Source organism: Balaenoptera ricei, chromosome 3, assembly GCF_028023285.1.
Source record: "Balaenoptera ricei isolate mBalRic1 chromosome 3, mBalRic1.hap2, whole genome shotgun sequence".
In the NCBI taxonomy this organism is placed as follows: domain Eukaryota; kingdom Metazoa; phylum Chordata; class Mammalia; order Artiodactyla; family Balaenopteridae; genus Balaenoptera; species Balaenoptera ricei.
Genome location: NC_082641.1, coordinates 21,230,948 through 21,303,036, shown reverse-complemented (window position 1 = coordinate 21,303,036; position 72,089 = coordinate 21,230,948).

Genomic DNA, 72,089 nt, shown 5'->3' with positions numbered 1-72,089 from the left:
TAAATAAAGTTTTGTTACATGTAAATGCATTTAGATTTACTCCTTAGATATGTAAGCAACTTTAAAATATAACTTTTTAGAATCAAATGTTAATAGGAAGAAATCACATTATATATTACCAGAGAGTGTTATTCTATATTGATGAAATAAATGGCTAATTCTGCAGTAGTTAAGGATTTAAAACTTTTTTTCATCTGGAAATAGTTGCCCAAACTGTTGTGATATGGTAGGTGGGTACAGAATTCTTAGATGTAAAATTACAAACAGCAACGTTTTCTTTACTTTCTTTTTGAAAATGTGCAAATAGAACTCTTCAGTTTTAGTTAAGTGAGAAGTAAGGCATCTACCACAACTTTCATGTGTTATTTTCTCAGAAACCGCATACCATGCATCCACATACTCGCTATTCTGATACAAAAAATGTCCTGTCTTGTTTTCTTTTTACATTTGCTTTGTAGAGATGAGCAAAATGTTAACCGTATCTGCTACTCTGCTTATTCACAGCTGAATTTTAAAATTTATAAAATTCTTTTTCTCAATTGTTGATTCATGTTAATTTATTGTTTCTCTTTTGGTTTTGTTTTTCAGTAGTATAGTGAAAATGTTGCTTATACATTTTTGTTACATTCAAATTATATCTTTATCATTATGAATAGATAAGGACAAAAGTATACAAATTTAGAGTTAAATTTGTCATTAATAGTGCTTTTAAATGAAGAAAAATTAAGTGATACAATTATTTTATTATGTGTTTTAATTCCTACTCACAAGTCCGAGAAGTGAATTAATTTTGGCATCAGAAATAATGTCAACCTCCTTATAAATTTGAGAACTGTTCCAAAGTGGTTGGTCACTACTTAAATTCAAATGTACACTTCTTATATTCTTGTTCCTTATTTGTTTATTTTTTGTTTTCATTGAAGGGATGCAAAGCACGAAATTATTTTGAGATTGAATTTACTTATTTTTTTCTAATCTTAATCCTATAGAATCAATATTTTCTTTGCAGCCTTGAGTGCTCTGGCAATTTTTTGCTTATGTACATTTTTTTCTTGCTTTGGATCAGGATACTGTAGACTGACCCGTATAATTTTTTAAAGCATCTATATATGTGTGTGTGTATATACACACACAAATATATATTTGTTTATTTTTACAGAGAATTGGTGGTGGTTAATTTTTTTCTGTGATGTACAATATTATATAAGTTACAGGCGTACAACATAGTGATTCACAATTTTTAAAAGTTATACTCTACTTATAGTTATTATAAAATATTGGCTATATTCTCTGTGGTGTACAATATATCCTTGTAGCTTATTTTTATACACAATAGTTTGTACCTCTTAATCCCATACCTCTCTATTGCCCCTCCCCTCTTCCCTATATTCTGCCTAAAGAGTTCATTAACATTGACTAGTTTACATTTATTTAATAGTTTTAATTTGTTTATTCATTTGACCCTAAAGCAGTTTGTTTTCTTACTCATTTGTTTAATTCTCTACGCATTTATTTCTTCATTGTGCCTCTTCATTCATTCCTCACTGGACTGTTCTTGATTTAGCAACTCACAACATTCATAAAAAAAGCATAGTTGTCCACAGAACATCTAATGTTGGAGAGATTCGCTGACATATTATAGTCTTTCCAATTATACTTTCTTCACTGGTTGTCCTCAAGTATCCTATTTATCTTTGTAAGTACTTTTCTTAACTTTACAGAGCTTTTCATCAGGAACCCATTTTTAGGCTTTATTAAAATCAGGCATGTACAATACTTCCCATTTTCAGATTGTGTAGTAATAATTCTTTTCTCTTTTATTGCTTATACCATTTAACAAAACTGAGAAAGGGAAATAGCTTTGTTTAATATCTCATTGCAAATAAGCTTTAGTACTTTAGTTTAAAAATATCTATCTTAGGTTAAGTATTTCTTTATTGAGTTAAAATTTTAAAATATCATGTATATATTCTCTACCTTCATTGCTTTCTTCCTCCCTCCTGTGATTATTTCTATAAGGATGGAAGTAACATTTATGTTACATGTTAGAGCAGGCTGATGCTTGTTAGGATTACCAGAGGGGTTTGATAAAGAATACTTTCTTCCCTTTTGAGTAAAGAGAACAAAGGAGTCGCAAATTAAGTGCACAATTTCATGTTAATAACTAGTAATTGCTGAGTTGGTTTTCAAGAATTCTATAATTGGGCAAGTTCACTTCGTAACACACACCTTCAGAATTGAACACCCTTATGCACACGGTGAAAACTTTTGGTGAAAGAGCAATGGGAAAATGCTTTCACTGAAATCAAAATCATCTTGAATGCTTTCTCCCCATAACAAAAGGAATGGGGAAGTGACATGTATATATGCTTGGGTGTACTCGGATATGTCAATCATAAGTCACTCCACTTCCCTATGTTAGGGGTAAATAAATTGTCTGTGAGAGGACAAGCATGTGTTTAGAAAACATTCCTCCTTATGGAAACCAGTAGTGGAGAAAAGGTGCTCCTCAATTATTGTTCCCCAACTTTCCATTCTTTTAAACCACTGAGCTTCAGAAGTAAGCCTACGGTTGAATAGACACGTGGTTAACCTGCTTAAGGGTAGAGCTGGCTAGTAGGAGGGCCGACCTGGATCAATATTTATGAGAACATTTCTGCTACACTTCTGTGCACCTTCCTGGGACAATGTGAGACAGCCTGGATATTTGCCCGTAAAAGTTTCTGAAATAGAAGAACAGTATAGTGACCATATATACTCCAAAGCCACTGTCTAAAAGGCTGAAAATTTACTTGCTGTTCCACTTCTCTTCCCAAATTATGTCCAGCTACATTTTCCGTGAAAGCTCAACAAAGATTCTGCAATAATGGAAATATTATGGTGGTCTAAAAACCAGATGGATAACGGTAATCAAATGATTAAAAAAAACTCCAGTAAATAGATATACTTCATTTGAATGTATAAGCTCTAATATCACATGCTATGGTGAAATTAAATTTTAAATGTTAAATCCTCTTTCAAGTTAAATCAGAAAACAAAGGAAGAAAGTACAAAATCAGTTTCTCTTGCATCTATGGGTTACCATTCCAAAGAAATGGAAACCCACAATCTATCTTCCCCATCTTTGCTCCATCTCAGGTCTTGGAGTCCTCAGTGTACATGTAGAATTTGGCCTTTTCAGTATACTTACACCAGGCTAACTCTCACAGAAATATGAGTATTTCCTTAAGGGCCTCAGAAAGTGTTTAATTTCCATGTCAGTCTCTGATATACTTCACTTTCAAAGTATCCAAGCAATTAGTAGGTCACACAAAAGCATTACTACCCTGGCCTTATATTTTCCACATCTAGCAAGCCACAGAGTACACAGTACCTAATCCAATTATCACAGATACAATTATGTTGCCAGGAGCTAGCACTTAATATTGCCTAAGGCTTTAGAATAAAATCACCTGAACATGAGGGGATGAGAAAAGAATAAGAAAATCATGAGAAAAGAATAAGAAAATTTGGTTTCTGGTTCACCAAATCAGATAGTGGATACACACTGTCCTGAATCCACCTTCTGTGGATTTTAAATTCAGTAGGGAGAAATTCATAGCGCAAATGCAATATTCATACCTACCTCTGGGGATATTTCCACCTATGCTTGATCCTATAATTCTCATTTCCCTTTGAGCCCTATTTCTAACATGACAGTACTAGATTAACAGTACTAAATTCTATGAAGTGACATAGCATTACTCCTATTTTTTGACCAGTCTATTTAGCCCTGTGTGGCAGAGGATTTCCTTAGGACTAAGAAACCTGCCTTAAGGAAAGGTTTCTCTGTCATTTGTACTCAAGCATTCAAGATAAACTTCAGACCATGCACCGAGAGATGGCACTTCAGGGTAGGCAGAAGCAAGCATAAAACTCAAGTTAGTGCCCTCATTTTCCTACATGGAGGTTCCTTGAATAGAGGACACAACCCATAGCTGGTGATCTCAAACTTTTTAGCTAGCCTAGCTAAACTATTATAACTAATAGTTTACATCTGAAACCTCAGCAGGACACATGATCACATCAGAACTTAGCTGTCTTGCAATTGGAAAGCAGTTAACATTGTTCAGCCCCCAGACCCACTCCCAATGCACAAAAAGCCCTCTGCCCTTTAGAATCCAGTGTCGGCCTCTCACATACATGCTTGAAAGAAGTCCTTTCTTGCTCAGCTCCAGGAACTCATATTCTGAGGCTGACCGCACCTACTAAAAAACTCTCCAGACTCATGACTTTGCTTGCCCATGTCTACTATGTACCAGAAATGGGTAAAGCCAGCAATATGGACCTTGGGATCAAATTTCTGCCTTAAATTAGCCTGGCAGTCTCAGTGGCCTACTATCCTCTGTTGAGGTCACATATTTCTTGTGACTCTACTCATGTGCTCCATTATGGTTCTTGCTGAAGTGCAGGCTGCAGATGTTTCAGCTTAGGTGTCTAACCTACAGAAAGAACCCTTTGTCTGTAGATTGAGTCTCCACCTGCCATAGTTTTTCTTTAAAGTCAGAATTGCTTGTGGCTGGCTTAAAGTTTCATGCACAGTCCACAGACTCTGAAAGCTAAGCCAGAATTCATCAAATTGTACACTTAAATAGGTAAATTTTGTATGTAAATATAACCTTAATTTAAAAAAATGATGTAGCGAAACAGACAAGAAACAATCCATAGGGACAGAAAAAATCAGTAGTTTCCAGGGACTGGAGACAGGGGAAGGACTGACTAAAAAGGGACCTGAAGGAGCTACTTAGGGTGATGGACATGCTATACATCTTGACTATAGTGGCATCTACAAGATTGTATTTGCATTTTAAAGAATTCATAGAACTCTAAATGTAAAAAAAAATGACATTTACTGCACTTAAGTTATACAGCAATAAACCCAATTTTTTTTAAACCTTGGAGTTGGTAGATCTTCGTAATTATTCAGTTTGTTTTTAACTATATCAGGCTCAGTAGGTGTCTTTATTCCTATTCACTTTGAGACTTCCTGTCCATTGGCTGTGCCTTTCAGCATCCCAGTGCTCTACCCTGTGAACTGCTCTCACCGTACATGTGTCTGGAAGTTATACCCTGCTTGTAGGAATGTGATGAGTCACCTCTAAATCAGCTGTCTCAAACACGAAATCAAGCATTCAGTATCTACCTCTCCCCGCACAGTGTTTCTGGTCTAGAGAAGCATAGCTGGTAGGAGTCTCAACTCAAGTGCTTCTTAAAAATCCATACAGCTTTTTTTAAAATTAATTAATTAATTTTATTTTTGGCTGTGTTGGGTCTTCATTGCTGTGCGCGGGCTTTCTCTAGTTGTGTCGAGTGGGGGCTACTCTTCATTGTGGTGCGTGAACTTCTTATTGCAGTGGCTTCTTTTGTTGCTGAGCACGGGCTCAAGGCGCGCGGGCTTTAGTAGTGGCACGTGGGCTTTACTAGTTGTGGCACGTGGGCTTTAGTAGTTGTGGCACGGGCTCAGTAGTTGTGGCTCGTGGGCTCTAGAGCGCAGGCTCAGTAGTTGTGGCACACAGGCTTAGTTGCTCTGCGGCATGTGGGAACTTCCTGGATCAGGGCTCGAACCTGTGTCCCTGCATTGGCAGGTGGATTCTTAACCACTGCACCACCAGGGAAGTCCCATTCGTACAGCTTTTCCTTTGCTTATCTACCTATGTCACTTCACACAATTTATACTTCTGTACATTTTATTCACGCAGTTTTTTCCTTGTACCTGAATACTCTATCAGTTAAGGTTCAATCAGTGAAGTACAACTACTAGGAGATAGACACACACATATTTGGATTGGTTACTGAACTTGACCTTCAAAAACATAGGAGCTATTTAAGCAGGTTAAGCAGTCTCTTTCAGGCTGTTTGTTGTCTTTGCCTCTGAGGCTATACCATGAAATTACCTAGATGGTCTTAAAGTTCCCCGTAGACTGACTTACCATTAGCTAATTTCTTCCAGACTCTAGGCCCCTGACCTCTCTTTACTTTCTTTCCTTTTTTCTTCCTTTTTTTCTTTCTCTCTCTTTCTTTCTTTTCTTTTCTTTTTTTCTCTTTCCTTCCTTCCTTCTTTCCTTTTTCCCTTCCTTTTTTTAATAACATTTACTTTAGAAAATTTGTAATCCTGAATTCTTTATCTGTCCTTTGACATATAAATCTTCTTAAAACCTTTTAAAACATGAAAACATTTTAAAAACCTTGCCAGATTTATAACCCAGTGATCTCTTTCTCAAGCGTCTGGGGACCATGCCTTTGAAGTGTAATAGTCAGGGAAAATAAGGCCTTATTTCCTAGTTTCTGAGGAATGATAGGCCCTCGCTTCAGCCAGCCACCTTGTTCCAAGTTATAAAACTAACTCCTGTCATGAAGATAGGAGAAAGTTTACTTTTCCACTGGGTAAAGCCAATTAGCAAACACAGATGGCCTACCATCATCTCCTCTCCCCAGCTATTGCCTTGAATAAAGTTTTACTTGCCTGTTAATTTTGTTCAGTATAACTCTTGCCTTGGCAAAGTCCACAGGACAGGCTGTCAGGAGAGGAAGATGGGTGTAAAGTGGGGGACAGCAAGATGAAGCTGGATGCCGCAAGCATGAGCTTGAACCTCACAAAGATAGACTCTTGCCTCTACCTTGGTGATGTGGGTGTCCCCTGGAAACAGGATCCTTTATCTTGAAGTGAAAAATCCACTCCCGGCTGAGAGGTGGAGAAGCTGAAGGGAGATTTAAGGGAAGTTGGAGAAGTTGCAGGACAGCTGGTATATCACATCAGTCACATGAGTGAGCACATCAGCAACAACTCATGTTAGCTACAAAAAAGCTGCTGCTTCACTTCCACCCTCCAAATCTCACTTAAGAAACTCTATCGTGGTCTTGGCTAATCTGAAACATGCAGGGGAAGGAATTCTGGGAAATATAGATTCCCAGTTGACACATTGCAAAACTACCACATTCTCTCTTTTGCTCTCTATCAGGAATAAAAATAGTCACCATGCAAGACTCTTTCTTAATGTAACACCCTCTAAGATACCTGTCCTTCTCTGGTCCCTCTTTTTCATTATTTTACAAGATCACTTACTAGAATAGAATTGATTATTCTCTTCTTGTCCTCCTTTAATACTTTTTTCATATATTTAACTGATTATTTATCAAAATACATTAAAGGTAATTTTATATGCAAATCTCTATGTATAGGAAATCTGCCTACTGAAGGCATAAAATTGTGCTTAGAAGTGTCGAGAAACTTAGCCAAACTTTTTGAATAATGTTAATGGGAAAATATAAATATATAAATGAATTAACAGCAAAATTATTACTAATCATTCCTTTAACTTATTTCTACTTAGACCATTCTTTAATAATTGTCTCATATTTTCTTTTTAGAGCAGGAATTCTTCAAACCCAAAACTGACATGCTCCCTGTATTCTCTGTCAGTATACCTCCTGCCTCCTACAAGTCTGCATAATATCAATTATAAATTTTTAAACTGTATTTCTTTTTTCTACATCAACTCCCCACTCTGAACTTTTTTAAAAGTTCCTTTCATCTTAAAAGAAAATGAAATCTTCAGCATCACCCTCTGACCAGTAATTATTTTGTTTCTCTCCTTAATTTTACCACAATATTTGTTGCAAATGTGGATAATAAAGTTTTTCACACCTTTCCCTGTGATTTTTCACTTCAGGTACAATTAGGCTTTCCTCAACCATTTGACTGTAGTGACTCTAATTATTTTTTCTCACTTTTAGAAATATTTTGCATATAAGCAAAAGAAAACCTGGTTAAGGGTAATAAAAACAAATATAGTTTATTTTTACCACGAAATGTGTAGTCCATAGGTAGTCAGGGCAGCCCCCCAAAGGCATCAAGGAGAGCCAGGGTCCTTCTACACTGATGCACCTCCATCTTTAAGGTGTTTTGTCCTCAAATTTGAAGTATGCTGGTGCACCATCAAAATGCTCTTTACCTTTAGGAAATGTGAGACACACCAAGAGTCAAAAGAAACTACAGCCCAGTCTATCTAAATAACTTTCCTGAAAGTTTAATTCTGTCACTTCTTTTCTTCTTATATATGCTTTCACAATGTAATGTTAGGTGACTGCCCTCTTGTTGGATTGTTTCTTTTATAATCTTACTATTCAGAAGCCATCTTTAAAACAACAAATTTTATTATCACTGAACTTCTATTTTCTTTTATATGAATAACAATACATAATTTTCTTAGACCTAACATTTGACTAAGATATTTTTCATCCATTTACTCTCAACTATTACTTAATTTGAGCTTTTTTTTTAATAAGCAATATATAGTTGGATTTGTAAAATTAAAATGGATATTTCAGTGTCTTTAATGAATTCATTTTATCCATTTAATTTATCTTGATTACCTATGTAATTGTACTGCAAATGAAATTCTTGTATTTAATTTTACTTTACTTCTTATTTTCTATGCCTGCTTTCTATTGGATTGATATATTTGGTTTGCTACTTTGAAATTGAAAGGTATAAGTTGCAGTAACTATTTTTAACTTTAAATTAATTAAATTACATTTAAAAATCTAAGGTTAATCTGTATATCTAGTTTTCTCCTGAACCAGTTAACAATGGTTAACTGGAAAACTCATTATTTCATTATTATTTGTTATAATTCTGACTGTGCTTCTTGTATTTATACTCAATAGTTCATTAAAAGGAAGACATTCTTTCCTACATTTTATGCTTGCCATTATTTTTTCCACATATACTTTTCTTCTGTATTCACTTCTCTCTTAGCTGAAATACATGTTTGACTCATTATTTCAGAGAGGGTATATGGGTCATAAATTCTCTTATCATTTGAGTGTCCTGAAACATGTTTTTTTCATGATTTTCTCTTGATAGCTTGGTTGACTTCTGATATTTCAGGTAAATAATTTTTCACCTCCATGAAGATATTATTCCATAACCTATTGACATTATATGTCTATGACGATACCTCTGCTGTCATTATACTATTCATACATTTTTAAATTGTCTATCATGTAACTGGCAGATCTTAAGATTTCTTACGTCTCTGATATCCTGTAGTTTGACTTTAAATTTTTTAAGGGTGCAGTGTGGTGAGGTGGCACTGTCAACCTAGCCAAGCTGAAACTACGTTTGCCAGAGCATACTTCCCTGTTTTGTGCTAGGTTGGGATTAGTTACAAGATAAATTTCAGTGCAATTTGAAAGGCAGTAAAGAGACAGCCATTTTTGTTGTGTGAAAGTCAGGGTAGGGGACCAAGCCCTGTAAAGTTGTGGATCTGGCAGTTCACCTTACCGGCTTGGGCAGTACCCAGGCCCTCAGGGCTCTGCCTTCTATAGGGTCTCTCTGTTGTCTTGGGTCAAATGCATATGAATGTGCAGTTCCATGGAAAAGGATGCTAGGTTGCCCTGCATGTCACCCAAATAATTATGGTTGGAGGTGGTATAAGTCAGATATGGAGTCCAGTTTAACCTCACAGGTTATAGTTTATCTTTTTTTTCTTGCTCTTTCACAATTGAGGTCCAAATCCTTTTCTTGACCCTTGCCCTGTGTGGCCCATAGCATTAAACCCATACATAAAAGCAGAGATGGCACAGATTTCTTAACCAGCTCCCACAAGATGTACATTCTAGCACCTATAATAAATCTCTTAATCTATATCACTAACCATAGTTCTCCTTGTTTGAATGAACCATGATAGAATTCTTATTTCTAATTTATTCATTCATTCATCTATTCATGCTACTTGGCACTTGATGTCCTTTTCAATTGTGATGTGTCGAGTGTTCAGTTTTGGAATATTTTTCAGTCATTATTTTATAAAATATTGTTTCTCAAATATTCATCTATTTATAGATTCTTCTCAAAGGTCTGTGGTGTAAACTTGCCATTTTTTTCCTCCATGCCTGTTAATAGTTTTTCATATTTTTTTCTATTGCTTTGGACAGCATTATGATATAATTTCTTTAAAAAATCATCTTTCAATAAGTTATCTCTCTACTATTCTCAAGTTAGATTTTATCCCATATATTGAGTTTATTTTTCTCTACCCTTATTTATTATTTCAGATTACTTAATTGGGTTCCTCTTTTCTTTCTATTTAAAATAAATCTGTTCTCATCTCATTTCTTCTTTTTGGTTCATAATCCTTAATTTTTTCAATATTTACAGTTTATCTTTTATGAGTTTGAAGATTTCCAACAGACTTATTTGAAAATCATTTAAATTGCTATATATTTTTTTCATTTCATTAATAATTAATCTTTTATTTTGTCAGTGCTCCCTTTTAGCATGCATTGTTTTGAATTGTGTTGAACAGTTTTTCATTCTCTTTCACCTTTACTGGAAGTTTAATTTCTTTATATTTTTTTCTCTGTCTTTATATTCAGTCTGACTGTCCAGTGGTTTCTTCTATCCAGAATTACCAAGTCAGAAGATAGTCTTATACTGGTGGGGCTGTCTTCTTATCCTCCAAAATTGTCAAGATATTTCATAGTTAATCCTTAGACACTGAATAAGATGGCAGCTTGGCCCAGTTCTTTGCAATGAATTGCTATTTCCTCTCCTCTACCTAGTTACGAACCTTTATCAAATCCATAGTGTAGGCAATAGTCAGAGGATATTTCTTGAGCTGCATTCTATGATCTGGGCTGCATTATGCTATTCCTTGATTTCAAACCATGAGCCTGGTTGCAGTCTATTGACTCACATACAGTAGTCTATTAGCCAGCAGGAGCTAAATATTTGACTGCCTTTGTGTAGACAGCCTTTCTTAACCTTATGTTTTGTTATCGTTCCATAGATATATTGGACTTTAGAGAATTCTATTTAAATCCTCTGTTAATATTTCATTTATTGGATGTGCATTTTTGGTTCAGAGTTGAAGGAAGTTAAATCATGAAGGTACAATGCCATCATGACTTGGTTAAAAGCCCCACATATACTATCTACCAGAGTTGGAAAACTTTTCTGTAAAAGGCCAGATATTAATTAGTTTAGGCTTTGCAGGTCACATAGAACCTCTGTCATATATTCTTTTTCCATAAAAAAGTTTTAAAATGTAAAAAACATTCTTACCTTACAGATATATTATAGAATATATACAAGGTAAGAAGATAATTTTATGCTATCACATGCATAAATTTAGGCTGTTAGGAGTGACATGGTGTGCTGACACACTAAACAAGTATATATAGTATAAATTTTAACTAGAAAGACCAGAGTTACATTATGCTTAATCCTAGTTTTCCTCACTGATATACCTTCATTTACTTTTTTGCTTAATAATAATTTTTACATAAGTCAATAATTTTATTTTTTTTCAGGAAATATTAGAGAAAATTAGGAATCAGCCAAAGTAATGGGCAACCCTTAGTGTATATAGAGATATGAGAGTTGAGTAAGGCAACTATTATAAATCAAATAAATGACCAAGGATTGAGCAAATTCATGCTGAAAAGAAGCGAGTTTGAAGGGAATCTTCTAAAAATGGTAAGTATTCATCAGTTATGTCAAAGTATTTCTAAAAGAAAAGGAGCTTTGGTTAGGGTCTCTGCAAGAGTAAGAAAACTTAGTATAAGTATTTAAGATTAAGAATTCTTTTCTGTTTCTCTCAAGAAGTAGCAGCAAAATCAACATCATCAGCAACTCTCTGAGTAGAAAAGTATTGCTGGCAAAAGACATTGAGCTATATGATATGTAATTTGCAAAATACAAAGACGCAGATAAAAGCCTGCTTTTGCTGACTTGTTATGTTATCTCTCAGAGTGTGCAATTTTCAAGAGACTGGAATGGGGAGGTGACAGGAATTTATTTTAGTCAAAATATTGAACTTCCATTAAAGCAAAAAAAAAAAAAAATTTAATTTTTGCAATGAACATATGTTCTGTACCTCCTGGAGAATTGTTAAATAAGAAATTAAGAAACTCTATTAGAAAAGTTGGAAAATATTATAAACACTTAATTTATAAAAGTAGACACATGTTCTATAAACATTAAAAATATTTAGCTGTATCATTTTTAATTTTTAAATTTTCAAATATGTCATAAATTTTCATTAAATTTACAATAATTATCAGTAAACACTAATTATTAAAATTGACTATAGCCAGTGAGCTGAACACTTTGAAAGCTTTTGTCAGAAGTTTAAATCAATGCATCTTTTCCAGAGAGAAATTTTGGAAAATGCATCAAGAATCTTTAAAAAATATAATTCTATGTCTAGGAATCTGTTATTCGGATGTAATCAGCAAATACATTTTGTATTTGCCTAATACAAAATGTAGGCAATAATTTGAATAAAAAATAGCCATTACAAAGTTATATATAATAGCCAACAGTAAATAAAAGCAAATAAAATCTCACTAATCTAAATGTTTTAATAATCCTATATGTTAAACAAACCTTACTTTGCAGAAGTAAAATGTTTAGTCATCTTTTGAAGCTATAAGAGTAGTTATCTCCACTACATGCATATTTCACTTGTGATCTGGCATCTGAAGAAATATCTTTGGGTAGAGAAAGTTATGGGTTGTGTCAGTGTTTGTCTATAAAATATTGTGTTTTTAGATGTGTGTCACAAAACTTTATAGAATTGGTTTTTCGAATGAGCTGTTGTATTTAACTCCTTTCTTTTATATTAGTTAATGCATGCTACTGAAATTTAGCTATATAGAGAGATATATTTATTTAAAAATGAAAAATAGAAGTATCGTGCAAATTATAACCCCAAAATACAGTTTAGAAAACACAGATAATTTATTTTAATAATACGTTACTTCCAAATCTGCCCTTATGATGTGTCTATTTAGCATTTTTATTAATAGTGATTTTTAAAAATTATGTAAAGAAGGTATATTTTACTGGCCAGGATTATTTCCTTTACAATAATTTGTGGTTCCCATTTTTTATTTCACAAATACATTTTCAGCATGTGTAGGTATTCATGCTATTGCATGCGTTAAAAAATAATTAAGTTCTAGATAATAGTCTTAACGCTTCACACAGCTTTGGATAGATGACTATAATGAATATCCTTAAATATAGATTTCTTTTTAACTTAGGACATTATAAATGCTACTTTGACCTCTTGCTATTTATAGAACATTTATTGTAGTCTACTTTGTGAACACATACAAATGAAATAAAGCATTATTCATTCTTGATGAGGATATAATAAAAAGTGGACAGAAAACAACTATAAATAGATATATACTTATGTAGCAAACTAACATTAAATAAGTGACAGATGGTGGACAGTTCATAAAAGATTAGTAAGGAGATAAATTATTGGTTTATTCAAATATTCTTTCTCTCATGTATGCACTCAGTAATATTGTTTTACTCATTATATTCAAGGAACATTTGAAGATAGAAAAGTAGAGGTGGCAGATTTTTCTCCTAAAAATGTAAGGTCTAATAAGGAAAATAAAGCAGGTAAACATAAAAGTGTAATGATTTTCAAAAGGCAAATTATATATGTATTAGATCTGGAAATATAGTTTAATAAAAATTGAGATGCAAGATAATTTGTTGTTTGTGTGTATGTGATCGAGGTAGGCTGGTTGGAGAAGTTGCCATTTGAATTGGTTCTTGAATGACATACAGAATTTAAGCTTGTAAGATTAAGATAAAGAACATTTCAGATAATGGTGTAAATGTTTTTGTAGGACAGAAAAAACTGCAATATGAATAGAAAATGCTTGAAGAATAGTATGTAAGAGAACTGGTGTGTGATCATAAAGGGCAAAGAATGCAAGGCTGACTTGAATGAATTTATTCACCAGGCAGTAGAAAACCAAGAAGGTTACAGTGCAAAGAAATGCCAGTGTCAATGCTGAACACTGGGGCTCTGAATCTGCCAAACAAACTTGAGTTTGGCAACCAGTTACAAATCCAGTTATAGTTAAGAAAAACAAATAAAAACATAATGAGAACTTCCTTTTCTACCTATGCAGGCTATAGAAGATATAAGAGGTTGTTGCTCTAATTCTAATCACCAATACAAATGCAATGAGGTGGAAAATAATATGTTTTTCACATGTCAAAGAACTGAAGATGCAAAGAAACATAAATAAATTAAATTCTAGCAAGTGACAAACTCTTCATAAGAGAGAGGAGATCACAGAGAGAGTAAGAAGATTCTTTCTTGGTAGAGCTACAGGAGGAGGAGGACTCTACCATATCTGGTAGTACAGAGAAACTAGTCATGCCTGCCATAAAATGTAATGGTGACATGTGATGTGACTGTATAAAGACTGATGGAGTAGATTATATTTCTGAGAGGCCACAGCAACAGAGTGAATGTCCCCTTATCCACCTACTCTTTCCTCTGGTCCTTCATTGAGAACGTGGATAGTAGGCCAAAGACTAGGGGCACATCAGGAGACTTGAGAAACCTCTATCTGGGGCAGTTTGGGTTTTCAGCTACAAAAGTCCCTGAGCAAAATGGAGAGCTGAGCATTCCAGACATTTAGTTTGCTTAGGCTGGAAGGAGATAGGGCAAGGAAGCATAAAGAAATTCCTCTGAGGAATTCTGGGTACTCACAGAGTGATGAAACACCCTGCAAAATAAACTAGGGTCAGGTTTATAGGGTGTAGAGACATTTCTTGAGGCTCAGAAAGCTGGTGACTGGACTATAAAAGAAAGTGAACTCCCTATGTCCCTAAGATTTATCAGCGTCTGGGAACGGGAAGGTCACAGTATCACGCAGTATTACACATTCTTAGTATAAACGAATAACTTGGATCTTCCATCTCCCCTTGTTTAGTTACTTTCTTCTTTCTTACTTCCCTTTCCTTCTGAAAAATTCAGTTCTTAAGCCTCTACATAGGATTAAGTCAGGTGTAGAGAAAGGCCACAGCAGCCTGGAGCTAGGCGTTTGAGGCCCAAGGTTGATTAGAAGAATGCCCACAGGTAAGCAAGCACCTGGAATAGGATCTAGAAGTTCAAACAGAATTGGGGAGGCAGCTCAGTGAGGTGAATCAGGAACTGATTTAAGAGAGGGAGACACCAGTGTAGGAATCTGTAAGATAGTTGGGAAAGAGGAGCCCAGTTGCCCAATCCAGGCCAAGACTATATGTTACATAGGCCCTGAGTATAAAACTTAAGAAGGTCAAATAGCTTTTTCCTTAAGGCAATGTATACCCTTTTCTAACATGCTTGTTTCACTGATGTAAGAATTATTAGCAATTGCATAGATATCATCATGCCTAGCCAACAAATATCTAGAGGAATGCATTGTCTGTCACTACTTGTGCCCATGATACTGATTTGTATTCCATCCAAGAAAGAGGTGGTGTCAGTAATAACTTCTGCCGGAGTTAGTGACAAGTGTCTTATAATCTATCCTTGGATACACTTCTCTTATTATTTGTATAAATAATGAGTCAATAATTCCTCCAAGTTTTGTACCTGAATAATCAAGAGTGGACTCATTTTGGAGCTATCTTGTGAGTCAGAATTTCCAGTATAGGTGATTTATAAAATTTGTGTCTCTATACACAGAAGGGTCTCAAAATACTATTCCTAAAGTGTATTAGGTGTTATGCTGAGGCAAACAAGACTATGCAGCCTGACTGCAAAGGAAGTAGTATCTGGCAGGGACACATGGGAATCCAGGAAAAAGGAGTTAAGACACAAGGTTTGATCCAGGACTTTAGATTAGCAGGGTTACATATTTGGATCTCGAATAGTTTCTTCCAGATAGAAGGTAATTTATCCATCATCCTATGAAAGTTGTTGAATTAAAATTTAGAATTACTTGCATTCTGATCAATAGATTGTAATGATTTGTTCTTTTTTCTGGAAGAGGGAGATACTAGAGATGTCAAGGGATAATTTGTTTGAGATCATTTGTCCATGGAGATGCAAGTGGGACCACCGTTGGCTGTAGTTTCCTATAGTCTTGTTTGATAGGACTGGAAGTGCAGAGGTTTTTGTCATGGAGATATAACTATGGATAGCATATAAAGCAGTGAGTAAGATGAAGACTGACTACTCTTTGGGAAGTCTAACGATGCTACTAGAAGGGGCATTTTCTGACCTAATTATTAAAGAGGGAAGAAAGGAGGAAAAGGGTGTTAGGAGTGGACAAATATCAAGGGCTATAGAAAATATAGAGAAGAGTGATCATAAGAAAGCAGATGAAAAACAAAAACAGGAATTAGATAGAATTTTTGGTCTTGTGTCTTTGATAGAGTCTGTCTACTATCCAAGGTCAACAGCTTGTTCCAAGTCTTGGGTCAGTTATCTACTTCTAAAGATTGGCTGTTTTTAGAGGATCCCTGAGAATCTTCAGTTTGAGGTCACCTATTAGATTGGCCTTTCTATTGCATGGAATTCTGAATTGCTTCATTAATTGTGAAATATGAACCCAAGGATTGGCTCCTTGGAAATTCATTGCTCTATCTGTTAAAGTACCTTCTAATGAGGTTCCATCAGATTTTCTTGGATGTTTCTTCAAATAGACAAAATCTCCTCTTTGAAGATCATGATGAAGTACTTAAGAGTATGTGGGAAGGCAACCTTTTGGTGATATAACTGGGAATAGTATATAAGTCACTTGCAATTTTTTGCCATGTCTGCATTCAGCAGGGCAGAGTCTAGTATTGGAAGTGAAATCCCTAAACACATGGGTCTTCCAGTTATTAATTCATTGGAGGATATATGATGTGTCCCTGAGAGAGTGAACTGGGCCATGTTTGGGCTCCCATATGAGAGAGTAAGCCATGTTTGGGCTCCCAGGAAATTCTTACTAAGGACTTAGTCATTTCATAAAGAAGTGCCCCAATCTCAGAAAAATTTGATACCCATTGTCTGAAATACTCAGTTAAACTTAGAAATCCTGTCAACTGTCATTTTGTGAGGGGTATCTAATAAGTTTGGATAGTATTTAAATTAACAGGAAAGATTAGTCTTCTTTCTTTAGATAGATAATTTCCTAAATAATAAACTGTTCCAGCAAAATTGTGATTTATGTAACTTTCTTCCAAGGCTCAGGGCAAGTAAATGAATTTTCATTTTTCAGGTCGCTTTGTTTCTAAATAAAGTAGGAGATTTTATGTGTATATGTGTGTATATCTATCTATCTATCTATCTATCTATCTATCTATATATATAGATATATATATAGATAGATAGATATATGTATGTATATATGTATGTGTATATATGTAAAATCAGAGCTCAATCAAAAAGGTAATTTAAATCTTTTAAATCTTGATTGAGGATCTTGGAAAAATAAGAGAGGGCTTCAATGAACCCCTGGAAGCATGACTGTTCAGGTATATTTCTATCCTCCCCAGGTGAAGGCAAAACATGTTGACTGTCCTAATTTGAGTCACATTGAAGAAAGGTCAAAGATCCAGTATAGTGAATCCCCAGGAAGAGTTGATGACAGGATGGATTTGGGTTAGGTTCTACTGGGACATTAGGGATAACAATTTTGTTGATGACTCAGAGGTCTTGAACAAATTTATCTATATCTTTGTCCATTTGATTTCTTTACTGGTAGGATGGGAGAGGTTATATGGGTCTGTGCAGAGTGTTAGAAAGTCTTTAGATATAAACCCTCCAACTCTAGGTTTGAGTTCTTCTTTTGATTCTGGCTTTAAGGGATATTGGGAAATTTTGTGTAATGGTTTGGTAGAATAAGTCTGAACATTAAAATGTTCTGCTCCAATTATTTTTCTTAAGTCAATGGGATTTTTAACCCATAGAATGTCGGGTATGGTATTAAATCTTTATCTGGAGTTTGCATCAAATATAATGGAGAAGGCTAAGGTATACATCAGAGCATACACAACTTAATCATGTTTAGAGGTGTCCTTTGGAATTTTGAAAAAAATTTCCCCTAATATGCATTTAACACTGCAACTCCATTTACAAAGTCTTTCCTCATTAAGTTTGCAGGGGTGGAATAACAGAACAGGAGGACTTTTTTTTTTTTTTTTTTTTTTTTTTGTCAGTTAATGGCCAAGATTTACAGTTAAGGTCTTGGAGATAGATAAAAATCTGTGGGTTATTTGAAATACCTACTGCCTGTATGGTATGTGTACTCTTAGGAAGAAGTTGATTAAAGTTGATTAACGTAGAAAGAGTAGTGCTCATATCCTCTAGGAAATAATGGGATTGACTTTCTATATTTAGTTAATTCACCTTGAGTGTTCAAGGATAAAGTTTGATATTGGTTGCTTTTTCCTTCTTTGGAGAACTTTCATTGATCTGAATTAATGGCTTTTCCTGTGTCTTGATTTTCCTTTTGTAAAATGGGACTAAGTTTTTTTTACAGTGTCCCGTATAGTTTCTACAAGTACCATTGCCAACATGTGGATAGGAAGTGGGCCACCTGAATGTTTGATCCTCAGAGTCATAGTTTACTTTGGGTTTGGGTTGTGTCTTTTTTTTTTTTTTCTAAAGACCTTTCAAAATGTTCTGCCAGGTGTTGTATTTCAGGATTTCAGGTAATGAGGCTATTTCCTTTTCTAACTTGTGTTTTCAATTTTTGCTCTGAAGGCCTTCAGGGATTAGATGAGAATGACGGGAGCAAATCAAAAAGGCACAGAAGCTAACGTAAAGGTATTCCCACTGTCAGCCAAATCTGGGAGAAAATGGGCAGCAAAATAACGAATAATAGTTACCAATTATAATCTGTTGATAAATGGGAATCTATGAGCCCACACTAATATAAATAAATTAATGAATAAAGTGATATTTGATATTTACATAGTATAGAAACCTAACACCTCCCTAATCACGTAGTCAAAGTGCCTATCACCAAATATGGGTCATATTTGATGTGCCACCTGATAGAACACAAAGAAAACACACCATCACCACTTCTGCTGTATTTAATCATAAGAACATCAGAAAAATCCAAATTGAAGGACATTCTGTGAAATATTTGGCCATTAACCCTTGAAAATGTCAAGGTCCTGAAAGTCAAAGAAAGATTGAGGAATTATTTCAGTTAGAGAATAAAACAAACAAACAATAAAATGCAACACAGTATTCTGAACTGGATCTGTTTCTGTAATCACAATTAGCAAAAAATGAATATATTCTGAAGATTAGATGGTAGAGATGTATTAATATTAATTTACTGATTTTGATGTCTGTATTGTGGTTCTATAGGAGAATATCTTTGTTACGAAAACTCCACACTCAAGTATTGGGTGGTAATAGGGCATCATGTGGATAATTTATTCTCTAATAGTTCAGGAAAGAAGTTCTTTATACTATTGTTAAATATTCCTGTATGTTTGAGCATGCTGCAAAATTAAAATAAAATGAAATTATAATCATGAGAAATGAGATAAAGGGAAATTGAGGGGTATATTACAAAGCAATGGCCTCTCCACTTCACAAACATTGTTGTCTTGAAGGACATTCCAACCAAATAAAATGCATGTTCCTGAATGGAAAAAAATAGGGTGCTATAAAAGACAGTACTTTAAAATGAGCATGATTTTAATCTGGATAGTTTTAAACAATGTTAAATTTCCTGAATTTGATCATTGTTCTGCAGCTATGTATCAGAATGTCCTTATTATTAAGAAAAGCATGCACAAGAATTCAAGAGAACAGTGCCTGATCTCTGCAAATTACTTGCTAATTTTTTCAGAAACAAATAATAAAGTAAATGTGCAAAGTATAGGTGAAATATAGGAAAAATATGTGAACTTAGGTAAAAGAATTATAAAAGCTATTTGAAATATTTTTGCAAATTTTATGAAGGTCTGATGTTCTTCAAATTAAAAATATAATTAAAAATAATAAGTCTCTAGAAAATAGAAATGAAATGCAATTTCCTACTCATAACAGCAATCTAAGAACAAATTTAACAATAATTTTCAGGGCCGATATGAAGATAGCTAAAAAGATTTTACTAGGAGAGATAATAGTCTAAAAAAATTAGAGAAAGTATTAAACCACAATAGTAATCACAAACAAATATGAAAATAAAAATGAGATTGGCTTTTTGTCCACCAATTTGGAAATTAAATCACAAAGTAATATTTACAATTAATGTAAGTGTATGGAGCAATGGACTCTCTTACACTGCTTAAGGGATTTTATGAATTGATTTAACCATTCATTTGAGTAATTCTGTAATAAGATTAAATGCATAATTTAAAAATCCTTCAGGTTTTTCAAAACTTTTGAAGTGGTGTGAAGTCACTCACCTGTTTTGTGGTCAATCTAGTCCCTCATTTTTCCTTGACTTCACTCAGGGAGGTTGAACCAAAGAGAAACATTGATGGGAGATTGCAGGCAGACAAAGAGAGTAGCAAGTGTATCTGGCTGAAAATATCTGTGGCTTCAGATCACCATTGTGTTGGTCAGGTGGTGATTCTAACTGGTACCCAGCAGCCAGCCTCAGTTCTTGGGTGGCAGCCGCACTATCTCTTCTTTTATCCTTTAAACTCAGGTGGATAGCAGCTTCAAGATGTTGCTAATTTCTGAGTTGCTTCACTGTTCAATTTGTCTTTTTTTTTTAATACATCTTTATTAGAGTATAATTGCTTCACAATGCTGTGTTAATTTCTGTTGTACAACAAAGTGAATCAGCCATATGCATACATATATCCCCATTTCCCCTGCCTCTTTTTTTTTTTTTTAAACATCTTTATTGAAGTATAATTGCCTTACAATGGTGTGTTAACTTCTGCTTTATAACAAAGTGAATCAGTTATACATATACAATATGTTCCCATTTCTCTTCCCTCTTGCATCTCTCTCCCTCCCACCCTCCCCATCCCACCCCTCTAGGTGGTCACAAAGCACCGAGCTGATCTCCCTGTGCTATGCAGCTGCTTCCCACTAGCTATCTATTTTACATTTGGTAGTGTATATATGTCCATGACACTCTCTCACCCTGTCACATCTCACCCCACCCCCTCCCCATATCCTCAAGTCCATTCTCTAGTAGGTCTGTGTCTTTATTCCCGTCTTGCCACTAGGTTCTTCATAGCCTTTCTTTTTTTTTTCCCTTAGAGTCCGTATATATGTGTTAGCATACTGTATTTGTTTTTCTCTTTCTGACTTACTTCACTCTGTATGACAGACTCTAACTCCATCCACCTCATTACAAATACCTCCATTTCATTTCTTTTTATGGCTGAGTAATATTCCATTGTATATATGTGCCACATCTTCTTTATCCATTCATCTGTCGATGGATATTTAGGTTGCTTCCATGTCCTGGCTATTGTAAATAGAGCTGCAATGAACATTTTGGTACATGACTCTTTTTGACCTATGGTTTTCTCAGGGTATATGCCCAGTAGTGGGATTGCTGGGTCGTATGGTAGTTCTATTTGTAGTTTTTTAAGGAACCTCCATACTGTTCTCCATAGTGGCTGTATCAATTTACATTCCCACCAACAGTGCAAGAGTGTTCCCTTTCCTCCACACCCTCTCCAGCATTTATTGTTTCTAGATTTTTTGATGATGGCCATTCTGACCGGTGTGAGATGATATCTCATTGTAGTTTTGATTTGCATTTCTCTAATGATTAATGATGTTGAGCATTCTTTCATGTGTCTGTAGGCCATCTGTATATCTTCTTTGGAGATATGTCTATTTAGGTCTTCTGCCCATTTTTGGATTGGGTTGTTCGTTTTTTTGTTATTGAGCTGCATGAGCTGCTTGTAAATCTTGGAGATTAATCCTTTGTCAGTTGCTTCATTTGCAAATATTTTCTCCCTTTCTGATGGTTGTCTTTTGGTCTTGTTTATGGTTTCCTTTGCTGTGCAAAAGCTTTTAAGTTTCATTAGGTCCCATTTGTTTATTTGTGTTCTTATTTCCATTTCTCTGGGAGCTGGGTCAAAAAGAATCTTGCTGTGATGTATGTCATAGAGTGTTCTGCCTATGTTTTCCTCTAAGAGTTTGATAGTGTCTGGCCTTACACTTAGGTCTTTAATCCATTTTGAGTTTATTTTTGTGCATGGTGTCAGGGAGTGTTCTAATTTCATACTTTTACATGTAGCTGTCCAATTTTCCCAGCACCACTTATTGAAGAGGCTGTCTTTTCTCCACTGTATATGCTTGCCTCCTTTATCAAAGATAAGGTGACCATATGTGTGTGGGTTTATCTCTGGGCTTTCTATCCTGTTCCATTGATCTATATTTCTGTTTTTGTGCCAGTACCAAACTGTCTTGATTACTGAAGCTTTGTAATATAGTCTGAAGTCAGGGAGCCTGATTCCCCCAGCTCCATTTTTCGTTCTCAAGATTGCTTTGGCTATTCGGGGTCTTTTGTGTTTCCATACAAATTGTGAAATTTTTTGTTCTAGTTCTGTGAAAAATGCCAGTGGTAGTTTGATAGGGATTGCATTGAATCTGTAGATTGCTTTGGGTAGTAGAGTCATTTTCACAATGTTGATTCTTCCAATCCAGGAACATGGTATATCTCTCCATCTATTTGTATCATCTTTAATTTCTTTCATCAGTGTCTTATAATTTTCTGCATACAGGTCTTTTGTCTCCTTAGGTAGGTTTATTCCTAGATATTTTATTCTTTTTGTTGCAATGGTAAACGGGGGTGTTTTCTTAATTTGACTTTCAGATTTTTCGTCATTAGTGTATAGAAATGCAAGAGATTTCTGTGCATTAATTTTGTATCCTGCTACTTTACCAAATTCATTGATTAGCTCTAGGGGTTTTCTGGTAGCATCTTTAGGATTCTCTATGTATAGTATCATGTCATCTGCAAATAGTGACAGCTTTACTTCTTCTTTTCCGATTTGGATTCCTTTTATTTCTTTGTCTTCTCTGATTGCTGTGGCTAACACTTCCAAAACTGTGTTGAATAATAGTGGTGAGAGTGGGCAACCTTGTCTTGTTCCTGATCTTAGTGGAAATGGTTTCAGTTTTTCACCATTGAGGACAATGTTGGCTGTGGGTTTGTCATATATGGCCTTTATTATGTTGAGGAAAGTTCCCTCTATGCCTACTTTCTGCAGGGCTTGTATCATAAATGTGTGTTGAATTTTGTCGAAAGCTTTCTCTGCGTCTATTGAGATGATCATATGGTTTTTCTCCTTCAATTTGTTAATATGGTGGATCACATTGATTGATTTGCGTATGTTGAAGAATCCTTGCATTCCTGGGATAAACCCCACTTGATCATGGTGTATGATCCTTTTAATGTGCTGTTGGATTCTGTTTGCTAGTATTTTGTTGAGGATTTTTGCATCTATGTTCATCAGTGATATTGGCCTGTAGCTTTCTTTCTTTGTGACACCTTTGTCTGGTTTTGGTATCAGGGTGATGGTGGCCTCGTAGAATGAGTTTGGGAGTGTTCCTCCCTCTGCAATATTTTGGAAGAGTTTGAGAAGGATAGGTGTTAGCTCTTCTCTAAATGTTTGATAGAATTCGCCTGTGAAGCCATCTGGTCCTGGGCTTTTGTTTGTTGGAAAGTTTTTAATCACAGTTTCAATTTCAGTGCTTGTGATTGGTCTGTTCATATTTTCTATTTCTTCCTGGTTCAGTCTCGGCAGTTTGTGCATTTCTAAGGATCTGTCCATTTCGTCCAGGTTGTCCATTTTATTGGCATAGAGTTGCTTGTAGTAATCTCTCATGATCTTTTGTATTTCTGCAGTGTCAGTGGTTACTTCTCCTTTTTCATTTCTAATTCTATTGATTTGAGTCTTCTCCCTTTTTCTCTTGATGAGTCTGGCTAATGGTTTATCAATTTTGTTTATCTTCTCAAAGAACCAGCTTTTAGTTTCATTGATTTTTGCTATTGTTTCCTTCATTTCTTTTTCATTTATTTCTGACCTAATCTTATGATTTCTTTCCTTCTGCTGGCTTTGGGGTTTTTTTGTTCTTCTTTCTCTAATTGCTTTAGGTGCAAGGTTAGGTTGTTTATTCGAGATGTTTCCTGTTTCTTGAGGTAGGCTTTTATTGCTATAAACTTCCCTCTTAGCACTGCTTTTGCTGCGTCCCATAGGTTTTGGGTCGTCGTATCTCCATTGTCATTTGTTTCTAGGTATTTTTTGATTTCCCCTTTGATTTCTTCAGTGATCACTTCGTTATTAAGTAGTGTATTGTGTAGCCTCCATGTGTTTGTATTTTTTACAGATCTTTTCCTGTAATTGATATCTAGTCTCATAGCGTTGTGGTCGGAAAAGATACTTGATACGATTTCAATTTTCTTAAATTTACCAAGGCTTGATTTGTGACCCAAGATATGATCTATCCTGGAGAATGTTCCATGAGCACTTGAGAAAAATGTGTATTCTGTTGTTTTTGGGTGGAATGTCCTATAAATATCAATTAAGTCCACCTTGTTTAATGTATCATTTAAAGCTTGTGTTTCCTTATTTATTTTCATTTTGGATGATCTGTCCATTGGTGAAAGTGGGGTGTTAAAGTCCCCTACTATGATTGTGTTGCTGTCAATTTCCCCTTTTATGGCTGTTAGTATTTGCCTTATGTATTGAGGTGCTCCTATGTTGGGTGCATAAATATTTACAATTGTCATACCTTCCTCTTGGATTGATCCCTTGATCATTATATAGTATCGTTCTTTGTCTCTTGTAATAGTCTTTATTTTAAAGTCTATTTTGTCTGATATGAGAATTGCTACTCCAGCTTTCTTTTGATTTCCATTTGCATGGAATATCTTTTTCCATCCCCTCACTTTCAGTCTGTATGTGTCTCTAGGTCTGAAGTGGGTCTCTTGTAGACAGCATATATATGGGTCTTGTTTTTGTATCCATTCAGCCAGCCTGTGTCTTTTGGTGGGAGCATTTAATCCATTTACATTCAAGGTAATTATCGATATGTATGTTCCTATTCCCATTTTCTTAAATGTTTTGGGTTTGTTATTGTAGGTGTTTTCCTTCTCTTGTGTTTCTTGCCTAGAGAAGTTCCTTTAGCATTTGTTGTAAAGCTGGTTTGGTGGTGCTGAACTCTCTCAGCTTTTGCTTGTCTGTAAAGGTTTTAATTTCTCCATCACATCTGAATGAGATCCTTGCTGGGTAGAGTAATCTTGGTTGTAGGTTCTTCTCCTTCATCACTTTAAGTATATCCTGCCACTCCTTTCTGGCTTGCAGAGTTTCTGCTGAAAGATCAGATGTTAACCTTATGGGGATTCCCTTGTGTGTTATTTGTTGTTTTTCCCTTGCTTCTTTTACTATTTTTTCTTTGAATTTAATTTTTGTTAGTTTGATTAATATGTGTCTTGGCGTGTTTCTCCTTGGGTTTATCCTGTATGGGACTCTCTGTGCTTCCAGGACTTGATTAACTATTTCCTTTCCCATATTAGGGAAGTTTTCAACTATAATCTCTTCAAATATTTTCTCAGTCCCTTTCTTTTTCTCTTCTTCTTCTGGGACCCCTATAATTCGAATGTTGGTGCGTTTAATGTTGTCCCAGAGGTCTCTGAGACTGTCCTCAGTTCTTTTCATTCTTTTTTCTTTATCCTGCTCTGCAGTAGTTATTTCCACCATTTTATCTTCCAGGTCACTTATCCTTTCTTCTGCCTCAGTTATTCTGCTATTGATCCCATCTAGAGTATTTTTAATTTCATTTATTGTGTTTTTCATCGTTGCTTGGTTCCTCTTTAGTTCTTCTACGTCCTTGTTAAATGTTTCTTGCATTTTGTCTATTCTATTTCCCAGATTTTGGATCATCCTTACTATCATTATTCTGAATTCTTTTTCAGGTAGGCTACCTATTTCCTCTTCATTTGTTAAGTCTGGTGTGTTTTGACCCTGCTCCTTCATCTGCTGTGTGTTTTTCTGTCTTCTCATTTTGCTTATCTTACTGTGTTTGGGGTCTCCTTTTCACAGGCTGCATGTTCGTAGTTCCCGTTGTTTTTGGTATCTGTCCCCAGTGGCTAAGGTTGGTTCAGTGGGTTGTGTAGGCTTCCTGGTGGAGGGAACTAGTGCCTGAGTTCTGGTGGATGAGGCTGGATCTTGTCTTTCTGGTGGGCACGTCCACGTCTGGTGGTGTATTTTGGGGTGTCTGTGGCCTTATTATGATTTTAGGCAGCCTCTCTGCTAATGGATGGGGCTGTGTTCCTGTCTTGCTAGTTGTTTGGCATAGGGTGTCCAGCACTGTAGCTTGTTGGTCATTGAGTGCTGCTGGGTCTTGATGTTGGGATGGAGATCTCTGAGAGATTTTTGCCGTTTGGTATTATGTGGAGCTGGGAGGTCTCTTGTGGACCAGTGTCCTGAAGTTGGCTCTCCCACCTCCGAGGTACGGCCCTGATGCCTGGCTGGAGCACCAAGAGCCTTTCGTCCACACGGCTCAGAGTAAAAGGGAGAAAGAAAGAAAGAAAGAGGCTATAATATAGTGAAGTAAAATAAAGCTATTATAAAGCAAAGCTATACAGACAAAATCTCACCCAGAAGCATATACATATACACTCACAAAAAAAGGAAAAGGGGAAAAATTAATATATCCTGCTCCCAAAGTCCACCTCCTGAATTTGGGATGATTCGTTGTCTATTCAGGTATTCAACAGATGCATCACATCAAGTTGTTTGTGGAGTTTTAATCCTCTGCTTCTGAGGCTGCTGGGAGAGATTTCCCCTTCTCTTCTCTGTTCGCACAGCTCCTGGGGATCAGCTTTGGATTTGGACCCGCCTCTGCGTGTAGGCCGCCTGAGGGCATCTGTTCCCCGCCCAGACAGGACGGGGTTAAAGGAGCAGCTGCTTTGGGGGCTCTGGCTCACTCAGGCCGGGGGAGAGAGGGGTACGGATGCGGGGCGAGCCTGCAGCGGCAGAGGCCAGCATGACGTTGCACCAGCCTGAGGCGCGCAGTGCGTTCTCCCGGGGAAGTTGTCCCTGGATCACGGGACCCTGGCAGTGGCGGGTTGCACAGGCTTCTGGGAGGGGCAGTGTGGAGAGTGACCTGTGCTCGCACACAGGATTTTTGGAGGCAGCAGCAGCAGCCCCCGCGTCTCACGCCCGTCTCTGGGGTCCGCGCTGATCGCCGCGGCTCGCGCCCGTCTCTGAAGTTCGTTTAGGCAGCACTCTGAATCCCCTCTCCTTGCGCGCCGCAAAACAAAGAGGCAAGAAAAAGTCTCTTGCCTCTTCAGCAGCTGCAGACTTTTTCCCGGACTCCCTCCCGGCTAGCTGTGGTGCACTAACCCCTTCAGGCTGTGTTCACGCCGCCAACCCCAGTCCTCTCCCTGCGACCGAAGCCCGAGCCTCAGCTCCCAGCCCCGCCCGCCCCGGCGGCTGAGCAGACAAGCCTCTCGGGCTGGTGAGTGCTGGTCAGCGCCGAGCCTCCGTGCGGGAAGTGCGGGAATCTCTCTGCTGTGCCCTCCTCACCCCTGTGGCTGCGCTCTCCTCCGTGGCTCCGAAGCTTCCCCCCTCTGCCACCCGCAGTCTCTGCCCGCGAAGGGGCTCCTAGTGCGTGGAAATCTTTCCTCCTTCACAGCTCCCTCCCACTGGTGCAGGTGCCGTCCCTATTCTTTTGTCTCTGTTATTTCTTTTTTCTTTTGCCCTACCCAAGTACGGGGGGAGTTTCTTGCCTTTTGGGAGGTCTGACGTTTTCTGCCAGCGTTCAGTGGGTGTTCTGTAGGAGCAGTTCCACGTGTAGATGTATTTCTACTGTATCTGTGGGAAGGAAGGTGATCTCCGCATCTTACTCTTCCGCCATCTTCTCTCCTCCCTCCCCTGCCTCTTGAGCCTCCCTCCCTCCCACCCTCCCTATCCCACCCCTCTAGGTCATCGCAAAGCACCGAGTTGATCTCCCTCCATTTGTCTTTCAAATAGGTTATTGAAAGTAGATTTGTAATAGAAACACTTGGCATGAATTTTGTTTTACTGATGGGAGCTTGATTGATATAGCATGAATTCTACCTGTAGGACTGCATCCTAGAGACAAAATACACAAAACATCTGGCTTCAAGATTGCTCATCACAGCCCTTTGAAACAGCAAAACATAGGAAGCATTTAAATATCCACAAGTAGTTGACTAGTTAAATATAATGTTTATTCATATTAGGCAATACAGTGTAGCTACCAAAAATTCTGTTTTAAAGTTCTTACGTTTTGGAAAGTTGTTCTGTTCATGAAGTTTGGTGAAAAAAAAATTATCCAAATTTTATAATAGCCTTAAATTAGCAAGTAGAATAAAGTTTCTATCATTGATTTTTCTAATTTCTGAATTACAGGTTATCATGAATTAATTTTTTGTATTTCTCATTTTTTCCAAAAAACATATTTAATTCTATGTTATTAAACAATATTAGTTAAAGGAAAAACTTCAAGGTAATGCTAGTGAGAGCATGCAAGAAATTTTTTTCTACTTCCTCTGCAAATGGCTATCTTTGCATCCTCTTAAGGAGCTGGATAATATTCATTAAGGTGGAGTCACATTGAAGATATGTCAGCATCGAATATGTTGTCTTTCATTCCTGTTACAAGAAATTGACTACAGTCTATCTTTATTATTCATGAATTTGTATTTACAAATTTGCCTACTCACCAAAATATATTTGGAACCCCCAAATCAGTAATCATGGTTCTTTCTCCATCATTTGAGAACATGCACAATATCAGTGAAAAATTTGAGTCCCTGTTGAAGTTGAACAAAATGAGCCTCTGCCTTCTTTTGTTAGCTCTCATAGTAAATAAGGGTCCTTTTCATGGTCTATTTTGAGCGACATTTACATTTTTTTCATCTTTGTACTTTTTTTAGGTGATTTCATTGTATAAAATGTCCCCCCAAGCATAGAGCTGGTGTGCTAACTAGTGTTCTAAACCTCAAAAATGCTGTGATGTTCCTTACAAAGAAAATTCATGTGTTAAATAAGATTTGTTCAGCCCTGAGTTAAAGTGCTGTTGGCTGTGAGTTCAGTGTTAATGAGTCAACAATATATGGCTGACCCTTGACCAAAGCAGAGGCTAGAAACACCCACCCTCAGTGCAGTAAAAAACCCACATATAACTTTTAGTTGACCCTCCAAATCCATGGTTCTGTATCCAAGGACTCAACCAACCATAGATCATATAGGATTTATAATAGTAAATAGTAGTATTTACAGTAGTAGTATTTACTATTTCAAAAGCCAGTTACTGTAGTGTTTACTACTGAAAAAAAAACTGTGCATATAAATGGACCCACACAGTTCAAATCCATGTTGTTCAAGTGTCAACTGTGTATTTAAAAAGTTGTCTTTGAACAGAAGCACACATGAAATAAGGTTATGTTTGACTGGTTGATGAAACTATTGTGACCAGATGCTCACAGGAACCAAGGTTGTATTTCCCCTAGGAGCAATGGTTCAGTATTTGCCAATTCAGTGTTTGTGGGTAATCTATAGAACTTAACTGCTACAAATAACAACTGACTGTTTTAGCTAGTTTTCTAAATAGTTTCTACGTAATCTCTAAATAGTTTTATAGGTTACCCAAAACTCTTTTAGTGAAATGTCAGTTTTTTACAACAGTTTCTGAAACATATTCCTCGGAGCCCTAATGTTTTATGGTGGTCCCTCAGTAGGCACCTTCCTGTGGAACAAGGGAGGGAGATCATAGCAGTGCAGTCTCTGTATCTTCTACCCCATTTTTCAGGGCTTCATCTCTTATACATGTTGAGGTTCATTCAGGATTTTATTTGTACAATTTCTGCTGATAAAATAGAAAAGAAAAAAAAATGGGTCTAAAGGCATTTTACAGTCAATCATGATGGCATTAATAATGTTGATACTCAAGTTATTAATATTGTTATTTTTAAAACATAGAGAACTCAAAAATGGAGGAGTGTTTAGGTATAACAATAAAATTCTAGATGTTAATTATAACTATATATTAGAAAAGGCAAGCCTTTCACTACATTGAATTTTTAAACTAAAATGACTAATTTCTTCAGAATTAACATATATTAATTCAATATTTTAAGAATATAATTAGATCTTGTGCAAGAACACTGGCAGAGGTAATGAAGAGAAAAGTAATTATAATGATTTTTATCCAGAAAGGAGGTACCTGGCAACTGTTGGCCTAGAGAGGGGTGATCAAGACAAAGAGAAGTAAAGGTCACTCAGAGATGGCCTTAAGCCAGAACAATTGATGTGGTGCTTGGGAGGGAAACATGTGGAGTGAAGAGGACAGAGTTGGCATTAAGAGGCATGGATAAAAGAGAAGAAACATAGCTGATCTGGGAGGGAAGGTTTTTTTCTTTTTAAAATATGTACAATTAGTTGTTCAAATGCAAAAATTCACAGGGATGTTCAGAAGGCAACTGGAAACAGAGTAACTGGAGGTAGAGAGGGAAAGCAATGGTGAACCTATTTTTGGAGATTTCCACAGTTAGAGATACTCATAATTTATGTTGAGCAGGGTCAGTTGAGTTTTATAATTGGGATAAAAATTATTTAACAGAATTGGTTTTATTCTGAAAACGTAAAGGAAGTGTGACTGATGATTAAATGTCCACAAAGGTAGCCTGTCTTATTTGAACTCCCCCTTGAGTGACAAAAAGAAATGATAAAGTCTCAGTGAGAGGTCTCATATGCCTGATTCCTGCTGACTCTACTAAATGTTGTGCAGGGTAAACACATATCACAGATTCTTTCCTTTCAGTAAAAAAAAAATTCTGATCATACGCTAAATAAAAGACAAATACCGGGAAAACCTTAATAATAAGTCAAAATTTTATTTCAAAATAAATCTCTATAGGGATTTGTTTGTTCTGTCTCTCTCTTTGTCTCTCTTTCTCTCATTGCTATAATTAGCAAACTAATACCTAAGCAAAATGTATAGCAAAATCATTACTTTTATTAAACTTTGGCATCTCTATATATATCAGGTTAAATTCTAGTTGCAAGGCAATAGAAATAAATGATGTAGACTCTGACCTCAGAACTCTATATCTAGTGGGAAGGCAGCCAATGAACCAAGTATTACAGTGCAGGGTCAAACACTATGAAAAGTTTTTCTTAGGGTGTGTATCAGAAGGGAATGGCTCATCTAACTGTCAAACATGAGAGATTTGGGGGTAGTGAACAATTAATACCACAAATATGAAAACCATTTTTAATTATTTGGAAATTAATTAAACTTTACACACATGGTTATTGTGTGCCCTAGAACCCATAAATTTAAAATTTTATGTATACATACATAAAATTGTGTATATTATGTGTACATTATGGAATTTTTACATGCAAATTTTTATATTTATGTTCTATATGTATACACAGAAACACACACACACATGCACCACACTCTCATGATTTAGTCAAAGCTTTGATCTGCAGATCACGTCGGCATGAAGAATTCGAGTTACTTGACCAATGTGTCATAGCTGTTGCAAGTTACCACTGACATATCTTTCTCCAATGGCAGTAATCTTTCTCCAGGGGAAACCTGCCTGATCAGGCACATAATTCCCTGACTCCTAAAGAAAAAGACTAGGAAGCACTGGGATGGAGGATACAATAGCTGGATTAGACTAAATAGTGAGGTTGAAGAAGATCCACAAGGTACAGCTCTTGAGTTAAATGTAATATCAAGAATGAGAACGTGTTGGAAAGGATTTAAATTCTAATTATTGGTCACATTCTTTATCTCAGATTAAATTCTGTAAAGAGCTGCCCAGCATTCTGCTAATTCTTCCTGACAAAGCGAGGCCTGGGCTCCAAACCATTATTCTAGTTATTCAGGGCTCTATAAAGCAGCCATGTGAGAATTGCCACAAATAAATGCTCCTGGAATTCCTGTGATAAAGAGGGAGTTATTCTGCTGAGCTGATGATGACTTTATAGAGGAGCAGGTTTGAATTAGAATGTATAAACTGATAGATGCCTAAAAGCAGGTTTAAGGAGAAAAACACAAGGTGACTTGGGTCTGATATTTCAAATTAAAATACCCTACTTTCTTATATTTGACTCCAATTTCCAAATTATTATTTTCAGCTTTAGCAGTCACATAAATAAGATAAAGAAACACTAGGAAGTGAAGGTTTGCCAATCTTTCGCCCTAAAATATCATCTTTGAGAAACTGCTTTCGAGAGACTTTGGCATTTCAAGTTTAGGTCTTATTTGGCAGTACTGCTCTCTTCTTTACATTGTTCCAGGAAAGTGTGGAGTTTAAGGAAATGAAATTTTTATACCCTTTTTATCCCCTTGCCTACTGATGCACTGATATCTTGGCACTCCCAGTAAAATCACAGAGCTTTTCTGCAGTACATTTTATTTTTAGAAAACTCCAGTAGCTTTATCTGCTTCTGTCATCTTTCACACAGGTGACAGACACACACACACACACACACACACACACACACACACAGAGGAAGAAAGTAGAGAAAATACCTCTTTTTTGGTTGTACTTTTAAGGAGTTACAGAGTTTTCTTTCTTATACTAGGTAAAATGAGGCTCAAAATCCTTTCCAGAGTTCCAGTAAGGCACATACTCTGACAAATAAGCTTCATCACTGGTGGATTTAGAATGTATCATTGCAACTTTGCTCTTTTATTTAAATAACAATCCCTCAAAGGAATTTACTAGTAATAAAAATAATTAATACTTATATAACTTCAGCTCTCAAGACCTTATTCAATTATTTTTTAATTTCATACTGCCTCTTATTGATACAATTTTATGAATGTAGTGAAGGAATATCTATGAACTGTGTGTGAGATTTAAGCCCACTCACTTTAATTCCAAACTATTTTATTACCTTTCCCCCCCAAAAACAACATGTCATTAGAACAAAGATGCTCTTAACAAAACTTGACACTGGTTCAAAATTATACTTCAAAGCACCCTCCGATTTCCCCGAAGACAGGAAATTGGAAAGGAATGAGAGGGAAGATTTAGCAGTTCAATAAGTGGGAGTGGGAACCTCTTTCCCACAGTTTCCAAAATAACAAGGACTCTGATTTCAGACACATAGAAAGTGCTCTAATGCAATTTGTTAGATCAATAAAAAATGAATTAATAAATGTTATGCACAAAGAGAATTTAAAAAGAACAAGGCTCAACCTGATCAAAACTGCGGGCTCATACCTTTGAACAATAATCTCTGAGTACTGAGGCAACTCTTTCTTTAATGAAGCGCTTGTCAGTCTCTGTCCAATAAATACCTTCTAAGTACAGCAAGCCGATGCCTGGCACAAACTGTAGTACTATTTATCAATTATTTATATATTTTCATTTTTTTGAAAACTCCTAAATCAGCAAACAAATAAACCACAGGAGTTCCTGTAGCTTTCATGGAGTTCCCATCAGCCTTTAAATTTTAAGCAGAATTCCTCCTATGAGACCAGGCAAACCTCAACTATGAAATGCATTTTATCCAATGTACATTTAAATATTACATTGAGGCTTAGGAGAGTCTCTTGACAGATAAGATCAAAGTATCAAATGAAGCAAGCATGCTGTATTTAACACCACTTAAAAAATAATATACCTTGAAAGCGATTTTATTTTTTATGACTTGGGCCCATGAAACTTGGCCACAGAAAGTAACAAGATACGGGCATTTCTTTGTGTTGATTATAAGGTTTTATTATCACTAAAGAGACATTTCGTGTGAAATGTTTCTCAGAGTACAGCTAATACAAGGATGACCCAACACAAAGCATTATGTTTCAGACAGGATACTTTGTTGAAAGAGGAATTTGATTTTAGATAATTAAGTATAAAATAATTTAAAAGAATATTGGGGAGTTCAAAATATCTTTGGAATGACTGCCAGAAAATGTTTAAGTGTAAACGTTCAGAAACAATGTCGAGAACCACAGGCAGATCTGCCTGAAGAAATCACCACCGCAATCAGGACCGCCACAGGTCCGCGGGGTGTACTGCTACCAGGATTTTAACTTGATTTGCAACCTGTGATGCTGTCAGCATTCACACCACTGCTGCTTCTTCAGGAACCTCATGATGCAACCAATGAGTTCTTCATGATCCACAAGCTTCTACAGTTACCTTTGTTGACGAAGTTGATTAACATGGAGGTGCCTTCCCCAAGAAGCTCAAGTTTGAACTAAATCTTTATCTGAGTAAATCTGATTGGTTAAACCTAAATCATGTGCCTGTGACCAGCATGCAAAGGAAGCAGTAGAAGAACATTTTGGGGGTCTCCTTTGAGGAGAAAGTGCTCATATGCTTGCATAATTCCCAAACATGATAAGGTGTTCCAAATTTATTGAAAAAATAGAAACTGTAATGGAAATCTGGCACATTTGCCAAAACCAATTAGTTTTAAGATTTTATTACAATCATAATACAGAGAACTTTCATGTGTCAAGTCAATACAGTCATCCATAATAACTAATCAGTATTATTACTACCACCACTGCTAACTTGCACTTATATAATCATTTGCAATTAATATAACATTAGTTAACTTCACATTTTATTTTCCCAATAACCTTGGGAAATAGAACATGGAACCAAGGCTAGAGCTCAGATCTCATTTTCTGTAGCACAACAGTTCTCAAGAGTTGGACCAAGTACACTTGGCGTGTCCAAGATGCTTTCAGGAGATCTTTGAGGTAAAACTATTTCCACGATGACACTACACTGGTATTTGCTTTATTTACTGTTCTGATATTTTGTTTCATAGCGCAGAAGCAATAGTGGGTAAAACTGCTAGTGCCTTCAATACAAACCAAGTAGTGAAGACCAAATTGTACTACCAGTCTTATTCACCTCCACACAATCAGAGGGAGAAAAGAATTGTTATTGTTGAGGCAGCAAAAAAATGATTAATTTTATTAAACAGTGGCCTTTGAAAGTTATGTTATTTAGGTTAGTATATATTGTGTTAATGTTGCTTTTTAAAAATGAATCGATCAATATTTTTAAATCTCTGTGTTAATTTCTCATGCACTAAATATTAAGCTATAAACCATAATACAAAATTCTTTGTGGTCCTCAACAAATTTTAAGAGTACAGAAGTGTCCTGAAACAAAAAAAATCCGAGAACGTCTCTCCTAGCCTTTCAATAAGGGTTCTAATTCCTGTAATTTATGCACTTTTTTATAAAAAGTAATTATAACAAAAATCTTCAGCATGTTTTTAAAATACTTGAAGTCAGATTCTCGTCTCTGTCATCGTCGTCAAATGCAATGCCTAATATTTACGGTGCCGTCAAATAGGCACAACACAGGATAGCTGTTCAATACATCTCAAAAAGTAAAATTGATGAGACTTAAAATGGGGAAGAGGGTAAGTTTAATAAAATAGTGCATTATTTTATTAATATTTTATATGTATTTAAATTATGGTGGTAGTGATTATAATTTGAAAAAAAATCCAAAGAGGAAAATAACAAAAGCAAAAAGCAGTTATTTAAATAAAACAGTGCAGTGCCTTTTCCCTCACATGTCAGCCATTACTGAAGCTTTTATTCTCCAGTTGCGTCTTTAGCTGTATGCCATGGAAATGTATTTCTTATTTACTTCACTAGTGTACTTTTATAATGAAACAATTAACAACCCACAAATTGTAAATTCCTTGTTAGTATGAAACCATCTGGTGTCAAATTCTCTACACCAGGGTGGGATTTGAAACAGACATGCTCCCCACAACTTGTTCAGCGTTAATCACCAGTGAAACCTGATGACAATAATCTTCTGTTTTTAGAAATGCAGCTATTGTTTTAGACAGTTCTTTTTTTCTTTTTTTTTTTTTTTGGTACAATGTTTATTTCACTTGAACTTATATTGGAATTTTATTAAGTTGCTTGTGTCAGGGACAATGATAACATCCATTTCAGAAGCTTTGCAAGGTATAGTACAGGCGATGCTTCATATTTATCTATAGGCACATGCAGCATAATCTTATTCCCAGCATAATGTTTTAGAGTACTTTTTACATTTACAAAATATCTAAAATTTATTAACTTACATGCTTTTAGTGTGACTAAAGGTAAAATGTTAGGAAGCATGAAAATAACAAAAATTTAATTTTGATTATGTAATTATGCATATAAGAGGTCATCTGAATCTTGGTCAACCTTTTAGATACATCATAAAAAAGACATGTGACATTTGTGTCATTTCATTGTCCGTCACATTTTATTTTCCCGCCTAAATTTTTGTTCACCGTGGTTATCATGTTGACCCAGTTACATATTCCTTAATGATTTCTGAATATCCATTGGTCCAGATATTTTCACCTTTCCCTACAGAACTGGTGAGAGGTTCAGATAATCTGGGAAGTCACGACTGTCAGTACAGAAGGAATTGCTTTTTCTATTATAGGCACAATTTGACAAGCTTGCTTGAATTTCTGGAAAAGATGGTGGTTTTAAAAATCATTCTTAAAAATCCCCTTACCTGCAACTCACTTCAAAAGAGAAGCAAAAAGAAGGAAATATTATTTACAAGGAAACTCAGAAATTTATTATATTATAAACATTAAACAGCATCTGCTATTTGCAATGTAATATAAGAAAAATGAAATAAAAAGGATTTCAGATCAACCCATAATTTTTCTATAACAAATGAAAGTGCAAAGTCTTAGGATGTGGCCCAGAATTCGAAACACACTCCATCCGTCTATCTTGTGGCTTGGTGGAGTACGGGTTAGAAGCAGGGCCAAGCTGCAGAGAGTGCAGGCAGGATACTCTACTGGTATCAGCAGTAGGGAACAAGCCATAATAAACACCATCCTGTCAAAATGGACATGAAAAACATGGCTCATATCTCGCTTCCTAACTTGGAGGAATGAGGCCTGGAGATGAGCTATCTTTGCAGCTGTGTAACAAATCTTATGGAAGAGAAGAGCAGGTGCTGGAACACAGCTCCAAATGTTTATAACAATTTCACTGCATGGATGTGTTTCTTCTTCCAAGATAAGCCACCTATTACCTATTTATGACAGTCCCAAGAAGAGCCCTATGAAATATATGTCATCTGATCCTATCGAGCTAGATGTCCCCTCTCCCCTGAAATCATCTGCATGGAGTTTAGCCTTGCCATTTTCTTCTTTTCCCAACAAGTGTGAATATCAAATTTCTTACCCCCAAACCTCCTGGAGAATGTAGTGGAGGACAGAGCAGGAGATGGAAATGGCATATGTCTGGAATGCCTACACGATAATGCTTTCTTTTTTTAGTTCTCTTTGTGTTTGAGCAGAAGTACTGCATCTGCTCTTCATTTGGAAGTTTTACCAGGTGTATTAGCTTTCTGTAGCTGCTGTAAAAAATTGCCACACACTTATTGGCTTCTAACGGCACAAATTTATTATCTTACACTTCTCTAAGGCACAAGTCAGTCGCAGGTCTTAGTGGGGTCAAAAAAAGGTGTCGGCATGATTGCATTCCCTTCTAAGGGCTCTAGGGGAGAATCAGGTTTCTTGCCTTTTCTAGCTTCTGTAAGTCACTTGGATTCCTTGACTCATAGCCCTTTTCCTCCACCTTCACAGCCAGCAATATTGCGTCTCTGATTACTTTTCCATAGTCAGATCTCCTTCTGTCTATCACTAGGAAAGTCCCAGGTGATTAGACTAGGCCCACCCAGCTAATCCAAGATGATCTCAAAGATCCTAACAATCAAATCTGCAAAGTCCTTTAGCCATGTAATGTAGTATTCACAGGTTCTGGGGATCAGAACCTGGACATCTTGGGGAGCTATTATTCTACTCACCATACCAGAGGAATATTCTCTTGTTTTTGCCTCTGAAAACAAACTTCATTTTACTTTATTTCCACAAAATATCTCTGTATTTTCAGATTTACTTATAAATCTTTCTGCTTAGCCTGCCTTGGCAAATGCTTGTTCTTCCTAGTCACATGATGGCTGATCCATCTTTAACTTCAGGTAGAAAGAAGGGAGGGGTAAAGGGGTTAGAGATAAAGGTACATGCCAATACCCAAAGGTATCTCCCTCCCTTTTAAGACTGTCATGGGAACTACCCTTAGCAAAATTAGCAAAATTAAACAGTAAAATTGTGATTGATTGATTTTAAATATCTCCTTTTATAGTTCAGTCTAGCTCTCAAATTTATTTTCCTTCATAAGTGGTAATGCAAATGGCTATGAAACTTAAGAAAATTAAGTTTGATATGTACATTTTTAATTTGCTCGACTGTGATGATTCAATGATTTACAAAGTCTGTATATTAAAGACTACATTTCACAGACACTCCTGCACCAAAGATGTGAATCTACTAAATATCTACTGACAAACTCAGATAAAATGTGACCTCCTCAGAGGTTTCCTTTCTGAAACTCCACTAGCTTCTCAATCTCTATTTTATTACTCTTCCGAGGATGCTTCTCTATCAAAAATTACAGTTTGCTTATTTAATTATTGCCTTTCCCATCCATGGTCCAAAATTTATTTATTCCAGTTACATGTAAAAACAGCAACCCCTTTATACTCCATATTTGTGATGATTGTTCATTTCCTTTCTTTGGAAATAAAAATTAAAAATTAACTGATAAAAGATCTTAAATGTTTAAATAGGAAAATTTCATTTTATTGTAAAAATTTGCTAGGATAACATGATTTCCAATTTCTTAAAATAGCTTTCTTTTTAAAAATGTTTGTTTGCTCTTTACATTAATACCATATAATGAAGAGATGTCTGACTACTAAAACTACTTCAAATAAAAAAGTGATTGATGTATGATTGGATCTCCATGTTCAATCATTTCTAAAACAGATACTGTAATGTCATAAAAGAGCAAGTCATAATGTTATAAAAGGAAATAATTCCCCTACTTTGAAGCATATGTCTAGTTAGAGAAAATACAGAAATCTTCTCTTCTATTTAACATTGTGGGTTCACATTATATTTTACCTATGATAGGGAGAAAGAAATCTTATCACTAAAACAAAAGGATAACATTTTCATAATGCCTATAAGTTGTGTGATATTTTATTGAAAATGGAATAATGAGTAATTAACTAGAAATGACTGGTATTTAGCTTCCTCGTTGTCTTGAAATTGATTCCACATTGTTTTTTGCTGGTTTCTAAGGAACAAAAATAGGGCTTAGAACTCTGTTGATGTTCACATCATCTGTAAACTGCAGTCTATAGGAGAGCATAAAGGTAATAACTTCTGACCAAGGACACAGGCCTTGTGAGAAAATAAATTCCATTAAAAAAGTGCTAATGAAGGTTAGGTCATATTCAGAGTGCTGTCACAATTGGACAGAGTGTGCCTTGGGCTTAAGGGAACTACAGTACGCAAATTTCATAAAATTTATGAATTGCATAAAATTTACATATTCTAGAATACAGTGTTCCAGGGTGTTCATTTTCTTTTCACCCTAATTTCCTCTCTTCCCCCAATTCTAAAACATTCCAAGTACTGAATACAGTATATAAAATATCAGCCCTGAGACCACACACAATATGTATGAGAATTATCAAAAATTGCCCATATAAATACAGAGAAAAATAAATGCAATTCCACTCAGAATAGTTTTGATAAAAGATTAGGCCCAGAAAGAACGGCATCTCTTCAGAGATAAGTAAACTGAAGAGAACACACAGCCAAAAAAATGAATCTTACATAATTCTTTTTCAAGTGCAGAAAAAAATGGGAAAAGGGAAATGTCAGACACTATAGAGATGAATAACATGTGTTGGATATATTGCAACAGAAATAAAATGAAATTGCAGGCTAAAACGACTCATCCTCTCAGGAATTCTCAAAAAAAGTACCACTCTTTCAAACAAGGAGTGATAAAGTAATATAATGCAATGAAAAGAGAATTTATGAAAGGAATTAAGATGGGAATGCTATTTCACAATATGTGAACATGATCAGGAACAGCAAAGACCAGAATTGAACCACCAAAACAGATCACCTTGAGAACCTGTCTGAGAAATATCTTTCAAAGATTTGAGAAAAAAATACAAATTAATTAAAGTCATAAAAATAAAATTATAATTAAGGAGCATAACCAATGGAAAACATAGAGATTGTTGGTGTTCCTGACCAAGAGAAATAACAAAAACAGCAAATCAAAATTTTAAGGAAACTTTTCTAATTTGAGTGAAACCATGAGTATTAAACTTCTTCTGAGAAAAGCAAAAAGCAAAGAGAAAAAAGGGTAGATAGATGATAGAGAGAGAAATAAATAGGTAGATAAATATAGTTAGATAAACAGTAGATAGATAGATAGATGATAGATAGATAGATAGACAGATAGATAGAAAGATAAACTTGGTAAAATTACCAAACTTAAACTTTAGAAAGAATCTTTAAAAATTCAGAGATCATTTCAGAAGAACCTGGTCACCTGTAAAGCAAAACATAAAATCATGCCTTTCTTCAGCCTTCTAATGGAGGTATTAAATGCAGAACTCAAAGGAGCAGAGCCTTCAGATTTCTGAGGAAGGAAAGATTGAGATTAATTAATTATATATTAAGGCAAGTCGTATTTGTGACTGAAGACAACAGGCATAAAAATTTAGGAATACCTTTGATTCCTAAAAAGTCAATTGGGAAAGTTAAGCCAGTCAATAAGCAGGTGTATATCTCAATAATGAAAACATAAAGTGGTGAAACAACTTAGAGAAGTCAATGAATTTAGAAATAAAATCAATTTCAAATAATCTACAATTTTATGGTTTCACAACACAATAATTTTTAATAAAAAATTAATTAACATTTTTGGACTGAAAATAAAGCCCAAGACTATGACCCCCCCGCAAAAAAAGAATGATTTTGGATGAGTTGGAGAAGAAAGAATATGAAATATGTGTTCCTATTTCACTTAAGAATGCCAATTATTAATGTTTATTTCTGGACATGGAAAGTTAAAAAACAATTATAACTTATTTATATATGTCAGTTCTCTTAATAGAAAACTGACTTTATAACTCTTAAGTTATAAAAGGTGAAAGTAAGATTTAGTAACATGGGAAATACATAGAAAATATTCAGAGACATGAAACATAAAAAAATGTCAAATGAACACATTTGTATAGGGTAAACTTATCTCTTAAGAGGAAAAAGACTCACTTTAGGAGACCAAAAATAAGTTTGACTACACATCCCACATCAAAAACTAAAGGACTCTATAAAGTTAAAATTAAGAAAAACATCAACAGATTTAGGCAAATAAAAACCTTAAAAATCTGGCATTACAATACTTATTTCAGATAAATTTCAATTAAAAGTATATGTGAGATTTCTTTAAAATGATTTCAGGAGCAAACTACAGTGAAGCTGTGAGTATTGGTGGAACAATACATAGATATATAGATGTATGTAAAAATGTTTGAAACTCACAGAGTTACTGATAGGAATATAATATGATGTTAAACATACATAAACCAACTCTGTCCTTTAAATATCAAAGTGATTCATAATAACAGGTATACAGAAATCTGAAAAAATGTAATCATTGTAATTTCTGTGAGTGTATTAACTTTATTTACCCTACAAATATAAAATACATCTTCTTCTTTCCTGCTATGGGATATTTTCATATCTCTCCCCCATTAATTTCTGCTCATAATCCTATAAATATCATTATTAAGATCTTTGTCTTCTTATCTTTAAAATTTTAAAGTTTTATTATTTAAATTTTACTATATTTTTTTCCTTGAATTCCATTTTCTCTTACTTCATAATTTGTATAGTTACACTCAGGAAATGTAGGTTCCAGAGCTGACAGCCTTGGAGAAGGCTGAGTCCACAATTATAAAAAATGCCTAAAGATTTTCTTCCTCATCTGTTCCAACAGTACCTCTCCAATTATAATAGTACCCAACTGATGTGCCTTCACTTCTAAATTATTATGTTACCTTGTACATAGTGGTATTAAAAAAACATTTGTTGAATGAATTAACAAACCAATATGTGTGTGGGTGTGCATATGTGTGTGTCTTCCTGTCAAACACCATGTATTTTCCTTATGAAGATTTGTTTTCTAAGTGGCATAGTCTCCAGATTTATAACTACAGAATGAGGTGGTGGAGAGAAAGGCCTGGGATCCGTGTGCTCAATTGCTGGAGGCCATGCTAGCTGTGTAGTTATTTCATTTGAGTCATCCTCTTCTAAGCACTACCTGGGGTTTAGTGAGGAACAACTTAGTTTTGAAACATCTAGCAGACGTTCATGGGAGGAGGCAGATTACAGACTGTTTACTCAGGCTTCCAGCAACAATTGTCAAGCAGCCATCCTCTAATATGCTCATTTCTGTTTTGGTGTACATCCTTTGTCTGCAGGACTGCAAATATTTCCTGGTGGGTTCTCCTCTGTTTCTTTGCATGTCTATGAAGAAAAAGGGGGCACTGGCTAGAGTTATGAATAAGTCTAATATTTTGAAAAGATGTGATATGACTACTGAAAGGTTGGGCTGATCTGAAAGGATTCTTATCAAGACCCACTCAAAATTATTGAACATAAAAAAGAAACTTGTATAGTCATTTTAAACTTCAACCATGAGTCTCACTCCTCTCCAAGAGGACTTTGTCACAATGTTGCTTCAGTTTAGCTTATCTGACTCCCTGGCTTTCAAATGACCCACACATGACAGGGGAAAAGTAACTGAGAAGTTCAGAGTATCTATGGCTCACATCATCTTTGTGCTATTTCCTGGGGTTCTTCCCCAATTAAATTACTGTTTGCTTATTTGGAGTCATCAGTTGAATAAGTCACTTTCTCCACTTGGAAGACCCTAATACAAACTAGTTAATTGTACAGTGACCAATTGCACAGGACATCCACACTGACAAAGTGGTAGTTTTTATAACCTTGGTTCTCAAATTTCTCCTCTTCATGTACCAAAGATGCTTATCACAGCCCACAAGAGCACTCTAAATCTGCTAGTTCACACAAATCTGCAGTTCCTGGGTAGCTAATTTGGTCTAGAAAGAGTGAAGCTTGAACTATCTCCAAAATCTAACTATGATACTTGGTTCTGGGTGAGATCTAACTGCCCATTATTGATTAGACTTATCAAATGACAATGAGAGCTTAAACTAAGAAGCCTTGTTGCAACTAATTTTCATAACTTATTCAGCAACTTCACTGTTCATCAGAATTGCTCAGCTTTCTCTCATGGAATATGTATGGAAGAGATCAAAAAGTTAAACATCTTAATGAGATATATGTTCTTTTAGTACAGGGGTCGGCAAACTTTTTTTGTAAAGGGTCAGATAGTCAATATTTTAGACCTTGTGGGCCTTACCGTCTCTTGGGCGAGGGCTCAAAGTGTGCTGGAATTCAAAAACAGCTAGAAACAATATGTGAATGGTTGGAAATGGCTGTGTTCCAATACAGTTTTAACTTTGGACATTAAACTTTGAATTTCAAATAGTTTTCATGTATTACAAAATATTCTTTTTCTGAATTTTTTTTCAACCATTTGACAGTGTAAATTGCCATACAAAAATGGGCAGACGGTGAGATTTGGCCAACAGGGTATAGTTTTCTGACCTTTGCTATAGTATATAAACTTCAAGATATATTTTAGAAAATACTCATAGTCAAAAGTTCAATCTTTTTTTCTCCTCTGCCCATAAGCAAAAAACACTGATGGAATAAGTGGGAACTGGCCACTCTGCTCTGTCAACCCCAGGCTAAAAATCCACGAAGCTCCTTGGCTCACACTTTAAAAATCTGTTCCAGTTCTAATTCAGGTCCCTGACAACTTGGATGTGATTTTCCTTCGTTCTTTATCCCTCCTGTCAAGGCAATGGCTCTCTGCATGCTTTCTTAGCCACAGTTGGAGAATATGCTAGTGTTCACTTATTCCATATTCCATAGAGGGGATAATTAACTAAGACTCAGAATAGCAAGCAAGTTTGACAGTGCCCTTCTTGGAACCAATGAGGAATGGGAGGTCTGCTTTTATTTAAGCCAGATATAAAGGAGAAATGTACATGATCTTAAATATATACATATTTTTAAACTAATACGTGCACCAAGTTTAAAAAGTAAAAAGATCCTAATAAGATGTAAGTGAACTATCCACCTACACTGAAGTCCTGATTATTATATTATTTTGTATTATATTATTATTTTATTTTTTTATCTGGTATTTACTTCCACTTTTTAATGGTAATGCTTGCCTTGCTATTTTATTTAACATCGCTGAGCATAATCTCTTGACTTGCTATTATGGTTTAATCAGCTCAAATACAACACTGTCCCCTGCTTCTGCCTAATATATTGCAGTTTTTGGCTAAATTGATATTTAACATTTATAATATTATGACCAAATAGATATCATTTACTTGGAGTCAAGTGATTCACTATATTTACATTTACATTTGCTCAGTTCTATAATTTCATTTTTCTAGAATCAATTACCTCCCATTTATATGTTCATTTCTCTATGTACCTATTGCTAATTCTTCACACTGTCCAAGAGTTTCAAATAGCCTCTCAATACAGTACTCTAAACTAAAAACCCTCCCCATACTCTGTTCACTACATGCATGTTTTTCCCCCTCCTTGTGAGCCTTTTGTTTTCTTGCTCAAATCTGGGCCAACTATGCACGCAAGGATGCTCCAGTTCCCTTGAATCTCATTCTGATGAATCTCCTTACCATTTTCCTTTGTCAAATGCTTTGTTTTCAGAATCTGAAATTTTCCTTTTCCAAGGTTTAAGTACTGATTTTTGTAGGTTTCACCATCCTAAAAAAGAGGTCAGAGGAGTGAAATTTTTGGCGACTTGCTTATCTAAAAATTTCTTTATTCCATGCTCAAAGTTGATGAACTATTTAAGTATATAACGCACGATTGAAATTAATTGTCCCTCAAAATTTTGCGACATTTTTTCCATTTTCTTTTAGCTTTCAATGTTGCTGTTAGGATTCTTATGTTCAAAAATTTTTGTGATCACCCCTCCTGCGTTTTTTTCTCACTATTAAAGCTTTCTCCCTCTTTCTCTCTCTCTCTCTTTCTCTCTCCCTCCCTCCCACTTTTAATGTAACAGTTATATGCCATACTGAGGACTTTTTGCATCCATTATGCTGAGCACTTATGCATATAGAAATTTATGCAAATTTATGCTGGGATAACTGTTACATTATTTCTGTGATATCTTTTTTTTAGTTTTTCTTTATGGAATTTCTATAAGGTGCATGTTTGAATTCCTATATTGATTCTCAATTTTCTTATATTTTCTCTCCTGCTATTCTCTTTTTTGCTTGTCTTTTACTTGCAAGGGAACTTCATTATCTTTATCCTTCTACTTTCCTACCTTATACTGAAGTTTTGATTTTTTAAATTTATCTTACTTTTAATTCCTAAGAGCTCCTTTAATTTTCTGATTTTTCCTCTTTATAGCATCTTAGATTTGATTCTCTTTTCAGACTATTACTTTTAAAATAAATTCACATCTCTTTTTTGCACTTTACCTATTTCATCTGAGTTCCTTTGTTTCTGTTCATTTTATTTGTAGTCTTATGGTGGCTTCTGTTCTCAGAAGTCTAGTGATCCTGGGAATCTCATACACATTCAGCCATGAAACAAGACAAAGCTGATAGAAATGTCTACTTAATTAGAGAAAACTCTTTAAATGGAAGTTTCTTTCTTAAAAAGTTCTTATAACTGAAAGCTGGTAGTGCTGAATGTTAGAATATGGAAGAAATGAGAAAATTTTAGTTAAATGTGAAATCTTAGAGCCTGGGTAATAGAGTATATTATTACTATAATTATACCTACTTGCTTGTTACTATGTATAAAATGAGTATTTTAGATTTCATTTACAGGGACCATTTTTTCTTCACCTCATCCTTGGTTTAATTGCCTCAGATCCCACATATACCTGTAATTGTACTATTTTTTGAACACTGTAAAGATGAAAAGTGATGGATTTTTATATCTGCGTTAGTAATGTTTTACTTTCAAAAGCTACCTTGAAGTTGAGTTGATCTCCAATAATTTGAAAGAACATTTTATTACTATGTATTGGTAATGTCTGTTTTTATAAATATACACCAGTTTTATATTCTTGCTTTTTAAGCAAATGTGACAATTACTTATGTACTTTTGACTTTAATACAACTGTTAGGCAAATAAACAAAGAATAATAATATATAAAGTTTACTATGTTTATGGCAAACTTTTGGGTTCCTTGTAGGAATACGTTTAATTTCACTTGATCCAAGGGTCATGTGCTATTTTTATTGTTACCTGCATTTTACAGATAGGGAATCTGAAAAAAAAGAGAAAAGTAATATGCCCAAACTCTATAGAAGGTAAGTAGCAGAACTTGGGTTTGAACTTGAGCTATTGGGATGACCACATTCTTCACCACTTAGGTCTACTGGATCTTGAAGAAAAAATAACAGCCACAGACTATTTTGGTTTATATGGAAGGGTAAAATATCATAAATAAAAATTTGAATTTATATGTAGATTGATGTTCCATATATTGCCATTTAAATGACAATTAATACACATAGAGTACTCTATGATTTAAACATTTCCCATTTATTCCTAAAAACAACACATCCTTCAATTTGCCTGGAAGATGCTTGCAGACCATGATATCCTGAAATCAATTTTTATAGGAAAATACAAATGTCTTAGTGAACTTTTAGGTTTACTCTAAGTAAGTGCAAGTTTATAGACATATGACAGTAAAGACAGCTTTCTTTATTAATCAAATTTCTCTTTTCATCCAGAACTGAAGAATGGACGTGTCCTAGGTACCACAAGAGGGAGGCAAGAGAAAGCTCCACCACAAGAAACTGAGGTATGTGCTGAGATGCCTTCCAGAAAATATAAGTTGGGTCTTTTCTGAACACAGTCCATGGCAGGGATATATTAAACTACTGTGGTCCTGGAGTGGGTATCTTGGGGTTCCAAAGGCAGTACAAAACTAGAACCATGGGTATGATCTGCATCATGGTAATCAACAGCACATTGTACCTGTAGATGTCAGAATCCCTCTTACCATTGGCTTCACTCCTTCAGAAAGGGACCAAGATGACCTTTGAGGAAGGTAAGATTTTAAAATTTTATTTAAAGTGAAAAAAAAAATCCAGAATAAAAAATAGAAAGAAAAGAAAATAATAACCAAGATCATCGATTTTCTGAAGGATGAAGATCAGCAGAAAAAGTTTTTGGTATTGAGGCCTGGCCAGTGTGGCCGAGCAGATGGCTTTGTACACATTGCTGGTGTCCCATCCGAGGAAAATCTGGTCCAGAAATGCAAATAAACCCTCCTTCCTCGCTTCTTAGCTGATGAAATGAAAGTGTTTATTGTTCAAAAATAATCTACTATGAACTTAATGAGTATATCTGCTGACAGAAAAAAGATTAGAAGAGTAGAGCAGGTGGACATTAACATTTCTAATTTTAAAATCATCTTAGTTAGTCATACTTTATTGCAACCATGTTAACCTAAATTTTGCATTTACTTTCTGAAGATAATTCATTTCATGCATGATTTCTTGGGGCATATCCGTTTTCATGGAATTTCTCAGAATATTCACAATATAGAACAATATTCCTAGTATACAGTAATATAATGGGCTTTTATAAATGTACAGTAAAATAATAAAAAGTATTTTATTATATCATCACTGGGAATGCCACCTTAATCTCAAACTCTAAGGCCCATTCACCTTACTCACAGAAATTAATGCTCTATTATTTTTCTAGGTTGATATGGAATATTGAGTTACAATTCCTTCCTCTGTTTATCTGAGCTCTGTGCTGACTTTTGTTTCTTGTAGATTTATTCCTAGCTATAGTTGCTCGTATAAGTTACTTAACCTGTGTGAACTTCATATATACCTAGGTGGCCAGAAAAATGAACAAGCAATAAGATAAAACAAACAAGCAAAATACCCTCTTATGTCCAGAACAATTGAAGAGAAACACTTCTGTGGCAGAGAAAAGAAGCTACCTACCAAAATCTTTTCTTCTATCCATAATATAGAGTCGTAGCTTAAAACTGAATACTTAGGCAAGAACTATATTTTCCAGTTCCCTTGCAGTTATGGGTGATTATATTATTAGTCCCTCCCAGTAGACAGTGAATGGAACTGACATATGTTACTTCTAAACCAAGGCTTTTAAGAAACCAATATGTCTCTTCCATGCTGTCTTTTTCTCAATCCAATGACTGAATCTATTGCAAATGATATCCTATGGGATAGTTGAGCTGTGAGACAGAAGGAACTAGGATTCTTGCAAAACCACATAGAAGAGGATGGTCCCATCAGTCTAACCAATCACCAAGAATTGTTTTATGAGAAAGAAATATTTTTATTTTATTCTTTTGAGTCATTGCATTTGGATTTACCACTGCATTCTTGCCTATCTTCACTTATAAATCCTCTCTCTGTTACTAATTACAAAGCCTCGTTAAGTTTTCCAAAGATCTTAAAGTCTACACAACTATCCAGGGGCTTTTGTAACTTGACCTACTTTCCAGGTGAGCAGACACACTTTGCAGGTATTTGAATGTGGCTCTTGGGTTGGGAGATGGAAGGGCAGGGATTCTTATAACTATTGGCACACACTGGAAATCTTTTTATGGAATGATAAATGTGATATTAATAATGCACATAGATGTACAGTGATTTTACCACTTCTTCAGGTAGCAATATATTCCCTTGAATTTAACGAATATTATTTGCTGTGCCCATGAACATTTATTGACAGGTTTGATGAGGCCGCATATCCTGTTTTCCTTTTTCAGACAGCAAAAGCTGTTTCATGGAACAAGTGTTTTAGATGAAAATGAATAGGTAGGAAATAAAACTATAATGTAAATCTAGGCCCATAGTTGGATAGTTGACAGCTGCATGTCTGAGGAAGAAAATAGTCAATATGTTCTGTGATGATAGATTGAAATGAGATTAAAATACAGCTGGATTTCATCTGATACTTCTCAATAGGACACATTTCTCTCAGACTTAAAAGAAGTATCTGGATGAGTTTGAAGCATTAGACTATTCATTAATCATAAATTTTATTGCTTTTCTTTGAATACAAATATTGATAATTTTTATGTATCTAAGCTGGCATTTCAGAAATAAGAAATACATTGCTAAATACTGTTTGTAACAGGTTCAAACTTGCTTGTGTGTGACTATGTGATTACTCCTCTGAGGTCCAACCAAAACAGTGTGCTTAATTCATATTTCTTACAAGATTAAAAAAGATATGACCATACTCCAGTGAGTTCATAAACTGTGATTTTGAAAAACATTGCAGCCACTTAGAGTTTCTTTTAGATATGTCATAGTTATGTTCAGATATGTGCTTAATCAGTATGCTTCAAATATTATCCAAAAGAAATAAGACTTCATATATGTAACATGAACCATCCTTTCATTAACATTAAATACATTTAGTTTATTAAATAAAAGATATACCCAAATATTTTCCTTTGTTTTATGTTTTTCATGCAGAATTCTATGTTTATTTTGTTCTATTTTATTGTGCATAATATTATAGTTCCTGTTAGTTAGAATACAGACATGAATTACATGAGGGAAAGACATTCTTAATTACCTGAAAACACAAGAAACTCATGCTGTCAGCCTGCAAAAGTTGTGAAAGCTAACAACAAAGATTATGTTGATATTCATTGCTCTAAGGACAAAGACTGAAATTTAGCCTGGCCCACAAACCCTAGATCATCTGTTCTTCATCTGCCTCACAAGTCTCATTTAGCATTATGCTCTCACCTCATGCTCTATGCTCCAGCTATTCTGACCTCTTTTCAGTTCCATCTTGAACATTCCAGGCTATTTAGCTTGCCTGAAATTTTCTTCCCCTGCTCATCCACTGCATTCAATCCTTATCTAGTTGAATCTTACTTTCTGTCAGATCTTAGTTCAATAGTCACTTCCTCAGGAAAGCCTACACTAGCCTCCATACTTAGGTGATTTTCACCTAATGTATACTTTATCAGCATGCCCCTCTCCTTCATATCTTTTACCCTATTCAAATTTTTTTTGTTTGTGTGACACTCTGTTGAATGTTATTCTTTCTTGCTAAGCGGCAAGGCTATGCCATTTTTGGTCACCTTTATATTTTCATCACTTAAAAAACCTGTTGCTCATAGCTAGAGCTGAATAAATATCAGTTAAGTGGATGAATGAATAAAGGAGTAAAGTAGGTTTTATTTGTACCAGGATCAGTGTCTAACAAAAAAATTATTGGACATGAGTTGAGCTATTACAATTTCTGTTTGATTATGTCTTTAAAAATGTTTTAAGGTATTATAAAGTAAAAATCTATTTTCAATTAGGCTTTGAGAAAAAAAAGAAAAAGATGCTTCCTTTCCAAACTCTGATGAATTTCAATGAGAAACTTGGTAGTAAGAAAAATGCAAACTGTGAGCCTAATATTTAGAAAGATAGAGTTTCAGCATTCCTTACACATTCTTAGTTTAAAAGTATGCTCCCATAGTACCAACCCTCTTGAAGACAAACAAAAAAGAAAATACACAAAAAAGAAAGAGAAGGAGAAGGAGGAGGAGGAGGAAGAAGAAGTTGTTTTTGATGGGGAGTCAACATTTGGATGAAGGAATGACATATTGAAGAAGGGAATGAACCTGGATGAGCTATTTATATATTTGTTCTTTAAGACTAGAAGGCAAATCAAACTCATAGAAAAACTGCAGTATTTCTTCCTTATAAAAAACAGAGAATAGAATTTGGGGCACCCAAATAATAAAACCATGCTTTAAAGTGATGAAGGATCCTAAGAAAGGACAGAACAAGAGGGGAGAAGTGATAAATTATGTGTATAATGTATACTCAAATTGCTACCTGACCCATTAACCACATGTACAGACCATACTCTAAGGGACACAACAAAGGCTAGAATCACTGTACTGAATTCTGAGCCTATGTCCAAGAGATAAAGATTGCAATTTAAGTAAATCAAGTCAATTGTCTGCTAAAACAAACCAACACACACAAATAATCATACTGTTTGGAGGAATGTAACAGAATCCAGAGTCTCCAAACATAACCTTCAAAATGTGCAAGATACATCTTAAAATTATTAAACATATGGAGAAGAAGGAAATTTTGACTGGATTTCAAGAGGAAAGACAATATACAGAGACTAACCACAGGCACTAGAATTAGTAGATAAGAATTTTAAAGCAGTTGTCGTAACTATGATTATTGATGAAAAGGAAAATATATTCATAATGAGTGAAAATGTAAAAAATTCCAGCAGAAAAAAAATGAACCATGATAAAAATACAAATGGAAATTTCAGAGCCAGAAGATTAAATATCTGAAGTAAACTTTTCACTGATTGGATGTGGTAGACACCCTCTAAAGATCTTCATGTACCAATCTCCAGGAACTATGAATATGGTATTTTACATGGCTAAAGGAAGCTTGCAAATGTGATTAAGAGAACAGACCTTGAAATGGAGAGGTTCTCGTGGATTATTTGATTGTCTCATTGTCATCGCAAGGATATTTAAGTGGAAAAGGAAAGGAGAAGAGAAAATCAGAGAGGAGGACATCACTATAGGATGCCAGGGAGATACAATGACTCCACTCACTTTTGCTGGCTTTGAAGATTGAGGAAGGTGATCATAAGCCAAAAAATGGAAGTGGCCTCTAGAAACTAGAAGAGGAAAGAAAACAGATGATCCCTTAGAGGATCCAGGAACGAATACAACCCCGAAGACACCCTGAATTTAGTTCATTGGCTTTAGTCCAATGAGACCTCTGTTAGACTTTTTAAACTACATATAGTAAGATAACTTTTGTGCCTCTTTAACCAATACTTGTGTGTTAATCTGCTGCAGAAGCATGTGTGGAGAAAAGGGAACTCTTGTGCACTGTTGGTAGAAATATAAATTAGTTTAGCAACTGTGGAAAGCAGTATGGAGGTTCCTCAAAATTAAAAAGAGAACTGCCTTATGATCCAGCAATCCCACTTCTGAGTGTGTATCTACAGGAAATGAAAACAAGACGCCGAAAATATTATCTGCACTCCATGTTTAATGCAGCATTATTCATTCACAATAGCCAAAATGTGGAAACAACTTCAGTGTCCATCAGCAGATGAATGGGTAAAGAAGATGTAGTATACATAAAATGTGATATTATTGAGCCATGAGAAAGAAGGAAATCTTGCTATTTACAACAACATTGATAGACCTTGAGGGCATTATGCTAAGTAAGGTAAATTAGACAGAGAAAGACAAATAAGTATGACATCATATAAATGTGGAATCTGAAAAGGCTAAACTTGTTAGAACAGAGAGTAGAATGGTGGTTATCAGGGGCTAGAGGGTGGGGAAATTGAAGAGATGTGGTTTAAGGATACAAACTTGCAACTAGTAGGTAAATAAGTCCTGGAGATCTAACGCACAGCATAGTGATTACAGTCAACACTACTGTATTGTAAACTTCAAATTTGTTAAGAGACTAGGTCTTAATTGTTTTCACCACAAAGAAGAAGTGATAATTATGTGACATGATAGAGGTGCTAACTAAGGCAATGGTGGTAATCATACTGCAATATACAAATGTATCAAATCAACAAGTTGTACATCTTAAACTTACACAATGTTATATGCCAATTAAAGCTTAATTTAAAAAAATAATAAATAAATAAAGACTGAAGACACCAAAATTGGTGAGGATGTGCAGCAACCAGAATTCTCAGACGTTGCGGATGAGAGTGTAAAAGGGTATAAACAAAAGTTCTGAGTTACTGATAAAAATAAGCATATTCCTCTCATTTGATCCACCAGTTATAATTTTATAATTCTAGCTATTTACAGAAGAGAAATGCATATATATATCCACAAAGTGACTTTTTAAAAAAAATGATACCAACTTTATTTATAATATCCCTAAAGTGAAATCATCTCAGATGATCATACATTTATTTTTTATTCCTTAGGCTTTGCAGATTCCTTAGTAAACTTGATATTGATCAGAATTCATTATATTTGTTTAATGTTTCATCCAAAATAATTCTGATTAAAAAGTATAAGTTCAGTAATTCTCAAAAAATATTTTTCTCCTTAGAATTATGATTTAAGGAACCCTGCTTAATGGCAGTTTATATGTAATGATACAGAGAGGTGAGAGATGATAGACAGAAAAGAAGGAAAAAGGAAGGAAGGAAGAGAGGGAGGAAGGAAGGAAGGAAGGAAAAAGGAAGGATGGTTGGAAGGGAAAGTGAGGAAGATTGATCTTGTTTTGGCAGACTGAAATGCAATGTGGTACAGAAACATTGGAAAGGTTGGAAATCCTTTCACAATTGTGTCTGAAGTTTCTGAACCCTTAAATATACATATTGAGTTTCTTATGAAAATTGGATTAATTTTAGGGTACAAAGGTACCAGATTAATAGTGAATAACTTTATGATCATCAGAGTGAGAGGATATTTTACTTATTTCTAACACACACACACGCACACAGACACACAGACATTTAAAAAGTGTTTCAGGATATCCAGTAGTAAAGATAAAAGTAATTATCAAATATGAGAACTCTACATAGACAACAACAATAACCAAAAAAAAAAAAAAAACTGCTTCTATAGGTTGATGATTATTTGTACCATGAACCAAATGTGATTAGTCTAATTCCACACATGTGTGATACAAAAGAAAAGAGAAGCCAAAAAAAAAAGAATGTAATTAAATAGGTTTGATAAAGATAAACTTTTAAGTATAATCACATACATAAAAAATATAAATATGTATATTAAATTTAATTACTCACTATAGGATGTTATGTTCTATGAACATAATTACTGAGTTCAGCAATTTGGACCATGGTAAAAGGCATATGGTCTATCTTTGCATAGCAGATCTATTTAATTCTTGATCCTAGATAAAATACATTAAGAAATGGTCAGAGGTCTTCCAAATGGAGAAATTCCAAAATTATAACTTACTTAAGCTCTTTAGAATATTTCTATGTTTAATCCTTGTTGATTTTAATAGGAAAATCTCTTCATAATTCTCATCTTTGTGCTTTTCTCATAAACCTACAAAGATTCAAATGAATTATAAATCCATCTCGAATACTAAGGAACAGATTTCTGTTATTTATGCTAGGTTACTTAATACCTCTTCTACTAAATATCAGTGAAAAATCCAACTTGTTTTTTCATTTTCTTTTAAAGAAACATGATAAAAATGGTTATCTTATGCTAGATTTACACAATCATCTGAAACTTTGAATGTTTCAAGCATTCTCCCTATGTAAAAATAAAGCATATTCTCATAAATATTTACTAAACAGCTACCTTGTCCCAGACACAGTTCTAGATATTGTGAATACAATGTTAACAATAAAGATAATATCCTTATTTTATGGGGCTTTTATTTTGGTTGGGACGCTAAATATAGTCTAATAGCCACCCCCCCCCCCCCCACACACAAAATATTTGTGATTGTAGCGAGTGTGAGGAAGAAAGTAAAACGGCCTGGTGTGATACATAGTGACTTGGAAGTACTACTTTAGATTTAGTGTTCAGAATATAGCTATCTGAAATATTGACATTCTTACTGAGACCAACCATGTGAATATCCAGGAGAGTGCATTTTAGGCAGATTGAAGTGTGAAGGCTCTAAAGTATGCATGAACTTGGCATACTTTTAGAACTGCCTGAAAGCCAGCATGGTGGAAAGTGATGAAGGAAATAGTGGGGTATGATAACATTGGAGGGATAGGCAAGTTCATGGAGAGACTAAAAAGCCATGGCAAAGAATTTGTATTTTTTCATAAGTAGAAACCACTGACAAATGCTATGTATTTTCTACATATTATTGTTTTATACTACACATATTAACATGTAGACAAACATGGAAGTTGGGAGTATAAATAGCAGTTAGTGATATTCATTGTAATGTAGGCAAGAAACAATAATATCTTGGAAAAGGATTTTAACAAAGAAGAAAGAGAGAAGTAAATGGGTTTTGGTTTCATTTTTTAAAATAAAATAAAAGATTAAGTTTGGGCCCTGCTAATATACTTTATCAATATCCAAGTTGAGCTATCAAAAAGGCAGTCATGTATGTATATGAGCCTGAAACTCTAAGGAGATACAAAATTAACTCTAGGAGAGCTAGACGAAAACAATGGAAATGTGGGTTAGAATTGTATTATGGCAGCCCAAAACAAAACAAAAACAAAGAGCACCCAAAATTAATTCATATATGAGCTTTATAAGTAGGAATATTAACACTGAGAAAAAGCTATGACAATCCTATTCTAGTCTTCATTTATCAGACAGGGCAAAGTATCGTATTTATTTTTGATCACTACCTTTTAAAAATGATCAATGCAGTGAAGAGTTAAAAATTATTTAAATGAAAACCCTGGAAGAAACTGAGCATACTTAGCTTAAATAAATAGTATCACAGTGGTCACAATATTTGCTTTTTAATATTTTGCTTTGCCTTGAGTAAAATTTGAGGGTATATTTATGAGGAGTACATATTAAATACAATACTGCACTACTAGGAATATTGATCTAAATAATTACATTAATCTAAAGTATGTGAATCTCTATCTCTTGCACTATTGATTTATCAACGTAGTCCTCCTAACCATAATTTATTGAGTCACAGATACTATTTTAAAGACTGTTAAAGAATTTGCCATCCACCTCAAAAGTTGGTACATCCTATATATAGGTTTATCAAACTGTTTATCATTCAAACTGGAACTGATTTGAGTATAAAGGAGGCTTTATTAACATTTAAGATGGAAAGACAGTCATAGTACAAAACTGTCCTGGGCAGATCAGGATGCATGGTTAACCTGCTTGTAAATGATAAACCAACACCATCCTCACATCGCTTTCTTAATCCCCTTAATTATTTAATCCTCTTCACCTCCAACCCTCTTTGCCACCCATATGTATGGCCATCACTTTGATAATATTATGCCTCTTATCTAATCCACTCTAGCTGTTTTAAACTGTAACAACCCAGATCTGAATGCAATCCCTTAGTCTTTCTGTTTTTGATTCCAATACCGGAGATAGTTGTTAAGCCTTACCTTGACTTTAGCAGCTCCCCACTTAGTATAGACCTAGTATTTGTTCTCCTGAACCATTTCTATTCTTCTGCTGCACTTGCTCAATAAAGCCCCAACTCAGCATCATTCCAGGGATGTAGACGTCCACACTTTGCTGAGTGATCATCGTGTAACTGTACAGGACTGATACCTTTAACACTCGTAATGTTTTAGTCTTTCTCTCCATGCTAAGCAGCGATTCTTTGACATGCTCAGTTACCCTTCCCTTTCATTTCTCTTCTCACAACCCCTGTAAAACCACCATTAATTAATAACATTGGGTTAAGCTGGAGTGGATTTTTTCCAAGTACTGACTTTGAATCTATGAAAATATCTTTATTTCATTTTACTCCTGAAAGAAAACAATTTTTCTTCCTGTTTGAGGGTAACTTCTTTACTTGAGCTCTTGTTTTTTGTTTTTTGGTTTTTTTTCAAATAGTATTCTGAAGCATGGCTTCATCAGTTATCATCTTTATATCTGAAGCTTGTTTCCCTCACTCTGTAATTATGATCACGTCTCACTTTTTTTAAATAAAAGGAAAATAAATATCTTACTCAGATTCCCACATATTGCTTCTTTTCCAGGCATGCTTTTTCTAATCATAATGTATTTTGATTTCTTCACCTCCCATTTCTTTCACAATCTACTACTATCTAACATCTGCCTCAGCGAAGTCAAGGAAAGTCCTGGCTAGGTTCCCAAATTGTATATTGCTTACTTCATTCAACATATAGTTGATGAACACTAATATGTGCCAGGCACTGTTGAATTGCTCAGATTAAATCAGTGGTGAGAAGAATAAAGGAAACATGGCAGTTTGTATTCTACTGGGTTAAATAGAGTAAAAAAAAAAAACCAATGAACATACTCAATAGACACATTATGTTGTATGTGAGGAGTTGGTGAGTGATTGTGTGTGTGTGTGTGTGTTTAAAGAATGAAATGTGAAAAAAGAAGAAGACTATGGTAAGGGGGCTCAGGACTGGCCTGGAAGGTTAATCATATTTTTTAATTGATTGGTCATAATTGACTTTATTGAGAAAGTGATACTGAAAAAAAGTAAAGACAATAGCTATATGAATAGCAAAGGGATCATGCACAATAAGTTCAAGGAACATCAAAGAGGTCAGTAAGGCTAGAGCAAGGTGGGGCATAGCAGAAGATATGTTCACAGAAGTAACAGAAAACAAGATTATGTATGACCTTGTAGGACATTGTAAGGTAAATGACCTTCATTCATTCTAAGTGAGATGGATGCTGTAATACTTTTGAGCAAAAGAATAGCATGATCTGAATTGGGTTATAGAAGTATCATCCAGGATTCTCTATTGAGAATAGACTTTGGAGGGCAAGGATACGTGCATGGAGGCAGATAGGAAACTATTATAATAATCCAGGGAGAAGTTGAAAGGGCTTTGACCAACATGGTAGCATACGGTGTGGTTAGAAGTACTGCTAGATGGTAGAAGTGGTCATATTCTGAATGTTTCAAGGTAGTTCCAACAAGAGTGGACATTGGATCTAAAAAAAGGGATAATCCTGGCTTTGTGGCCCAAACAACTGAATCAGATGAGTCTCAATCAGGGTTTTCAAAGGACATGAATAGCAACAGCCACTTAAGAGGGCAACAAAGCCAGCAGGAAAAAAGCATTCAAAGAGGGAATCCTGAGGAACATTTCAGCGCCTTACTGTGTGGAATGCGGTCCTCAGATAACAGCATAGGAATCACCTAAAAGCTTGTTAGAAATGCAAAATCTCAGTCCTATGTCCAACCTACTAAATCAGAATCCCCATTTTCACAAGATCCCCAGGTGATTTATATGTATGTTAATATTTGGGGAGCTTAAGTAACATGTTATATCAGAGTATAAGAGGGAAGCATAAAATTGGCAAAAGTGGAAAATTATTTTTTAAAATTTCCTAGAAAATAGTGGAAACATTTATGGGTCATAGATTATTTTTAATCTGGAGGAAAGTTATTGAAAATTTGCTGTTACTTTTTTTACAGGAAAATTGATGCTATAGCCCTTCCATAAAGTTAAGATATCTGCTTTAATCAAAATGTCTAAGAAATTAATTTTATACCCCTGTTTTGTCCCTCCTTCAATTTCTCTGATTTGTGTAATCTAATTTCTGATTCTCTTATTCCTGACAGAAGTGTATTTAATGTAACTGCAGTCATATAATGATTTGGCCACAAATGACCAGGCATGTCAGTTAGTCCAGAATTTGTCTAGAGATATTGAAACAAAGGCCTTTGGAGTCTGCATAACAGATGCAGGGTCATGTAGCTAGTTAGAGGGAGACTCGGGCTAGAATAAAGGAACACTGAACTCTTGAAGGTCATTAAGTTGTGATTTTTAAAAAGTGTTCCATAATTCAGGTTTTTCTAGGCCACATAATTTTACCACAAATGTGAATAAATTGGCAAAAATCGCCTTGTACAAAATGCTTATCAAAAGCAGCCATGAGCTCATAAAGAAAATGATTTGTGTAATATACCCATAATAAGTGGCATATGTCTAGGACAATATTGTTGAATTAAGGGGTGCTATTTTAGTGTGTTAATATTAGTTACTGTCATATACTTGGCAACAAACACACATTAAAAACATAAAATATAAATCTGAAAGCAATCAACCTTGAAGTAATTCTTAACGCCAAACTCTGCGAGCCTGCCACAGCCCAGACTGACAGAGGCTTCTCTCGTACTGTCCCAATTAATATTTCCAAACTTGTTTTTCACTAATCATTTAACAAATACCAGTGGAATTTTATGCATTCTGCTCAACACACATTTCCCCAATAATTTTTAAAAAGCTATTTCTATACTATGGATCTCTCCTCCCTAGAGTTTTCCTTCATCACTCCTTCATCATCACCTGCTGAACTTTTCTTTTTCAGTCTTGGAATGCTCATCTCCAGGCTATTTCTTTCTTAAATAGCTTTCTGACCTATTACCAGGCTAGAACTTTTTCTTAGTCTTTCTCTTTGTTAGTCTCTGTAGAATACTTTCTTTTCCTATCTTTGTTATTCATCTTTGTCTTATCATTGCATAAGATGCCACCTTGTGTTGTGGTTATTAGATAAGTTGTTCGAATCCTAAATTGTAAAATCCTTAAGGATAGGAATGGGTCTTCTTTGAAAGTACATTAACTGTATGAATAAGAATGTCATAATAATAATAAAAACAGCTAAATATTATGGAATATTTACACTCCAAGATATCTTATTCTTTCTTCTATATACCACCTCAAAAGCACATGAAGCAGATTCTATCAGCCCAAAGTGGCTAAGTATCTTGCCCAAGCTCAATCAGCTTGTGAGTTACATTAATAGGATTCTATCCCCTGAAGCTAGAGACTGTGATTGTATTATTTTACAAAACTATTTTGACAAAGGGTCCAGAATGCTACAGATCCTTCTTTTATACTGTAACTGTTCTTTTACTCCATGTAGCATCTTTTGGAAGCAGATGTAAATTCTCTGGGATTTCCTTTTCATACTTAAAACATGAGATTGTAATTTATATCAAACTTATAACACATCACAGCGAGGTTAATTATTAAAATAAAATAACACATCTAAAATTCATGGGCTAATGAATCCATCTACTAAATCTTAGTCTTATTCTTATTTCTAATTTCTATGTTTTCCGTAGAGCATACCACATTTTTTTTCACAGAGTGAAAAAAATTCAGTAAATTTTAAAAGTAATTTCCATATAATAAAATCCAAACTACCTTTATTTCACTTCCTTTTAGGAAAGATTTGTTTTAGATCTATAGATTTTGTCACAGTGTCTCCTCACCTCACGATTAACCTTCCTTGACATTACCAAACTTTATCACGTTTTATGCGTCCTAGCAGGGAGAGTCCAAAGAAGCCAGGCAGGAAATTGTGCATGCTATAGGTTTTACACTTGCCACTGAGAATTGACATTTTTCATTTCCATTAATAGAAAAACAAAAAGTCCTGCATTGCTTTAAAAAAAGAAACAAAGAATTCTTAAGACAGGTTCCTAACACTTGTAGTCTATGAAAACAGTAACAACAGAGAAGAGTGACTTTTCTCTGAGAAGTCACAAGCAATTGTGTTGTCAGTATGAGAACTAAAAGCATTTGGTTTATACATGTGGTATGACGGTCTTAATCTTTTACTTCATCAAATTCCAAGGACTGAGCAAAAGACAAAGATTGTATTTAGCTGCCAAAGAGAGTGTGAATCATTTCTCTCAAGATTTTAAATATCCTTTTTTTAGCTTGGAGGCATAAAGCAACCAACCTGAATGAAAACAGATTTAGGCTGTAACAAGAAGACAAAATTTAACCAGCATATGCTAAAGTGCCTTACTGAAACAGTACAAAAGTTTTATGTATAAATGCTACTTCAAAAAAAGAAACATGCAGCAAATTATTCAGACTGTGTTTGCTGGACCTCATTATACCTGGAAAGGTTATAAGAACTCTACTAGGATAGAGAAAATACAAAAATAATAATCTGTCATGAGGAAGGATTTTTGATACTTATTGATCAATACAACTTTTTAATAAAATTATCTTCCTAGATCTAATCTAAGGTTTGTATAGCCAAGTTAATTATATATTACATTACTTTATATTTTCACTGGATTGACAATCTTTTACTGAAGTAATGTATTGTATTTAAATATTATTTAACTTAACATTTAGTAACAATAATCCTACAGTTCAATGGATCAAACTAGGAAGCCCAAAATGGACTCAAATATATAGAGAAATTTAGTTTAAAATTAAGATGACATCTCAAGTCAGTATGGAAAGAATTGATTATGCAAAGAATGCTGTAGAAACAGTTGGAGATTTCTCTATGTATCCATCTATCTTATCAGCCATTTTGTGTATATGGATCAGTATTTTACACCTCATAAAAAAATAAATTCCAAGTGGATCCAAGTTCTAAGTATAAAAACAAATAAATAGTAAAAGTTCAATGTAAATACTAAATAAAATATTAATCTTTTTCATTATTGATTATAAACTATTTTTAGCCCTCATATAAAGTTCAGAAGTCCTAAAATTTGATAATTAGGCTATATAGTTGGACAACTAATTTATATCCAACATACCATAAGCCAAGTTAAAAGGCAAATATGTATCATACATAAGAAATAGATGTAAGTTTAAATGTATTTAAAGCTCATACAAACCAAAATAAAAGACCAGCTGCAGAAAGACAGAGGGCTTTCCTTCAGGTCTCTGGGTAAATATTTTCTTATCAAATAGGTCTTGCCTGACAACCCCACAAAAAAGAACATCCTGAAAATCTCTCTAACCAGCTTAGTCTGATTTTCACTGTATATTCTCTGCAAGTTCTAGGAGGGCCAGTACTGGGGACTCTATATTTAGCTCATTCTTATATCCTAGCCCATGAATCATTGCCTGGCTTATGGTCTTTAAATAAAAATTTTGTATGAAGAAAATGAATCCAGGATAAAATGTAAAGAGGCATGATAAATAACAGAAGGATTAGCTTGTAAAGAATGAACACACTATTTTCAGAGGTAAAGGCAAAATAATAAAGGTCTCTGTGTGTGCATGCATGTGTGTGTGTGTATGTGTGTGTAAACAGGAAATAACACAGGTTATAATCTTAGCACAAGGATTATCAAGCACTGCTGAGGGAACATTTTATATTACATAACATGAATTTGTAGAGAACTAGATGAGTTTAATTTTGTAAATTTCTACATAATTGCTCAGCTGCCTAAAATCAAGAATAGAGAAATATAATATGTGAAAATGCCTTAGCTTAGAGTTTGACAAGAAATGATTATGAGCACTGAATAAAAGAATAATTTTATGATCATAGATTACACGTATTTGAACTGGTTTACCATTGGCCCCACCATAGGCAAATGAAGCTAAAAATAGGGTGACACCATCAAGAGATAATGAGGATTTGGAAAACACACAGGGACAATGAAGAGGAAATTTAGTCAAGTAGTGGAAAGGGAAATGTTAACACAGATTTGAAATCTCCTTTAAGAACTTATATACTTTCTCTTTCTCTTCCAACTTCTCTGACTGGCTTCTCTTCCAACACCTTCTTATGGCATTGATATTCCCCAATGTTCCTATGCATGTAACAGTTCCCAGATGACTTCAATTTCATGTCTATCATATATGTCCATCAAGCCCTAAACTCTAATGATTTCCAAATGTGTACGTCAATTCTATACTTTGCTTTAAAATCAAGATTTATAGACTAACTTCCATCCAAATGTAATCGGTTATGGAACAGTTACAGGAACAGAATCCATTCTAGCTATTTCAGACACAAAGGGATTAAATGCAATGGTCAGATGCTTTAAAAATTTTTGGAACAACTGGAAGTGCAAGCTCAAGGCTAGGACCCTAGAATCAACAGCAGGAATTGTTAAGTTAATGAATACACACTGTAGCTATGATCCACATACCATAATATCACCCAGACCTGCACCCCAACCTGTTGACCCAGGGAAGCTAGGGACTAGATTGCTGTAGAAAAACACAATGCCCTCACAACTGTACCCGATAGAAGGAAGAGCCAATCAAATAAACTCTTTTCTGCATTCCAAGTGTTGTATAACTACATGTAATTGGAGGAAACTAATTTGTATCAAAATGGTGGAAACAAAGGATTTTAGAAAAGCTGTTCAGCTCATGCAGCTTCTGAATAGAGGTAGATGGGTACTAGGAGGTAAGCTGGAATGCTGAGTGGGAACCATTCATGATCACCCCTTGAACATATCAGCCTCATACTCCATGGTAATTCAACATCAAAATAGAAACCAGACATTTTTGCTTGTTAAACTGCTTTCTATCTCAAACCCTTCATCCTGGTTAAAAGCACTATCTAGAAATATTTATTTATTCTTCTTTCCCCCTACTTCTTAAGTTTTCTTTTTTTTTTTTTTTAACGTCTTTATTGGAGTATAGTTGCTTTACAATGGTGTGTTAGTTTCTGCTTTATAACAAAGTGAATCAGTTATACATATACATATATCCCCATATCTCTTCCCTCTTGTATCTCCCTCCCTCCCACCCTCCCTATCCCACACCTCTAGGTGGTCACAAAGCACAGAGCTGATCTCCCTGTGCTATGCGGTTGCTTCCCACTAGCTATCTATTTTACATTTGGTAGTGTATATATGTCCATGCCATTCTCTCACTTTGTCCCTGCTTACCCTTCCCCCTCCCCGTATCCTCAAGTCCATTCTCCAGTAGGTCTGTGTCTTTATTCCCATCTTGCCCCTAGGTTCTTCATGACCATTTTTTTTGTTTGTTTTTTAGATTCCATATATATGTGTTAGCATATGGTATTTGTTTTTCTCTTTCTGACTTACTTCACTCTGTATGACAGACTCTAGGTCCATCCACCTCAATACAAATAACTCAATTTCATTTCATTTTATGGCTGAGTAATATTCCATTGTATATATGTGCCACATCTTCTTTATCCATTCATCTGTTGATGGACACTTAGGTTGCTTCCATGTCCTGGCTATTGTAAATAGAGCTGCAATGAACATTGTGGTACATGACTCTTTTTTTTTTTTTTTTTTTTTCACACACACACACACACACACACTGTATTTTATTTTTACAAGAGATAAATCGACTGACACCAAGCATTGTACATGGATGACCACAACAAAATACATGACTCTTTTTGAATTATGGTTTTCTCAAGGTATATGCCCAGTAGTGTTTCCCCCTACTTCTAATTCCTATAGTAAATATGTTTTATTGATTCTAATATTTACATATCCTTTGAGTCTCTTTTTATGTCTATACATGACATTCCATTTACATATTTTTTACATGATTTGGGGCAGAGTTTCAGCTTTTTGTGTTTCTCATTTTGTTTATAATTGAAAGATGATATAGTATTTCTGTTAAATTGAAATGAAACAAATTCTTTTCAATTTTTTTGCATTTAGTGAATAATTTTAATGTAGATACATTTATTACATATTATTATTTTTCAGAGATTTATTTTCTCCACAAGGATTATTTTATCTTCAGGAAAAAGTACAGTTTAATAACCTTGTAATATAGATTGTGTCAATTATTGTGATTAGTGCTAAAAATATTTTTAACCAGTGTTAAAGGCAAAAAATAATCTAAAATGCTAAAATTGTAAAGGCTTTTAAGTAATTTTAGGTGTGGGTTGTGGATTTTTCAGTTCCAATCTTGTTCCACTTCACACATTTAATTTGTGTTTTAAAAATATTTGGTGATACGGAATTCCCTGTTGGTCAAGTAGTTATGTGCAGCCAAAAAAAAAAAAAAAAAAATCTGGTGATAAAATCTGCATATTCCACATTGTGGTAAAATGAATAAAGTCCCCCAAAGATGCCTCATCCTAATCAGTGGAACTTGTGAATATGTGATTTTACATGGCAAAAACGTCTTTCTAGATGTAATTAAGTTAAGGACCATGAAGTGGGGAAGTTATTCTGCATTATCTGAATGAGTCTAATATAACCAGAGGGTTCTTATAAAATGGAGGCAATCAAGTTCAGAGATTAAAAAGAGTTGTGGTGGTAGAAGCATAGGTTGCAGTGATACACTTTGAAGATGGAGAAAGGGGCCACAAGCCAAGAAATGCAGGTGGCCTCTGGTAGCTGGAAAATGTAAGGAAAGGGATCTCTCTTGAATTTTCCAGAAGAAACAAAGCCTGGCCAACAGGGCTTTTTCTGACTTCCACAACTATAAGAGAAGAAATTTGTGTTGTATTAAGCCACTAAATTTGTGGTGATTTGTTAGAACAACAATAGCAAACTAATACACATGATTACAAATTTTAGAGATCAACTTCAGTCTGGCATGCTGTATTATGATAGGTGTCTATGAGAGTAAACTTTTGACTTGGATTGGAATGTAATCTTAGATGCACCAGCAAGCTTGGGAATTCAAGGAATCAAAGACGTTGTCACCTCTGCTGAGAAATTAGTAGATATGAACCAACTTCAATTTTTTCTTGAGCACAAGGTTTCATTTCCATAATGACAATATTTTACTTTTCACTTTTTAATGATGTCAGAATAGTTACTATTTTACTCTTCACATATTTAATGATGTCGGAGTATTATCCAAAACCATCAAGTCATCAGAGAAATACAAACAGTCATATCTGTTAATAACACATTTCTTCTGATAACAATCAAATTAGTTTGTAGCATGAAAAAGGTGCTCAATGAAAAACATGTTTAATACATTGACATTTCAAAATATTTTCCTAGTACTTCAATAGTCTATAAAGTAGGTTATCTCAAAAAAGAAAGCCCAGTTGAGAAAAGACAGGAGTATTCTCCCAGCCACATGCTTAGTTGAATAGATGTCAAACCAGATAAATACAAAGATATAAAAATATAAATAAAATACAAAAATACAAAAATATAAATATCTATAGAGATAGAGTGGTAATGCCCTGTTGGTAAGGCATTTGCAGAGAACAAAAAAAAGGATATAAATAAAATTATCTTTAAAGGGAGGTGTTCTTTCCTCTGATTTTTTTTTTTTTTTCTGGAATAGTCATTGCTTGAAAATAATGAAGCTCATTTAAACTTCTCTGAATTAAGTGTCCTAAATTGAGTAGATACTACTTTTGTGATTAAAAAATAAAATCACAAAAATCAGGGGACTTCAAACATTTGTGACAGGCTAAGTAGGAAAAAAGAAAAACCACCCTAAGAGAACTGGCATGCACCTAGTAATCAATTATTACAGGTGGAATGACTTACAATCAGGACATTCTTATCTCTTGCTCTGTTCTCCAAGTGGCAAATAAAAAGCTATAAATTTTCCTTTCCACTTCTCATCACAATCTTGGTGCTTTTGTTCTGAAAACACAGGCTCCTGAGCTGTATTCCACCTGCCCCTCACCTGTGACCTTCCCACACCTACTGTGTATGTCTTCCCGTGCACTTGAGACACTGTATGCCTGTATATCCTAGGAGCTAGCCTCAGCCTCTTGCTGTCAAGCTCTGCGCATTTCTGAGATGTACTATTTATTCTCAGAGCTGTTGATGTTGATGACAATGTTGATAGACATGTATGGAGATTGCTTACCTAGGCACCTGTGTTCTTGACTTTGCTGACTAAACATCTCCTGTCAGTATGAATTCCATCTTAAGAAATGGATCTAGTGTGAACTCCCATCCCTCCCTTTACTTTTTGGTTTTGTTTTGTTTGAAAACTAATTTTTAAGAGCACCTTTAGTTTTTCCAACAAAATTGAGAAGAAAGTACAGAGATTTCCCATATACCCCCTACCTTTATACATCTACAAACTTCCCCATTATCAACATCACTCATCAGAGTGGTACATTTGTTAAAAGTGATGCACCTGCTTGACACATCATGCTCACCCAGAGTCCATAGTTTACATTATGATGTTTCACTCATGGTGTTGTACATTCTACAAGTTTGAACAAATGTATGATGACTTATATCCATTATTATTATATAGAGCATTTACTACCCTAAAAATCCTCTGTGCTCTGCCTATTTATCTCTTCCTTCTCCCTAGCCCCAGACCCTGGCAACCACTGATCTGTTTTACTGCATCCATAGTTTTGCCTTTTCCAGAATGTCATATAGGTGGAATCATATAGTACGTAGCATTTCAGATTGGCTTCTTTCACTCAGTAGTATAAATTTAAGCTTCCTGCATGTCTTTTTATAGCTTGAAAGCTCATTTCTTTTTATTGCTGAACAAAATTCCATTGTCTAGATGTACCACAGTTTATTTATCCACTCACCTACTGAAGGACATCTTGCGTGCTTCCAAGTTTCAGCAATTATGAATAAACTTGGTATAAATTCCCCTTTTTCCATAAGCGACAATTCTTTTACCTTTTCGGACCTGACCATTTCAATATAGATTATATATGTTTCATTGCTGTCCTCATATCATTTAGAATTTTCTTTTAAATTCCCCAAATATTTAACAAATATTTATTGAGAATTAGTAAGAATAGTGTAGATATATTTCTTCTAAAATAAATAATTTTAAATGCATTATTGAAAGGTCATTAAAAATAGTGGGAATTCCTACTAAAGTGCTAGTAATCCCTTTGTATACTCGATGCTTTATTTATATTTTCCCAGAATTATGCGTTTTATATTTTATTTGAGTCATCAATTTTCCCATTCTAGTATGACTAGTTATTATTGTTTCATTCTAGAGTATTTTTCATTTCAGTTATTGTATTGTTCATCTCTTTGTTTGTTCTTTAGTTCTTCTAGGTCTTGGTTAAACATTTCTTGTACCTTCTCGATCTGTGCCTCCATTCTTTTCCCAAGATCTTGGATTGCCTTTATTATGATTACTCTGAATTCTTTTTCATGTAGATTGCCTATCTCCACTTCACTTAGTTGTTCTTCTGGGGTTTTATCTTGTTCCTTCATCTGGGACATATTCCTCTGCCATCTCACTTTTGTCTGAATTTCGGTGATTGTGGTTTCCCTTCCGCAGGCTGCATGGCTGTAGTTCTTCTTGCTTCCGCTGTCTGCCCCCTGGTGGATGAGGCTGTCTAAGAGGCTTGTGCAGGCTTCCGGGTGGGAGGCACTGGTACCTGCCCACTGGTGGGTGGAGCTGGGTCTTGTCCCTCTAGTGGGCAGGGCCATGTCTGGGAGTGTGTTTATCAGGCAGCTGTGTGCTCAGGAAGACTTTAAGTAGCCTGTCTGCTGATGGTGGGGCTGTGTTTCCACCCTCTTGGTTGTTTGGCCTGAGGTATTCCAGCACTGGAGCCTACAGGCTGTTTGGTGGGGCCAGGTCTTGGTGAGAAAACGGCGTCTCCAAGAGGGCTTACGCCAATGAGTACTCAACAGAACTACCGCCACCATTGTCTTTGTCCCCGCAGTGAACCACCGCCACCCCCCGCCTCTGCAAGAGACCCTCCAATACTAGCAGGTAAATCTGGCCCAGTCTCTTATGAGGTCACCGCTTTTTTCTGTGGGTCCTGGTGCACACGAGACCCTACATACACCCTCTAAGAGTGGAGTTTTTGTTTCCCCCAGTCTTGTGGAATTCCTGCGATCAAACCCTGCTGGCCTTCAAAGCCATATTCTCTGAGGGTTCCTCCTCCCATTGCCAGACACCTCCAGGCTGGGGAGCCTGACGTGGGACTCAGAACTTTCATTCCTGTGGGAGAACTTTTGTGGTATAATTATTTTCCAGTTTATGGGCCACCTGCCCAGTGGGTATGGGATTTGATTTTATCGTGATTGTGCCCCTCCTACTGTCTCATTGTGGCTTCTTCTTTGTCTTTGGATGTAGGGTATCTTTTTTTTGGTAGGTTCTAGTGTTTTTTGTTGATGGTTGTTCAGCAGTTAGTTGTGATTTTGGTGTATCTATAAGAAGAGGTGGGCTCATGTCCTTCTACTCTGCCATCTTGTCAGGAGCCTCATGACTGGTAATTAAAACTCAGTTCTAAGTGATCAGATGCAGCTGAAAAAATAATTTAATTCATTCACAAATGTTAGATATTTTGTTACAATCTGTTATATTTTTGGGGTAGCTTTCCCTAAGTTAACTTTATGAAAAAAATTAGAAACCATTTTCAAACTTAAATTGTTTTAAATGTAATGTTCTATACCTAGACAGTAAACTAATTCTAACATAAAAAGAATGTGTTGGGCTTTCACTGAATGTGGCTTGATAGAAGTTGAGTCCATAGTTACCAGGAAGCAGGAATTAGGGTTTGTAATGTCACCAGTATAGCAAGTATTAAATAAGACCATAAAATTGAACAAGTTGATCTCATAAAATATTGAAAAGAGAAGTAACATGGTGAAGCACAAATATAATATAGTGATTATAATTATTTTGAATTAAAAATAAAAATAAAAGTGTTATTTCCTGGTAAAAGAAACCCCAGTATTTTTTAATGAACCAGTTGGTGACAATGGAACTAACTGATGCCAGTTAATACAAAGCTAATTTTCCATTTTCATGAGGAACAGATGGTATGGATGGACATGAAAACTGGTTTCATTGAGGGGAAAATGGATTAGTTTGGCAAGTTCATTTCAGAAAATATACTTCAGGAGCTAGATTTGTGTAGCCATTTTGAGAATGTTCTCCCACTGATATGGTTGATTAAAGGGTAATCATGATTACGTGTGCAATCTGTAGAAGAACGTCTAGATGCCTCCCTTTGGTAAGATCCTCTCCCTGGCCATCTGGGTTTATGAAACAAGCTTCTGAGAATTTTCATTTTATTTATTTAATGAAAGCTTAATAAACAAGGGAAAAAATCACACAATAAATTAAATTAGAGATACTTTGTATTGCTTGATGCCTGTACCATACTTCTATGAGGAATAATTACAGAAAATTAAAAGAAGAGGCCATAGTCAATGTTCTCTTGAACAAAGATTCTTTTGAGAAAAAATTAAGTATTTTTTTAAGAGTAACCAAATAAAATTTTATCTAAGAGGTTGTATTTTTGCCTTGGAAAGAAAATTATTTTATTTAATGTAGAAATGAGACTGAAGGACCAGAAGGCTTAAGTTGAGTTTTTTTCTTTCCTTCCAGTTAAAGGTCTGATTTGAAAAAAATTAAAGGAAGTAAGGAAAATGAACAGCTTGCTATATTTAATATGCCAAATAACAGTTTTTATGAAATTGTGCCTACAACCAGAAGTTCCATGGCATAAAGTTAGCTCACTCTTTTGGCATGGCAACATTCATTCTAATCAGAACTTTAACATGAACATGATGGGGAAAAAGAACATACCCCAGAAGAATTCGAAAATGGTATAAATGAAGACAACAAATGTGGAACCAAAAGATGATTGATAAAATTAAAGTAAAACATTCTTTAATAATTCACAAGGAAAATAGTACAGGTTTTGCAACAAAATGTGTTCTTGGATGTAAATAGTGACAGATTATGAGTAATAAACAAAATTAACATGAAATTTTAGCACAGGATGTAAATATCACATGGATAATACCAAAATTGTATAGTGTGGAAATAATAACTTCACAGAGTATTAAAATAAATTTTATTCTAAGAACCATATCTAATAATAAGAAGGAAACCATATATTTGCATATACCAAAAAAGTATCCACCTATTTGGAAAAATAAATCATAAACGTAAGAATAGATATATGGATGATGGAAAGAATTTTGGGGAAAAATGAAACAAACATGGAACATTAATACTCTACTGACTAGACAATAAGTGTGGAGGGAGGTATGGCTTAGTACTTTCTTGGTTTAAATTCATATGTAAGGGAGGTGCTGAGAGAAACTGCTGTTCTGAACTAAAATCTAATGAAAAAGTAAGAAATAGTTATTGATTTAGACATACAGAAAGTCTGGGAAGAATGGGAAAATGTACTCCTGGAACTGAATTTAATAAAAGAAAGAAACATTTTACATAGTCAATATAATTATGACATTAGTAGATAGCATTTAAAAATGCAGAAATTAAATTATACCACCTTTTAATTAGAAAATGATAGATTTATTTTATAAAAAAGTTTGACAGTGATATTATTAGATTAAACTTTGTGAATTTTTACTTTTGTATGTTAAAAATAGTCAAATATCAACAATTTTAAATGGTTCAACAAAATACTCATGGTATGCAAATTAGTGAGACAAATAGATCAAAATTTGAAATGTTTCAAATATAAATAAGTACTCATAAGAGGTTTTCAAAAAAGAGTCCAACTTGGCTGTCCCTCGTCTCCTGTGCTTTGTGTGATGCCTCAAGAACCAGGAACATAGCTGCTTCTATTCTGTAGGTCTCTCTTGTACTGCTTCATTGCGGGATACATCCTGTGCTCTGAAGGGGAAAGAAGGCATGAAGGAGCACACATGCTTGTTGTAAGCTTTAGCCCAGAAGCAGCACATACCACCTCTCACATTTCATTGGAAAGAACCGGACCCTCAATGTGTGCTCAAGAAGAGTAAATATATTATTGGCAATAACTACAGCGTGCTCTGTCTCCCTCTCTCTCTTTCTTTTTTTCTCTCTCTCTTGCGCGCGCACACACACACACACACACACACACACTATACATGGTAAAATAATTTTTGTAATGAGTATGAGAGCTCAGCTAATGGGACTCAAGAACCAGAGAGCTGAGCTCAATTTCTGACTCTTCCTACTTGTGGCAGAGACAGTAGTACTCACTTAAGCAATTTTTCTCCATTTCACAGACTTCCGGAAGTTCCAAATGATCATGTCCTGCCTTATGGTAAAACCTAGCCTACATAAACATGGCATATAGTCTTTTTCTGGTTTCCTCATCTGTAAACTATGGTAGTTTATTATTATCATTATCATCATCATCATCATCATTATCATCATCATCATCATCATCAAATCACAGGGTTGTTGTGAGGATAAAATTATTTCATGCATGTAAAGCACAAGGGTCACTGCCTGCTTTGAACTTAGTAGGCACTTAATAAATTATTAGTTGTTAACAGGGTTTTAGAAGTTAAAAAATTTTAATAGAGTATCCTTAAATCATATTTTTTATTATCATATATATGGTCATATATATCATATATGACCATATATATGGTTATTATATATGATATATATATAAAACCATGGTTATAACCAATGGTTATCACAATTCTTAAACCACTTTATTGAGGTACGATTGACAAATAAAAAGCTGCACATATGTAATGCATGCAACTTGATAAATTCAGAGATAAGTATACACCCCATATATTAGATTGATTCAAACCACTTGAAACGAATTATTAAGTATTACAGGTTATATGTCATTTTATAGCTGGGAGTCTTTCATTCAACTTTCCTCACAAAAGAATTTTAATGGCTCTAAAATGCTTTAGAAAAGGTCATAGGAAGGAAAACTTGTATAAGTTGTTATCACCCAAATAAGTATCAAATATAAATGTGATATTATATTTGATATAATAATAAATAAAATATAAAAAAGTTTTGTGTCCCACTTTAGAAAAATGATTTTCATCTTTTAAATGCAATATTGATAGTTGCTACATGTCAAGACTGTTACAGGTTATGTTAGTTTGCTTATTCACACATATTTCCAAGTTTTAGCCAAATGCACTTAGCTTGGTTTTGTATATTCAATCATTCTACGCATACTTATTGAGCATCTCATGCTTATGAGGGACTC